This window comes from Micromys minutus, assembly GCF_963924665.1.
Source record: "Micromys minutus genome assembly, chromosome: 23".
In the NCBI taxonomy this organism is placed as follows: domain Eukaryota; kingdom Metazoa; phylum Chordata; class Mammalia; order Rodentia; family Muridae; genus Micromys; species Micromys minutus.
The window spans coordinates 6,477,996-6,550,084 of record NC_137958.1 but is presented as its reverse complement, the minus strand read 5'-3'; the positions used below and the strand labels follow the sequence as shown (position 1 = coordinate 6,550,084).

The 72,089-nt window shown below is 42.5% G+C and overlaps 2 pseudogenes across 2 annotated transcripts; one reads left to right on the top strand and one right to left on the bottom strand.

Annotated features, from left to right (window-relative positions):
- The first annotated feature begins 24,817 nt into the window (after positions 1 to 24,817).
- Positions 24,818 to 25,270, top strand: LOC308435693 (histone H2A.Z-like; annotated as a pseudogene). Its single transcript has one exon. The product of its transcript is annotated as a histone H2A.Z-like (transcript).
- Positions 25,271 to 28,841: 3,571 nt separating this feature from the next.
- On the bottom strand, positions 28,842 to 70,049 carry LOC308435628 (large ribosomal subunit protein uL6-like; annotated as a pseudogene). The gene is made up of 5 exons: positions 70,042 to 70,049; positions 50,847 to 50,997; positions 36,173 to 36,295; positions 30,308 to 30,997; positions 28,842 to 28,960 (listed from the first exon to the last, which is right to left on the bottom strand). The product of its transcript is annotated as a large ribosomal subunit protein uL6-like (transcript).
- Positions 70,050 to 72,089: the final 2,040 nt, after the last annotated feature.

Below are 72,089 nucleotides of genomic sequence, written 5' to 3'. Positions count from 1 at the left end.
ATCCCCTGGTTCTCCCCACTCCCTGGTTTTCCTGCCCCGTTATTCTTACTCATTACTAATTATCTCCTTTCAAGGCCCGAACTTGGGGCTGGATGTCATCACACTAAGACTTTATCTCTTTCTGGGGAATCTCCACTCAGTGCTAAGGGAAGACAATGCCCTTCCCATTTCCTCAGTGGCAGCTCTGGTTGAGGCAGGACTTGCATAGTGGAGGAAGCTGAGCTTCAAATCCCTCCCCTACTCCCTCTGGGTAGGGGTTGGCTTTGGTGACAGAAGGAGAGAGCCAGGAAGCTGGGATGGAGGGGTCACTGTAGTTAGGGGTAATGGGATGTCCCAGGCCTGAAAGGACACAATAGGTCCTGAAGCAAGTAGGACTGACTACAGCTGAATCTGTTTTTCCCTAACTGAAGCGACTTCCCCACTTGAGGGGAAATGTGTAATGATGTGAATAGTTGCTTGAATGTGACACAATCACCACTATCTTCCGCAGCAGTAACTATTCCCTTCAGCCTCAACGTGAGACTTGTTTACACTATATTTCCCACATATTGATATAACAGATGCAGTAATAACCTTCCAGTATGTGAAGTCCAGATCGAAGTATCTAGAACTGGCCCACTACAGAACCAGCTGCTGTCCACAGCTCATCAGGGATCCTCACAGCCCATGTCTTCTTTGGAGGAAATGTTTGGGTTCCAGGCAAGTGAGACGGGGCCTCAAAACAATACATTGGTCAGGCATAGGGTTGAACCCCAGCTAGTCTGACTCAACAGCTGGTGCTGTCTCTCCAGTGCTGTGTATCCATCCTAGACGCCCCATTCTCAGACCCTGTCTGGTTTCTCCAATATATTAAGCATTCTGTTTATTAACTCCTGAAGAAGAAAAACAATGAGACATGTTGTGAGTGTTGGATGATGAGAGGCCTGGAGTCCTTATCAGCTCCCTCTCCACCCACAGGCTCAGCCCCCCAGAGTTCCCACTCAGTGCCTTGCTCCGCCCACCCTCCCAGCTCATTGTGGCTTGAGCTCACCAACCCAGAGGCTGAAGTCTTCAGATGATTTCCTGTTCCCTGCCAGTGTCTGCACAGAACCCAGACTCTGTTTTCTCTGTTTCATTTCTACACCACGACACAGCTAAACCTGATTCTTCTGGGATCCCTTCCAAAGCAGGGAGAGAAGCCAGAATGAAAGAAGAAGAAGAAGAAGAAGAAGAAGAAGAAGAAGAAAAAAAAGAAATAGTGGATCCATTTTAAGAATGGGCAGTGTTAGTTCTTAGTGAGGGCCAGCTCTTCTGACTGCAGGGCTGAAGAACACACTTTGGAGGCCCAACATGGTGGAAATGCTTGTGTATATAAGACAATTTGGATTTTAACTGTGAAAGCACAAGGCTCTATATGTCTCTGTCTCTATAAAATTTAGAAAATGAAAATGAAACGATACGGTCACTAAACTATACTAATACTAAATACTAAACACTAGTGGAAGGGCTTGTTCAAGGAAGATGGGTGTGCATCTGGAGGCTTGGAGGCCAGGGTTGTCTTATGAAACACATCAGGTGGACAGGAGGTAAAGAAGTGGGCTAATGACTAACTAACTGCTCCTCTGGTGACCTCTGGGCTCAGAGCTGTCATTCCTTCTAACTCACTTATGCAAATTGTCAAAGCAAGCGTCAGAGGGAAAAACAAAGCAGCAACAGCAACTGCTTTTTCCGACTCTTAAAACTGTCTGACTAACTCCCATTTCCTAACTCCTGACTACTAGAGAAAACTGGACGTGACTGTCCCTTGGGTGTCCCTGTCTTCCTGGAAGAGTGCTCACACTTCTTCATTGCCATATATCCCCACGGCTTTCTTCCCCAGGAGAAGCTGCTCCTGGCCCTCTTGCTGCCTCTTCAGCCTTCACCTTGTGTGTGGTGGTTTGAATATAGGCGGCTGATGGGAACTGGTACTATTGGAAGGTGCAGCCTTGTTGGAGAAAGTGCTTCCTGTGGTGGTGGGTTTTCAGGTCCTATGCTTCAGCTCTGCCCAGTGAGGATCAGTGTCCTCCTGTTTGCCTTGGGATCAAGATGTAGAACTCTCAGTTCCTCTAGCACCATGTCTGCCTGCACGCTGCCATGCTTCCTGCCATGATGATAATGGACTGAACCTCTGAAACTTAAACCAGCCCCAATTAAATATTGTCCCCTTATAAGAGTTGCCTTGAGCATGATGGTTCTTCACAGAAAAAACAAAACAAGACAAAAAGACCAAAAGCAAAACAACCCCCCCATACCAGCCCACATTTCTAAGTTGACTTTCCCTCTCTACCTTAATGTCTAACAGCCTCTCTCTTTTTTAAACTTTTATTCTTGTCTCATAAATTACATCCTGTCCATAGTTTCCCCTCCCTCCACTCCTCCAGTCCCTCCCTCCACATCCCCTATCTGCCAGATCAACTCCTCCTCCACCCTCCCGCCAAAAAGAAGCAGGTCTTTACAGCATGGCTAGACATGGCAACCCTTCCTGCCCTTGTTGGGAGTCCCACATAATAGCTTCTTTAATCTGCTAGATCTAACCTATCTCAAGGAAGTCCCCCACAGCTCCATCCTTAGTTGATGCCCATAGACCACTGAGCTGCCTGGATGCCCCTCCTCTGACACCCACCTCACCAATCAGCACATCCGTGGACTTTGAAATATGTTCAGAATCTACTTGTTTCAAGCATCTCCATCACCACTGTCCTCTGCACTGTAAAGCCCTCATAGCCTTCCATATGTCACTCAGGCATCCTTTCTAACTTCCCTCGGCTTGCTGTGTATCAGCTGACACACCAGGCATCTCTTGCCTAGTCTGACCTCCTTCAGCCACACCCACACGGGCAGCTACTGCCTCATGTCCTTTTCTACCCTGCTCAGTCATCTAACTTATGTTTTGTTACTGTTGTTCTTGAGACAGAATCTTGTATGTTGCCCATGCTGGCCTTGAACTCAGAACTCTCTAGCTTCCACCTCTTGAATGCTGAGATTATAGTCTGACATAATTTGTAATATATGTATTTTTTAAAAAATATTTATTTATTTTATGTATATGTGTACACTGTAGCTGTCTTCAGACACACCAGAAGAGGGTGTTGGATCCCATCACAGATGGTTGTGAGCCACCATGTGGTTGCTGGGAATTGAACGTAGGACCTCTGGAAGAGTAGTCAGTGCTCTTAACTGCTGAGCCATCTCTCCAGCCCCAATATATTTATTTATTATGCTTATTTTATTGTTTGTCTCACTCTCAAGAACACAATCTCTATGATTACAAGAATATTTTTTTTGTTGTATTCATTAAGTATCCCAAATGTCCAGGGAAGTTTTTAGAAAGAGAGTGGGTACTTTCCAGATTTTTATCAAATGAGTGAATGAACACACTACACTAAAGCCTTGAATTTGAATCCTCCTGAGACATAACCATCCCAGGATTCCCACCAGTGTTACATTGCTATCTCCCTGCTGACCCTTTCCAGACACTCAAAGTCATCTGTGCCTCACTGCAGACCAATACTGACAACCTGGAAGTCAAAAGCCACGTACCCACTGAGAGGACAAGGCCGCCCCCCTGAGCTCCCTCATACTGGCACGCGCGGTCGCGACCCCCTGGACTCACTCACAGCCACACACTGCCCTCAGTTATCTGTCATTGTACCGCATTCCAAATGGACTGTTCTGGTTGTTTCTGTTTCTCACACCGATGTCTAGTTTTCAAACAGCTTGAGTGTGGTCCTTGGCTCCGTCACAGGCTTCTCACTGCCTCCAAGCCTCAGGCTTCTCCTCAGTAAGTGAAGATTGTGTGTCGATCACAAGGCTGTGGTGGAGTTGACAGCCGATACACACCGTACATGGAACAGCCCAGCGGTGTCAACCATCATTATTAGCACTTTATGTTCGTTCAGTTTTTCTTCTCAGTGTCTCACTGGTGTGTTTAGCCTTGTGACATTGCAATATGCTATTGTCATCTACAAAGTTCACATTTGAAAACAGTTGAGTTATCAAAAAAAAAAAAAAGTAAAAAATTTCCAGACAATGGCGACACATACCTTTAGTCTCAGCACTTGGGAGGCAGGTGGATCTCTGAGTTTGAGGCCAGCCTGGTCTACAGAGTGAGTTCCAGAACAGTCAGGGCTACACAGAGAAACCCTGTCTCAGGGTTGGAGAGATGGCTCAGAGGTTAAGAGCATTGACTGCTCTTCCAGAGGACCTGAATTCAATTTCCAGCAACCACATGGTGGCTCACAACCATCTGTGATGGGACCTGGTGCCCTCTTCTGGCACACAGGTGTGCATACAGATAGAGCACTCATACATAAAATAAATAAATCTAAAGAGAGAGAGAGAGAGAGAGAGAGAGAGAGAGAGAGAGAGAGAGAGAGAGAAAGAGAGAGAGAAGGAAAAAAAAGTAAAAAAAAAAAGAAAAGAAAGCCTGTTTCAACCCTACTCCCCAAAGTGAAGAAAAGCAGTGTTTTAAGGTTATGAAGGTTGTGTTGAGCTATTGTGTGACTTAGCTATTCTGGGTTACCTGCAATTCACAGTCTGCGGATTGCATACAGCAGGCAGGAACTGAGTAGGCAGAGTCTGCTGCCCAGACAAATGCATAGAGAGATGAATGGACAGAGAGCCATCTTGCTGCAGAGCCTTATACTATCACTTCCATTCAGAAAACGCTCAGCACGGAACACAGTAGAGGAAGTGGATTTTGTGGGCGCACAGGACAATTTCTGCTTTTATTTCTCAGGAAGTATTTTGGAAGAAAATTTAAAAGAGAAAAACCCTCCAGGAGACAGCACTGAGCTGTGATGAAGTATAGACTGTGGAAAGGCAAGAGTCCTTTTATAAAGATATGAATCATAGGGGTTGTGTATGTGTGTGTGTGTGGTGAGTTTGTGTGTGTGTGGTGTGGTGTGTGTGGTGTGTGTGAGGTATGTGTGTGTGGTGTGGTGTGTGTGGTGTGTGTGAGGTGTGGTGTGTGTGGTGTGTGTGAGGTGTGTGTGTGTATGGTGTGGTGTGTGTGGTGTGTGTGTATGGTGTGTGTGTGGTATGTGTGTGTATGTTGTGGTGTATGTGTGTGTATAGTGTGGTGTGTGTATGTGTTGAGGGGTGTGGTGGGGTGTGTGTGTGTGTGTGTCTGAATGGTGTGGTGTGTGTGTGTGTGGTATGTGTGTGGTGGTGTGTGTGTGTGGTGTGGTGTGTGTGTGTAGTGTGCTATGTGTGTGTATGTTGAGGGGTATGTGTGTGTGGTGTGGTGTATTGAGGGGTGTGTGTTGAAATGTGTGGTAATTATATTAATTTAAGAAAATGACTCCAGCATAGATCTCACAGAGGGTCAGGGACGATAAAGTAAAAGTGCTGAGTGTTTTCTGGTCTAAGCCAAATAGAAGAAAAGCCTGAAATTACACTGGCGAAGCTCGAAGACAGATGGTGTCTGTGATGAGTACTCAATTCATCACTTTCAACGTCTCCTTCCGGTCTCTGTTGACTTCCTATATTTGGAGAGGGTTGATGGGCAAGAGGTGGGGGAAGGAAGCTGGTGGAAAGTGTTGTCTTAACCCCCAAGTCTCCTAGGAAATACAGCTTGTCCAAACTTGCTTGCATAGTGTTAGAGAAATACCTTGTCCATGACTAATGCAGTTCTAGTCATAGAAACAGGAATTTCTTTAGACTGCCTTGGGGGGGTCACAGCATGAGGGACTGAGGAAGAGAAGCTTTGGTTAAAGTATGCGAGTACAGCACACACACAGACAGATAGACAGACAGGCAGAGGAGACATACGGATACACTGCATCATAAAGCCAAGCACTCACCCCCATGCCGAGCCCTCGGGCTCACCCAGGAGATACTTGTCACCCATACTTGGCTCATGGCTTTAAACTGATGAGCACTTTCCAGGCGCCCTGAATTGACTTGCTCATTAATAAGATCTCAGCCCCAGTACACAGAGAACACTGAGGCTCACATGAAGGCTTTAAAAGTCGCCCAGGCTCAGCCAGTCATGGTTGTGCACGTCTTTAATCCCAGTCCTAGGAGGCAGAGGAGGCAGGCCTTTGTGGGTTTGAGGACAGCCTAATCTACAAAGTGAGTTCCAGAGCGGCCAGATCTGTCTTGAAAAACAAAACAAACAAACAAATAAACAAAAAGTTGCCACAGATTTGGTTTACACACACACACACACACACACACACACACACACACACACACACACACATCCCACTACCACCAAATATAAAAGAAACCCATTATAATGAATATAATTACCACACACTTTTAACTGACTCCTCAGCACATACACAGAACGCATTATGAATGATATTTTTATAAAAGGCAAGTGACTGAGAGGGAAAAATGGAGTCACTAAAATAGCCAAACCCTTGCCTTTTCATGCTAAAAACCCAAAGGCACTTTGTCTCATCTCCATGAGGTGTGAGGACAGCACCAGCCAAGAATTTGTTCGCTCACCTTTCATACACTTTAAAACCTCAGCTTCAATATTCTCAAACTAGAAATGTGCTCACCAGGCAAGCACGGGGCTGGTGCTCGGGTCACTAGCGGCCACACAGAAGCTGCACGGGTCTAGCAGCCCTCTTGTAATTGAGGAGGACAGAAACAGGGGTCCCTGGAGGAAGCTGCTTAACTAGACTCGTCACGAGCATAGTCTTTGTGTTCAGTGAGAGACGCAGCTTCAACATAGAAAGTCCAGAGTTACGGAGGAAGACTCACAGCCTGTCCATGCTCTGAAGACATGCATGTGCACAATGCACACAGACATATGTGCACACCACACATATGTACATACCACAATATGTACATACCACAATATGTACATACCACACATATGTACACACCACACATATGTGCACACCACACATATGTACACACCACACATATGTGCACACCACACATATGTACATAACACACATATGTACACGCCACACATATGTGCACACCACACATATGTACATAACACACATATGTACATGCCACACATATGTACATACCACACATATGTACATACCACACATATGTACATAACACACATATGTACACACCACACATATGTACATACCACACATATGTACACACCACACATATGTACATACCACACATATGTACATACCACACATATGTACACACCACACATATGTGCACACCACACATATGTACATAACACACATATGTACACGCCACACATATGTACATACCACACATATGTACACGCCACACATATGTACATACCACACATATGTACACACCACACATATGTACATACCACACATATGTACATACCACACATATGTACACACCACACACATGTACATACCACACATATGTGCACACCACACATATGTGCACACCACACATATGTACACGCCACACATATGTACACACCACACATATGTACATACCACACATATGTACACACCACACATATGTACATACCACACATATGTACACACCACACATATGTACATAACACACATATGTACACACCACACATATGTACATACCACACATATGTACATACCACACATATGTACACACCACACACATGTACATACCACACATATGTGCACACCACACATATGTGCACACCACACATATGTACACGCCACACATATGTACACACCACACATATGTACATACCACACATATGTACACACCACACATATGTACATACCACACATATGTACACACCACACATATGTACATAACACACATATGTACACACCACACATATGTACATACCACACATATGTACATACCACACATATGTACACACCACACACATGTACATACCACACATATGTGCACACCACACATATGTGCACACCACACATATGTACACGCCACACATATGTACACACCACACATATGTACATACCACACATATGTACACACCACACATATGTACATACCACACACAGGTCTATGCAGAAAGAACTCTCAAGCTTAACAACTGGAAATGGAAAATGAAAAACGTATACAATAAAGGGGAGAATTCCTGCATTTGGGGAGATGCTCCGCCCCTTCCTCCATCCTGTAGATGAAAAGTGGTCAAAAGGAAGGTCAGCTGTACAGCGTGCTCACCCAGCAGCCATTCAGTGTCTGCCCTTCGGGTCTTCATTATAGCAAATGGGCTAAACATTGATGTCGGGGCATTAGTGGCTAAAGTTTCCCTAAGTACTTACACATATGCACACACATTTAATGATCTGTTCTTTAAGAGTCGGCTTTAGGGGCTGGAGTGATGACTCAGTGGTTAAGAGCACTCTCTGCTCTTCCAGAGAACCCAGGTTCAATTCCAAGCACCCACACGGCAGCTCACAACTGTCTGTAACTCCAGTTCCAGGGAATCTGACTTCCTCACACAAACACATGCAGTCAGAACACCAATGCACGTAAAATAAAAATAAGTCAATCTTTAAGAAAAAAAAAAGCATCAGCTTTAAAATATCATTTGGAGTAAGAGTCGTGTGTAGGGGACGGGGGAGCAGAAGAAGGTGTAGGCACGTAAGGAGAGAGATCAGCTGTGGATTAAGTCCAAGTCAGAAGCAGCATTAAAGTCCTCAGAATGTCCACACTGTTAGTGATGGCATGTTTCAGGAAATGTGTGGGCCAGATATACATGGGGACCAGGTTCTGGATATCCTAAGCAGCAGTCCCCAAGAAGGAAACCCCCAAGAAATGCGATATGTGCAGAGCTGGAAAGTCTGGCCTTCGTGAGTTCCAGGCCACGCTTCCTATTTTTTGCTTAGAACACCCTGAGTCTTAGGTGGAGGGAGACTTTCCCACGTGGTGTGTGGCCAAAGCAGCTGAGCTGCAATGAGAGGAGTTACTTCTGCTGCCTCACTTACCAAAGCAAAGAGGTCCTGAAGCCCTGAAGGGGTGCTTTCAGAGACCACAAGTCCTAAAGGCTGAGTGGCTTAAAAACAGAAAACCCCCATTTTCTGTCTATTCTAAAGAGAGAAATCTGAAACCAGGTTATCCTCGAGGAAGGACTTCAGGACTGTTTCACAGGCTTGAAGACACCTGTCTTGATGTTCACATCTGTTCCTCTTGTATCGTCTTTCTCTGTATATGTCTGTGGGCCTGGATTTCTCGTTCTTATAAGGACACCAGTCTTACTGGGTTGGTGTCCGCCTGTCTGTAGACGTAGGGCTGACCCTTTAATGTCTGAGTTAGGGACGTAATGGGGAAGACACAATTCCATTTATAAAAGCAGCAAGAAAGGACAAAGGCTTAAAGAGACACCCATTTCAAAGGAACATGATCAAAGTGTGCAAAGCTGGCATTCTTGTGTTTGGCCTCAGAGTCCTGGAAATTCCCTGCATCTGGCTTGGCTTCTCCGATTCTCAGAATTTCATCCCACTAAAAAAAGGATATCTTTAAGTACATTCCAAGCATTTCTGATGACACAACCACACACAGGCACTCTTCACAGTTCGCTAACCAGGTCTTATTTAAACCTATTTGGCAGATTTGTTAAAATCAGATCTGTGTGGCTTTGTACTAACCTTTTGCTTAAGTGAATCTGACACTCCAGATACTGGGAAAAAAACCCGCAATATTTGAAGCACCATCTCCTTAGGTTGGAGACCTGTTTCCTTCCTGCTGCTATAATAAAATCTTTCCTTGTGTTCTTCCAAAAGTTTGAGGACTGCTGCTGTCTTGATTTATGCACTAGGTGCAGTGCTATTCAAGGAAGAGAGGCTACCGGTGGAGAGAAAGGAGCTAGGCGCTCGGAGACAGAATCGTTGCTTGTGGTTGGAAAAACACGGAGACTGGCTGCTTCCTGTGCTGTGCCAATCGTTGCAGAGCTTTCATTTCCTTCACGCTGTTGGGAGGTGGTGGGCAGCGTGCAGGCAGCAGGGTGCCTACGCTGAAGGAATGGGTATAAGTCTGATCATCACTCTAAGGATCTGTGGAGGGGGCTAGTGGCAACGGAGTTCTAGTCAGCTCATAGTCTGGGAGATGCTAACGGTCCAGGCAGCATGGAACAGGGCGTCCCATTTGGGTCCCTACAAGGTCACATCTCAAAATAGGAAACCAGGGGAAGATCTGGGGTTATTTTCTCTCATTAGTGATTCTTGTAAAATCTTAGGGACTTGTGTGAAAGATCTCTTCATCTCTTCCAGTATCAGTGGCCCTAATGACCTGATCACCATTCACCAGGCCCATTACTTCGCCCAGCCATCCTGAGAACCAAACTTAAAAAAAATACAAATCCTTAAACCACATCCAAACCACAGCATACGGCTGCAACGTTTAAGGAATTAGACTGAGGAAAACCAACTAGGAAGATATAGGTACCAATTTCCAGACATTTCAGTATAAGAAGATCCCTTTGTACTATTTAAAAATATTGAGAGCTTTAAAGATAATGTTTTTGTGGAGTATATATTTACTAAAATGATACTATGTTAGAAAACAAAACCGAGATGTTTTGATGTATTCAGTTCAGTTAAAATAGCAACATATTCTAACATAAACAACACTGGTCACGAAAATGTAGTATGTCCCCCTCCAAATGCAATACAAGATGGAAATTATATTAATGTTTTGGAAATGTACTCAGTGTCTGGCAAAAGAGAAGACAGCTAGAACTTTTATCCATTTCTGTGTTTAATCTGTAGCATTGCTTTGGCTGAAGCGAATGAAGGGTCTGAGAACTGTAGTCAGTAAGGCAGGATCTTGGGAATTGCTACAAAAGAACCTAGAGGCTCAAGGGCTCCCCCGACCATGTCCTGAGACCTGTCCGGCTGTGGGTTTCAGAATCTTGTCACATTCAGATTGGACTTCTTTTTCTTTCTTTTTTTTAAAAAAAGATTTATTTATTCTATGTAAGTACACGGTCGCTGTCTTCAGACACACCAGAAGAGGGCATCATATCTCACTACAGATGTTTGTGAGCCACCATGTGGTTTCCAGTGATTTGAACTCAGGACCTCTGGAAGAGCAGCCAGTGCTCTTCACCACTGAGCCATCTCTCCAGCCCTGAACTTCTTTTTCTAAATATGCTTTCTAAGCAATACTATTTTTTTTTTGTTTGTATTTTTGTTTTTCCAGACAGGATTTCTTTGTGTACCCCTGACTATCCTGGAACTTGCTTTGTAGACCAGGCTGCCCTCAAACTCAGTGATCATCTGCCTCTGCCTCCTGAGTGTGTGGGTTTAAAGGTGTGCCCTATTACCCTACTGAATACTTAACTTAAGTGTTGGGGAGATAGCTCAGTTAGAAAGTGCCATGCAAGTGTGAGGACCTGTCCTGGCCGGTTCTGTCAACTTGACATAAGCTGGAGTCAACACATAGAAAGGAGCCTCAGTTGGGGAAATGCCTCCATGAGATCCAGCTGTAAGGCATTTTCTCAACTAGTGATCAAGAGGGGAGGGCCCAGCCCATTGTGGGTGGTGCCATCCCTGGGCTGGTAGACCTGGGTTCTATAAGAAAGCAGGCTGAGCAAGCCAGGGGGAGCAAGCCAGTAAGTAACATCCCTTCATGGCCTCTGCATCAGCTCCTGCTTCCTGACCTGCTTGAGTTCCAGTCCTGACTTCCTTTGGTGATAAACAGCAATGTGGAAGTGTAAGCTGAATAAACCCTTTCCTCCCCAACTTGCTTCTTGGTCCTGATGTTTGTGCAGGAATAGAAACCCTGACTGAGACAGGACCTGAGTTTGTATAGCCTGAACCCATGTAAATCTGGGCACAGTAGATACACATCTATAATCCCATCTCTCCTACGCAGAGATACGAAGCAGAGTCAGGAGAATCCCTGGAAGGTCATAGCTCAGCTAGTCTGGCATAGGTACCTGCAACCATAAGGTTGTCCTTTGACAACCACACACATACACACACCTGGACTCATACACATAAATACACACACACACACACACACACACACACACACACACACACACACTCACTCAACGATAAAAAAGGAGTCTTAAACATCAGAATTTCAGTTCATAATTTAACATTAAAATAATTGACCACAGCTGGGTGTAACTCTGTGCGTTAGAGACTAGCCTGATGAACATAGTGAATTTTAGGATGGCCAGAGCTGCATGATGAGATGGTGTCTTCAAAACAAAACAAAACAAAACATGCCCACCCCAAAGATTGATTGCACTTACTCCAAAGTCTAAACGTTTTTCTCATATTTGAGAAATTGTATTTGATATGAAAACTTATACTTTTCACTTTGCTTTAGGGAGAAAGTCTTTTAAAAACACACGAGAAAGAAACACTACTATTCAGTACCTGTGTTTAATCAGCAGTGGAGGTTCTAGTCCTGACAACCTGACATCCACTATGTACTCATAAATCATATACGTATCACAGATCACAGTCACAGGCAATGGGGGCACATTCTGAGAATTCTTTGCTTTTTGGATTGCATCTTTTTCTTGGTCTTTCGAGGAAATTTGCCACACGTCATGCTGACTGTTGGAAATGTTGAGGAAGATAACAGAAACTGGTACATTACCCAGCAGTCTCCTAAACAAAAGGCGCTCTGACTTTTGGTGTGACCACATGTGACTGGTCCTGGAAAATCTTCCATGGGCCAAAGACACAACTTTACCTTCAAATCAGTGATGAAATCCAGCATGAGGTGAATGCTCAGGGCCACCATTTCTGTAATCCTGGACCCTGAAGACAGAAAGAAAACACCCACTCATGCTCTCCCTACATCTCAAGATGACCTGGACCAGTCACTTTAGAAAATTCTCTAAGCCACAACTTCTGGTATCCTTTTGCCACTTGGGACAGTCCCTTGCCCAGTGTCCCTCACTGCCCTTGTGCCTTTTCACTTGGCCATGGTTTTTCTCCTAGAGGATTCTCATTTCAGCAGCTTTTTCTTGTATCTCACCATTCAAACTTGTGACTGACCTAATATCCAACAAGCCTTCTGTCGCACCCCCCCCCCACACCCACCCTCCTACTTTAAACACACATTTCCTGGGCCCTTCTTCCTGCCTATTTTCTGTTCTGAGTACAGAGATATAGAATCAGTTCCTGCTCCCCCAAAGTTTCTTCCCCAGGGACAGTTGCATCTCCAGGAGGAGGTGAAATTGATGGTCTTTTACCCAAGTGTCAGAAAGGAAAGTGGGAACACTCAGGTGCTGTGAGCAGAAATGCTGGGGCCTGGGGAGATGGCCCTGTGACCACATCTTTTACTCCTGCAGCTACTTTAAGCTACTTTTGTTGAGAAAGGAGGGTCACACTCTGACATGGCTCTTTGCATCAGATATGATGTGAATTCAATATTTGAAGACAACCCGGTGGTAATTGTCTAGCTTCAAATGGGTTTGTAATGTGCCAAAACATTTTTTGACAGTGTTTACATTTTGGATTTGTCTGCTACTGGGAGCCATAGGAAAGAATCTGGAGGTCTCAGAAGGGGCTACCCAGCCTCAGAAGGGGGTTTGTCTAGAGAATGCTAGTCAATGTCCTTTTACAGTGATCAAGTAACAAATAGTAGACATATGTACCTGCTGGTAAAGAATAATGGTCATTCTCCCTACAGCCAGCTATCGAATGCAGACCATATCATGCCAAGCTTGTCCTCCAAGTGTTCTCCAGAGCTTGCTTTTCCCTGGGAATGGTCCCATGCCATAGTTTTCTTCCTGGGTTTATGTCTCTGAAGTGTTATACAATTCAATCCCAAGATGGCTACTCCTCTGAATTCTAGGAAGGATGGAGTTAGTCCCTGTCTGACTGAACACATCAGCAGACTCATGCGAGGTTAAGTTCTGATGAAGGACTACCTCTTTTCTGAGTTGGCAGATGGATTTGTACTATGACTTGTGAAAGGTGTTATAAATCTCCTTTAGTCCCTGCAGAAGGCCTCATGTGCCAGTCAGAGGCTACATTTTCTCAGTTTTAGAGACCCATTTAAAAAGCCCCATAGGTCACAGAGGAGAAAGTACTATGTTGGCTTGCTGAGAGAAGTTTAAATAAATAGAATTATTAGATTGCATGCACAGATCCAGCATTCCACAGAATAGAAATAATAGGAATTAATGACTCAATGTGGCTTATCTTAAAGAATCAACACACACACATATTTCATGGAGCAATAGAGGAAAATCTTTTTCAAAAGAGCACATAATCTTAGGAAAAACAGAATCACAAATTCCTGTTCATGCTTAGCTTTGTGACCTGCGGTTTATGCAGTCATTTTCTCTTTCCACACTTGGCTTCTGAAATAGCTTTCCTTCCTGAAGTGGCTTGTTTCCCTCTCACACTTGACCGGATGTTAATATTTCTGGGTCTTGGCCCTCTCTTTGCAATGTCCTGGTTCTCACACTTCCTATTGAGAAACTGCTGCTCACACTGAGGATATCCTGCTTGGTCACAGAGTTGACTGTTCTGATGGATAATTCTCAAGAGAGTGGGTTGGTGGCTGCCCCGGCCCTGGCAGCTCTGAAATTGGCAAGGTTCAGATCAGTCACATATTATGACCTTAAGTAAGTCACTGGAGGTGGCTGTCAAGGAAGTACCATGACAAGGAGAACTATGGAGAACTATTAGGGATTGCTGGGTGCAGTTCAGCTGGGCAGTTCTGAGGGCTCTACACCAGGTCAGGAGTCAAGCATCTTTTGGGAGCCATGACCTCAGTGATACATTGTGGCATTGAACAAAAACAATCACCAACAAAAAGGAGTTTGAGGTAATGACCCCAGGGGGACTTGTCACTAAACTCTGACTTCCCACAGCCTTGTAATGCTTTGTTAGTGCAAGAAAATGTGAGCCATTTCTCCAGGGATCGTATGTCAAAGGGCTGTTTGAAGGACAGAGTTGGTTCCAAACTAGAGAAGAGTGTCTAGGAGTCAACTTCTAACACTGTAGCTATCATTTGTTATGGTCTAACAAACTACCTTAAAATCCAGGGTCTTAAAGTGAAAGCCATCTTACTGTTTATGATTCCGAGTGTTAGGAAATTCAGGCTGCTCTCTGCGTGGGTGACTCATCTCAACCTACGCAGCGTTGCCTGGGTCATCATCTGGAAGAGAGGGAATAACCTTGCTTTTCCAAGTGCCTCTCTCCACTGTAGAATCTCTCACCATCAAAGAATCATGCAGCACTCTTCACCACATTCTACTGAGCAATGTAAAATGCAAGAGCAGCCCGGAACCTCACAAAGCAGAACACACCCCACTGCCTTGTACCTGCAGCAGGCCTTGCTGTCACCTGTGCTTTACTGTTCATTGTCTCGGGACACTGTGGCTTTCATGCTTGCTCTTACCAAGATGCCCCCAAGCGCATTCATTAACCACTAATATTAGACCATCACCCCCTGTCTTTCTAAATTAAATTTCTAAATTCTAAAGTGCTATCAACTGTAAAGTGTAGACAGTTCTAGTTGCTCTTAAAGCTAAAAAAGGCCACCGAGCTGAGTAGGGTGCAGCACGGCACTATTTATTAAGGCTAATTTCAGAGGAAACAACATAGAGTTAATGCAAAATGGCAATTATTCGATATACAGTTCAGCAGAGGTTTAAGTAAACAAGTACACGGGGTCTCTGTTGTTCTTCAGAATAACATTTTAACTGTGTCCAGGAGTCTACTGCTTCTTTTCTAGCCATTGCAGAGCACCAACTTGCATGCATCTCATTCTGACCCTTAAAGTACCAATTCTCCACTTCCATGAAACCATAGAGCCAAGTAGCCTGTGGTAATAAAGAGAAGAAATGCGTGTATTAGTCAGGGTTTTCTGGAGTCACAGAACTTACAAATCTCTGTATAGCAGGGTCATTTGTTGATGACCTACTGTCTGTAGTCCAACTCCCCAACAATGGTCAGCTGCAGCTGTGAATGGAAGTCCAAGGATCTAACAGTTGTTCAGTCCCACAAGGCAAGCAGTTGGAGAGTCTTCCTACTTCCAATGTCCTTATGTAGGTCTCCAGCAGAAGGTGTGTACCAGATTAAAGGTGTGTACCTCCACACCTGGATCTGGGACTTGCTTTGTCCCAGATGAACTTGAACTCAGGTCTCCTTGCCTTAGTGTCCTGGGATTCAAAGCCACTGTGCCTCAAGATCTTCATGCCAAGATCCAGGTCAGAAACTTGTATCTCCCAGCCTCAGGATCACAGGTGAGCCTTCCAATTCTGGATTGTGGCTCATTCCTTATATAGTCAAGTTGACAACCAGGAATAGCCACTACAATGAGCACTTGTATATTAAATAGCACAGCTATCCTTTGCTGGGAAGTTGGTGTTTGTTTAGGAGTAAATACTTGGTTACTCAGCCTTCCAGTGTATCTGACCCTCTGTTGGCCCCTTTAGTTTTCTTGATGAGTGTTTTCCACAGAATTAGTCCTTGACATTTTTAAAAATCATTTTTTATTGGGTGTTCTCTGTATTTACATTTCAAATGTTATCCCTTTTCCCCTTCTCCCATTCCCTTTCCCCTCCCCTTGCTTCCATGAAGATGCTCCCTCTCCCAACCACCCACTTCCACCTCAATGCTCTACACTGGGAAAATGAATCTTCATTGGAACAAAGGCCTCTCCTCCCACTGATGCCAGACAATACTATCTTCTGCTGCATATGCAACTGGAGCCATGGGTCTATTTGTACTCAATGGTTGGTGTTTTAGTCCCTGGGAACTCTGGGGGGTTTGGTTAATTGATAATGTTGTTCTTCCCATGGGTTTGCAAACCCTTTCAGCTCCTTCAGTCTTTTATTTAGCTTCTTCATTGGGGTTCCTGTGCTCAGTCCAATGGTTAGCTGCAAGCATCCTCATCTGTATCAGTGTGGTTCTGGCAGAGGCTCTGAGGAGACTTCCATATCAGTCTCCTGCCAATAAGCAATTCTTGGCATCAAGAATAGCAGCTGGGTTTGGTGGCTGCATATGAGATGGATCCCCAGGTGAGGCAGTCTCTTGATGATCTTTTCTTCAATTCCTGCTTCTCTATTGTCCCTGCATTTCTTCCCATGAGTGTTTTGTTCTCCCTTCTAAGAAGGTCTGAGGCATCCACATTCTGGCCTTCTTTCTTTTTGAGCTTCATAAGGTCTGTGATTGTTTCTTGGGTATTTGACTGTGTCTTTGTTCAGTTTCTACTTCCATGATCTGTCCATTGATGAGAGTCGGTGTTGAAATCTCTCGCTATTATTGTATGTGATGCAATATATGCTTTGAGCTTTAGTAAAGTTTCTTTTATGAATCTGGCTGCCCTTGCATTTGGAGCATAGATTTTCAGGACTGAGAGTTCATCTTGATAGATGTTTCCTTTGATAAGTAAAAAGTGTCCTTTCTTTTCTTTTTTGATAACTTTTGGTTAAAAATCTACTTTATTCAATATTAGGATGGCTACTCCAGCTTGTTTCCTGAGACCATTTGCTTGGAAAATGTTATTCCAGCCCTTTACTCTGAGGTAGTGTCTGTCTTTGTCACTGAAGTGTGTTTCCTGTGTGTGGCAATATGCTGGGTCCTGTTTATGTATCCAGTCTGATAGTCCATGTCTTTTTATTGGGGAATTGAGTCCATTTATGTTAACAGATATTAAGGAATAGTGATCGTTGTTTCCTCTTATTTTTATTGTTAAAGGTAGAATTTTGTTTGTGTGCTTATCTTCTTTTGAGTTTTTGGAAGAAGATTAATTTCTTGTTTTTCCTAGGGTGTAGTTTCCTTCCTTGTGTTGGAGTTTTCCACCTATTAACCTTTGTAGGGCTGGGTTTGTGGATAGATATTGTATAATTTGGTTTTGTCCTGGAATATCTTGGTTTCTCCATCTATGGTAATTGAGAGTTTTGCAGGATGTAATAACCTGGGCTGGCATTTGTATTCTCTTAGGATCTGTATGACATATGTCCAGGATCTTCTAGCTTTCATAGTCTCTCTTGATAAGTCTTGTGTAATTCTGATAAGTCTGCTTTTATATGTTACTTGACCTTTTTCCATTACTGCTTCTAATCTTCTTTTTTGTTTTGTTTTGTAATTTGGTGTTTTGACTATTATGTGTCAGGAGGAATTTCTTTTCTTGTCCAATCTATTTAGAGTTCTGTAGGCTTCTTGTATGTTCATGGTCATCTCTTTCTTTTGGTTAGAGAAGTTTTCTTCTATAATTTTGCTGAAAATATTCACTGGGCCTTTTAGTTGGGAATCTTTGCTCTCTTCTACCCCTATTATCCTTAGGTTTGGTCTTCTCATTGTGTTCTGGATTTCCTGGATGTTTTGAGTTAGGAGCTTTTTGTTTTTTTGCATTTTCTCTGACTGTTGTGTCAATATTTTCTATTTTATCTTCTGTCCCTGAGATTCTCTCTTCCATCTCTTGTATTCTGTTAGTGATGCTTGCGTCTATGACTCCTGATCTCTTTCCTAGGTTTTCTATCTCCTGGGCTGTCTCCTTTTGTGATTTCTTTATTGTTTCTAGTTCCATTTTTAGATCCTGAAATGTTTGGTTTAATTCCTTCACCTGTTTTCTTGTTTTTTTTTTTTTTTTTTTTTAAATAATTTTATAAAGAATTTTTGTATTTTCTCTTTAAGGGCTTCTACTTGTTTATCTGTATTCTCCTGTATTTCTTTAAGGCAATTATTCACGTGCTTCTCGATGCCCTCCATCATCAAATGAGATATGATTTTAAGTCCAAATCTTGTTTTTCTGGTGTGTTGGGATATCCACTACCTTCTATGGTAGGTTGCCAGGCTGTCTTGGTTTCTGTTGCTTATGTTCTTGTGCTAGCCTCTTGCCATCTTGTTATCTGTGATGCTAGTTAATCTTATTGTCTCTGGCTGGAGCTGGTTCCTCCTGTGAATGTGTGGGCATGTGGGCTTAGGTGTGAAAACGCTCCTGTGGTGTGTGCTCAGTTCTCTGCGGGTAGGCTGTGAGTCCCTATGGCAGTGGCCTGGTTCCAGCTCTGGGTGCAGATGGGTGTCGGAAGTGTCTAGTCTCAGGCAGTATCATGATACCTGCACCCCGAGAGTAGCAGGTGGTCTCTCCCAGGATAGTCAGTGGAGAGAAAGTAGGGACTCACCTGTGGGCTCAGAAAGGAGAACGCTCCTGGATGCTTAGCTCTCTGTGAGTCAGGATGGTAGTGGGTTAGTTCTAGCCCTCAGCCTCTTTCTAAATGCTAAATCCAGTGCATGCTGTTAGTCCAGAAGGTTCTCCCTTGACTCCACAAGCTAAAAGAGCTTGCCTTTACCCAAAAGAAAGTGATGCAGTCCAATGACTACCAAATGTTCTTCATCCAGGGGATGGCCATGCCCTATACTTTTTGACTTTCTCTCCATATTGTACCACCCACCTTTACTCGTGATTGTACTTTGATCTGAAATGTCCTGTGTTACAGGATATTTGGTCACAGTGTGAACCCCAAGAGTGTGTTTTTTACTGAAATACTTGTTCCTAGTTGTGGTGTGTCTCAGCCTTAGGGCACATCTTTAATTCCTCTGGATTAATCTTTAAACCCTGAGTACATACTTTCAATTTCAAACAATGAGGGTAAAGTTAGTTTGTAGAAGGAAGAAGCATCCATCTTTGAAAGTGATGTCTAATCGAGTGGCAGACAAAATGACAAATCTGAGAAAGATTTGACAGAAGAGGATTTGCCCCACTGTCATTAGGAGAGGAAAAGGAAGCTATCTGAGAGGCAGTTCAGAGAGAGAGAGAGAGAGAGAGTTGTAAAGAGACTGATTGCAAAGTGGACAAACTAGACACAGGTGAAAAGAGAATGAGTCAGAGAGTGAGAAGGAGAGGATGATTAAAACATATTGCCAAAGTTAGTCTGAATTGCTAATTTGGGAGAGGCTGAAAGAGAAGCAGCTAGATTGAATCAGTTAAGCTGGAGAGGAGCTGGAGCCAGGGCAGCTGAGTTGAACCAGCCAGCCAGAGCTCGGGAAGAACTAGAAAGGGTGAATGTATTCAGCAGTAAGTCTCAGAGGCTGAGACATTTTAGGCCCAGATTTGATTATACTGAGGCTAGAAGCTTCCAGGACTATGCCTAGGTTAGCAGACAGAGGCAATAAGCCTTCTAGACTACAATTACTATAGTAAAATAATATTACCTTTTACAGTCTTGCAAAGGCTTGTTTGCCAGTTGGCAGGATTTAGGAGAAACATTTGATCTTGAGGACCTAGGCAATGGGTTAATCCCCTCCTAGATTGCTGGACTGTGAAGGAAAACTAGAGACCTGTTGGAGCCACTCTCCAAGGATATGCCGTGGATATCTGGCGCCTTCCACAATCTTTCTTCTTGTCCTCATGATGTGAGAACTGTATCTTCTGGATCACAACACTCTGACTAAGCACAAGCCCCAAAACAGTGGAGCTAGGCTAATGAAATCTGAACCCACAGCTAGCCAAACAAACCTTTCATTCTTTCCCTTTTTGTTCTCGGGTATTTGGCTCATCAAAAAACATCTGACACTATCTGTGTGAGTTGAGGCCAGCCTGGTTTATGTAGCAAGTTCAAGAAGAGCTGGAGCTACATAGTGAGATCCTGTCTCAAAAACAAGCAAACCAGACAAGCGGGAGAGGATCATTTACTTAATGTGTTTAAGACAATTGTAAACATATGTTAAGTGCTCAAAGTGATAAGTGCTTTAGCACACAAATAAGTTCATTGAATCCTCAAAAAGAGACTTACTGCAATTTGAAAAAACAAATTCCACTTTCTTTATACACTCAGTGCATGTTTGACCAGGTGTGTGGGTTTCTTTGTTCACATTCTGTTCTCCATTGGACACTAAGTATCCTCAAGTTCGAATCAGTTATCTCATAAACAACCTGAGCATCTGTTAGGGGCTCAGTTCCAAAAGTCTGTACCTTCACCATAGACCTCAGTCATGAGTTCCAGGTTGTCAGTGGTGTCTGATTGACCAGATAAAAAGCAGTTACTATGATCTTTCTGAGTTGAATCACTGGCTAGAACAGCTTTTAGAACATAGGGGTACACTTAGTTACCATCTGTTTATTACAGAGTGAATCACAGTACATACTAGCCTTAATGCCACCTATACTCCAGAGGCTGAGGCAGGAGCATTGTCAGTTACAGGCCAGTCTGCTACAGAATAAGACTTAAATGAAGTGATACTAAGGGCATGGTCTAGAGAGTTCTGGGTACTGGAGCCTCTACCTGGCCTCTAGCACGGGAAATGGTCCCTAACCTAATTTTGATTGCCTCTAATTTTCAACCTTTTTCTTCTTTCCTCATCATATTGGCAATTTCAACAGTTATTTATGCTCCTCTTCCCTTCCCTCTTCCAGAGAATAAACATGGGGCTAATTTATCAAACAATTGTGTTTGTATGGTGTGCCGATGCACGTGCAGGCATGTTACACGGAAGACACGGAAGACACGGAAGACGGGTGTCTATCACTGTCAGCCTGTTTGCAGCTTTTTGGCTAGGCTGGGGGCCAGGAACTCCCAGAACCTCCTGTCTCCATCTGATTCCCACGTAACTGGAGTCACAGGCAAGGATACTGCAATACCTAGCTTTTCACATAGGGATTGGAATTCCCATCCTCCTACTGGCAGGAAAGAGCGCTTAATCCATTTCACCTCTTAACTTCCTTAAATGCCTAATCTTCTAATTGTAGCTCAAACTTCCTGGTGACTCTCTTCCACAAAGGGTCTTATCAAGAGTTATTTCAATAGAATAAGAGATGTGCCCATCACCCAGGAAATTCCAAAGGGCTAGCAGCTCCACAGCAGGAACTTAAGACAAGAACCAGATAGCGGAAGGAAACGTTATTTTATTACTTCTGCTACCTAGCTCAGGAGCTCCATGCCAGACTAATGAAAGAAAACCAACACATTTAAAAATTATGTGATACTTTATAATGTGCTAAATCATAACGGGAGAGCTAGGTGGTGGAGGAAGGGGATGAAGGAGGAGTGGGGAAAAGGAACTTCCTTTGCACAGTGGATGGCTGAGGTGCAGGGCAGGGACATGCCAGAGAGGACTGGAATTTTATAAAACAAAATAATAAAAATAACACTTTCTTATTATCTCCATTTTACAGGCAAGGAAACCTGGATATTAGGTTTTAATAAGTAACTTAATTATGTTCCTCTCCCCTTTCCAGAGGATAAAAGTGGGGCTAATCTTTTAATTTAGGAAATAACCAGGTCACTGAGCAGGTAGTTGGTATTGAAGCCCAGATTGTATTTGCCTGAAAGCTGGCAGTGAGGGTCTACACTGGGACACAGCATGGGTACAATGACCACTGCAAATAGGACCATCCCCCACCTTTTGATTTTCCAACTTACTGATATTTATTTGGTCACTGGCTGTGATAATTCATAATAAGAAATGGATATCTGTTTTTTTTTTTTTTCTCTATTTCCTGACATCTCAGATACAAAGGGTCTCAGGAAAATAAGGTTTCTTTGTGTGTGTTGATCAGGAAGGGCTATTAGATTGCCTGGAAAAGGGGGCTGGCTGTCAGCAGCTGCTCTAGAGGATCAAGACTTCAGCTTAACCTCTGTGGAAAGGCCGGAGGTTGATTTGGCCGATAGTTCAATAAATAATGATGCATAAACAATAAAGCACCATTCAAACAGGACAGGGTTCAGAGAGCTTTTGGTTTGTGAACTATTGCGGTAAATATTAAAAGAATGGCTTATCCCTTCATCAGCCCCCGAGGTCTCATTCTGCGGACGCCACTCTAGTGTGGAACTGTGACACCAACTCCATCATTCAGTCTGCAAACCACACTCTCCAGGCTGTTTCCTTCCCAGGTGGTTCACTCCACCCACCCTGCTGCTTCTGTCCTGGGTGGATATGACCGCCCTGACATGTTTCTTTTTTCCATCACCCAGCACAGACATGACTCCAAAGCCTGGTAGCTTTTCAAGCAGGTTTATATATTAAATTCTCAATCTACAAACTCTCTACACAATAAGATTACACCCAATGGGCAATGATACAAACTGCCCTTCTATATGAGATAAAATGACCTATAGAAATCCTTAAAAATATTCATATCTACCTATTGCCAATTACGACCACCTAGATCCTCCTTCTTGAGCTCCATCTTGATTTCTCCAAATCTCCTCTCCACCTCCTGCTCCACTTCTTGACTTTTCGCTGCCTACCTCTCTAATGTCCAATCATATATCGCAGTGAACACATTCAGGAACAAAAACAGAGGCAGCTCTAAGGACAGGAGACCCCTGCTCTGGATCCTTCTAAACTTCATGCTATATTTCTTCTCTTGGCTGTTCTACTACTTCCTGGTTGTTGGCTTTGTTTTTTAGACCTGGAACACACTATGTAGAGCAGGTAGGCCTCATTATTACAAAGATCTGCCTGTCTCTGTCTTCCAAGTGGTAGAATTAAGGGCCACCAGACATGCCACCAAACTGAGCCCCTCTCCTTTCTAACAATCCAGAGAAGATAAGCAGGTTTTTGGGGGAGATTCTGTTAATGGTTCTAATAACTGACCAAATATGAGTAGAGCTTGGAGGGGACCTTCAGTTTTTGGCCCCTTGGTGACAGTACAGGCACAACCTGGAATATCTGATTAACAGTCTTCTGAGTTAGGACTTGAACTGAACACCAGCTGAACTACTGCTGGGAGTGGGAGGAATTCTACACTCATTTAGTGGCCTGAAGTGTCACTATAGTCATGGAGAAGTTACTCTTCTGTGAAGTGTCCCTGCCCTTCACCTCTGCCGTCCACTGTGCAAAGAGAGCTTTTTTCTCCCATTCCTTTATTCTCCCCCCCCCAACTGCCTATCTCTCACTTCTGCATAGGACTAGTTGTGGCTGTTGCTGAAAATAGCCATCTCAAAAGCTGCAGAGTGTCCCAGCCTTCCCAGAAATCCTGTTTGTGGCTGAGAAAGAAATTAGAGAAATGACACCCTTCACAATTGTCACTAATAATATAAAATACCTTGGTGTGACCCTAACCAAGCAAGTAAAAGATCTGTATGACAAGAACTTCAAGTCTCTGAAGAAAGAAAACAAAGAAGATCTCAGAAGATGGAAAGATCTCCCATGCTCATGGATTGGGAGGATAAAAATAATAAAAATAGTATAAGTGGTCATCTTGCCAAAAGCAATCTAGAGACTCAGTGCCATCCCCATCAAAATTCCAACTCAATTTTTCATAGAGTTGAAAAGAGTAGTTTGCAAATTTGTTGGGAATAACAAAAAACCCAGGATAGCAAAAAAATATTCTCAACAATAAAAGAACTTCTGGGGGAATCACCATTCCTGACCTCAAGCTGTATTCATCAATCGTGATAAAAAGTGCATGGTATTGGTACAGAGATAGGCAGGTAGATTAATGGAATGGAACTGAAGACCCAGAAATGAAACCACACACTTATGGTCACTTGATCTTTGACAGAGGAGCTAAAAACATTCAATGGAAAAAGAACAGCATCTTCAACAAATGGTGTTGGTTCAACTGGCAGTCAGCATTCAGAAGAATGCAAATAGACCCATTCTTATCTCCTTGTACAAAGCTTAAGTCCAAGTGGATCAAAGACCTCCACATAAAACCAGGTACACTGAAACTAATAGAGAAAGTGGGGAAGAGCTTAGACCACATAGCACAGGAAAAAATTTCCTGAACAGAACACCAAGAGCTTATGCCCTAAGATCACGAATAGACAAATGGGACCTCATAAAATTGCAAAGCTTCTATAAGGGAAAGGACACTGTCAAAAGGACAAAATGAAAACGGCAACCAACAGATTGGGAAAAGATCTTTACCAATCCCACATCCAATAGAGGGCTAATATCCAGTACATACAAAGAACTCAAGAAATTAGACTCCAGAGAATCAAATAATTGTATTAAAAAATGGGGTACAGGCACAGTTTGAATCGCGGTACAATGGAGGAGTGGGCTCCAGGATCTCGCTGAGCATCTCCCTGGTTTCATCTCGTCCTCGCTTGTCCGAGCTTCATCTCAGTCCAAGATGGCTGGCGGTAAGGCTGGAAAGGACTCCGGAAAGGCCAAGACAAAGGAGCTTTCCTGTTCGCAGAGGGCTGGCTTACAGTTCCCTGTGGGCCATACTCATTGACACATGAAAAAATCTAGGACAGCCAGCCACACATGTGGGCTGGACTGCTGATGCAGCCATCCTGGAGTACGTCACCGCAGAGGTACTTGAGCTGGCAGGAAATGCATCACACGGCTGTAAGGTAAAGCGTATTACCCCTCGTCACTTGCAACTTGCTATACACGGAGATGAAGAATTGGATTCTCTGATCAAGGCTACCATTGCCGGCGGTGGTGTCGGCCCACACATCCACAAAGCGCTGATCGGGAAGAAAGGACAACGGAAGACTGTCTAAGGATGCCTGGATTCCTTATTATCTCAGGACTCTAAATATTCTTAACAGCTGTCCAGTGATGGTGATCACAGTGGACTGTATCTCTGTAAAAAACACAATTTTGTCTTTTTGTAGTTCCATTTGAGCAAGTCAGAGGCTTAATTACCCTTCCAACTAACCAAATTTCTGTATTGGAGTCTTATTATTTAAGTGTTACTGTGTCTTCAAAGAAGCTATTGATTCTAAAGTAGTGGGCTTTGATTGAGTTGACATTTTTAGAAAAAACTGTTTGGATTTTAATTGTGATGCAGAAGTTATAGTAACAGACATTTGGTTTTGTACAGACATTATTTTCACTCTGGTGGATAAGCTCAATAAAGGTCATCTCCCCCCCCCCCCAGGGGGGAGATACAGAGCTAAACAAAGAATATGTTCAACATCCTTAGTCATCAGGGAAATGCAAATCAAAACAACCCTGAGATTCCACCTCACACCAGTCAGAATGGCTAAGATCAAAATCAGGTGACAGCAGATGCTGGTGAGGATGTGGAGAAAGGGGAACACTCCTTCATTGTTGGTGGGATTGCAAGCTGGTACAACCACTCTGGAAATCAGTCTGGTGGTTCCTTAGAGCATTGGACATAATACTCCCTGAGGACCCAGCTATACCACTCCTGGGCATATACCCCAAAGATGCTCCAACATATAACAAGGACACATGCTCCACCATGTTCATAGCAACCTTATTTATAATAGCCAAAAGCTGAAAAGAATCCAGATGTCCTTCAACAGAGGAATGGATACAGAAAACGTGGTACATTTACACAATGGTGTACTACTCAGCTATTAAAAACAATGAGTTAATGAAATTCTTAGGCAAATGGATGGAACTAGATGGAAATATCATCCTGAGTGAGGTAACCCAGCCACAAAAGAACACACACGGTATGCACTCACTGATAAGCAGATACTAGCCAAAGAGCTCTGAATACCCAAGAAACAATTCACAGACCTTATGAAGCTCAAAAAGAAGGAAGACCAGAATGTGGATGCCTCAGTCCTTCTTAGAAGGGAGAACAAAACATTCATGGGAGGAAATACAGGGACAAATAGAGGAGCAGGGATTGAAGAAAAGATCAGAGACTGCCTCATCTGGGGATCCATCCCATATGCCGACACCAATCCCAGTCACTACTGCTGATGCCCAGAAGTGCTTACTGACAGGAGCCTGATATGGATGCCTCCTCAGAGGCTCTGCCAGAACCATAGTGATACAGATGAGGATGCTTGCAGCTAACCATCAGAATGAACATGGAGACCTCAATAAAACAGCTAGAGAAAGGACTAAAGGAGCTGAAAGTGTTTGCCACCCCATGGGAAAAAAACCAACATCAACCAACCAACCAACCCTTCCCAGAGCTCCCAGGGACTAAAACACCAACCAATGAATACAAATGAAGAGACCCATGGCTCCAGTTGCATATGTAGTAGAGGTTTCAGTTGCATATGGCATTGTCTGGCATCAATAGGAGGAGAGGCCTTTGTTCCAGTGAACGTTCATTTTCCTAGTGTAGGGGAATGCCAAGGTGCTGAGGTTGAAATGGGTGGTTGGGAGTGGGAGCATCTTCATGGAAGCAGGGAAGGGGGAGGGAGGTAGTGGGAGACGGGGAAAAGGGATAACATTTGAAATGTAAATACAGAGAATATCCAATAAAACACGAGAGAAAACAAAAAACAAAACAAAACAGAGATCCTGTTGGTTTATGTGAAGAATCCCTTTATCCAGCCTGTGGTTTGCTCTCAAGAAGCAAGGCATAGTGTACCCAACTCCTCTCTCTCAGGTCTGTCTTCCCTACCGTCCCTTCCTCCCAAATCCAGCCTCTAGGTTGCTCTGTTTGAATTAGAATAACACATTAGTTTCACAAAACCAAGTTACCACTGAACCCTCTCCATGGGAACTGCCCCGTCCGAACATTTTAAAGTGAAAATTCCTATTTAATCAAATGACTCAAAACCAACAGTGAAAAGTATGCTTTGATATACGTCAGGGCAAAGTGAGGTCAGTTTCCTGTTTCACTTTTTACTGTACTTATGCAAATCATTCTCTAGTGGACACCAAGCTGTTTCCAAGGGTCAGAAAGCATGAGTCATTTCAGTTCTTAGTGGTGCATTTTGTGAAATCCTGTCCACTCAAAAACCACGCAGTCTCTGAGCCATCTGCTCTGGGTTCTCTCTAGCTGCAGCGTTCTGAAATGCTGTGCTGGCTTTCATGATTGTTCATGTGATGCTTCAGTCTTTACACTCGCTTTCCTTGGCTGTTCACTTACAGGCAATGTTTACATCTCCATACTTGCCATCTATTACGTTAGCCTCGCTTTGGAATATGAAGGAATTTGCCATTTATTTTGAGTAACATTGTCTTTATCTACTTGTGTGGGTATTGTACATGCATGCTTGAGTGTGTGCACATGAAAACATGCATGCTTGAGTGTGTGCATATGCATAGGCAAGTAAATGGAGACCAGAGGCTGACATCAAGTTTCTTTCTCCCTTACTTCCCACTTTACTTTTGAGGCAGGGGTTTTCCCTGACCCCGGAGCTCAGAAGTGAGGGTAGGGTCCACCTGTCCCTGCCTCCCAGCAGATCCAAACTGCTGTGTTGAATGCTTATAGGTGCTGGGGATCCAGGCTCAGGTTTCCATGCTCCCGCTGAGTGCACTTCACTGACTGAGCCATCTCTTCAGCTCCTAGATTTTATTTCTGAAAAGTAAACACTTAACTAAAGTGACATTCTTTGTTGAAGCTGAGCAAGGACCGAAGTCACCAGGAAAGGATATAGGAACACACATTCCTAGGTCTACCTTAGAGCTCCTGACTGAGCAGGTCTGTGGTAGTTTAAGGTGGTACTTTTTAAGTGTTTGTTTGGAGTCAGTGCTGCTGGTCAGAGCACAGACAGAACCGCTGGTGCTTAGGGCTCCAAAAGACCCTGGAGGAGAGTTTCTGCTTCAGTTACAGGTCTGCTGGAACCCACTCAGAACATCTTAGTCTGAAGAACACTCTTCAGAAGCTCTGGCTGCCTTTCTCAAATACAGCACCATGGCAGCCACAGATAAGAAAACATTCTTCTTTTCCTTCCCTCCTTCCCTCCTCCTTCCCCCTTCCTTCTTCCTTCCTGTCCCTCCGACCTAGCCTCTAGGTTGCTCTGCTCACATATTCAAAAGAGAAACTTGACTGCCACCGTCCAGACATCACTGAGCATCTGTGTCAGCTCTGATTTCATCAGATCAACCCTAGGGTACAGAGTCTGTTAGTCCAAATATGGCATGAGGGGAGCATCAGGGAGGCCACAGTTCAAGAAGAAAGGTGCTGGGTCTGGCTGCGAAACCAGTAGTATTTACTACATCACCTGGGCTGCAGAGACAACTGCACTAGAGGAAAGTGAGACTTGGCCAAGTGCATGTGTGTGACACGTAACAAAACCAAGCCTGGAAGTAGCAAGTAAGATGATCCCCCTCCCCCAGCAAGTGACGCAGTGGAATCATTAGCATAAGCCTATTGTATATGCTTAGCAAGTTTTTGAGCAGTTACATCAGTTACTTCTCCATTGTCAGAATATTTACATCAGGGAAACTGGCTACGGGTGGAAACTGGGATTTTTTCTTTTCTTTGTTTTCAAAGACCCAGAATGTAGGCATGGCCTGCTGGGTTGCACCTGGAGAGAATTAATGGGCAGCACAAATCCTGTATTTTGAGTGAGAGGTTACCCCGGTTTGCATTTTCCAGTACTAGCAACCTCAGCTATATTCAGCGGAGGTGGCACTTTCTTGTGGGCATACTTCCACAAAATAAGTCCACTAGTCCTCTACATGTTCTTGTCCGCATATCTAAAGTCAGCTCCTTCTTAATGGCAGACAGAAAATCTTCATTACGACAAGAATATGGCAAGACAAAGCAAGCATACTGTCCAAGTGATCAGGAGGAAAATGTCTTTAAGAAATAATTTTAAAAAGCAGCAGCCAATAAACAAAGTCCTTTTCAGAACATGACTTTCTGGGCAGTTTTCCAACAACGAGAAAATTCGTGTGCAAATAAGCCAAGACATCTTTCTCCACAGTCTCGTGGTTTGGCTTGGATGTCAGCATTCCCATCAGGGACAGTGGCCGGGAGAGAAAGCCACTTCTGTGACTGTAAGTGATTCCCAGGCTGGCCATCGCCACCTGTCATAGGCCTGTTGACGCACCTCCAGTGTCACTCTGGCACTTCTCCACTCATCGTCTTGTCCCATATTTCTTAAGACATACAAACTGAATGTTCTCTACTGACCACAAGGCAGCACTGGGAATTGGAACTGGTGGGCGGGGGAACGTGAAGTGTTTCCATCCAATGGTGCTTTCTGAGCCAGAGAGCCTAAAATAACACAAAGCTATGTCCAGCCTTTCTAGAGCAATCTGGGGGCAGTGATTAATGTGGCCACTGCTTCTATTGTGACTCCAGCATAATTTCCTGGAATATGGTGTTTTCATGAGGATCCCAGGCATCCTTTCCTCACAACAGACCCAGTGTGATGGCTGCTCTTATCTGGGATTTTGAGAAATGAGGATGCAAACAAATGGAGTCCTAGCTCTTCCATCTATGGAGATGAAAGCACTAATGAGTTTTGATAAGCCATCTTCTTCCTTTCTCTTTTAGTTACCTCTCCCCTCCCCCTCAAGCCTATGCAATAGTCATGGAACTTGCACCAATATGTTGCTGTAGGTGCTTTGAGGAACACAGGGGTGTGGGTTGAGGTAGAGAGCACAGACCAAGGAGGCAGCTTCCTCTCTCTCAAAGATAACCTGTTTTCATCTTTTGTTGTTTCCTTAACAATGCATGTTGTTCACAGGAAGCTCATAATCATGTTAGCCACGGATTGCTGCCAGTAGTGGTGAATAAATCATTCTTCCTGCTTCTCTTGAGTTCTGGGAAAGGCAGACACTCGGGAAAATAAAGGAAGCCTGGAAAATTTCCTCTTTAGAATAGTAGATACAACAGACTAACGTGAGATCTGGTTTTATTGTACCTGAAAGTGCTTCCTTTTTCTTTTTTTCAATATCTAAATCTTTTATTGTCCCCAAATTGCACTTGTGATCAGGATCTTGTTTCTGGGGCTCATCAGCTGGCCGCACAGTTTCCTTCTTAGACACATAGATGCCATCCAAAAACTTTCTGATATCCTTGTTTTTAACTGTTGTGGCTTGTGGAATCAGAGCTGCTGAATTTGAAACAAGTTCAGTATCATTTCCTTCAAGGATTAATTCATCCTTCTGGGCTTGAGAGACCGAACAAGCAACACCTGTCCTCATCTGAACCCTGTGGATGTATTTTTCACCAAGAAAATTTGGATTTCAACCAAAGACCCATTTTCCTGAATAACGGCATTGATAGGGAAGTGAGCGTACACAGACCTTATTTTGTAAGGGAAGCCCAGTGTAACACCCTTGACCATGCTCTGAACATGACTGTAGATGGTTCTGACAGTGGCCAGTTTCTTTCTGTTACCCCACCATTTGTCAACATGGAGCCTTTTCTTTTTCTTTCCAAGAAGACTCAGCTCTACATTGATGTGATTGAAGTCTCTCCACAGAGTTCCCCTGGGGCCCTTCACAATGACTGTGCACCCCTTCAGAGTGATGTCGACATTTTCTGGAATGTCGACCATCTGATTGCTGAGAATTGTCTTTATTCTTGCAGTAGATGGGGCAAAGGGAGCCTGAAAGTGCTCTCAATAGAGTAGTGCATTATGTAGTGCAGGCTGTAGAATGCACAAGGCCCTACAATGTGGTCAGGGCAAGTTTTGCTAGTTCTAGGTCCATCTGTGTCTTCTGGGCCAGGAATTTCCTGGAGAAGAGATTCTTACTAATAAAGGAACTATAGAGGAAAAACAGCCAGCTTAGCAGCTTCCCTAAGCAGCCCAGGGAACGGGGGAAGGCAGAACCAGGTATAGAAATGTGAATTCCACCTGACTACTTGGGTTCTTGTCACAGCTCTCAGCCATAGGCTAGAAATACAACTGTGCATATGACTTCTTCATGCTTTGATGTCCTCTTCTCTAACACGGGTACCACACTATTCTCTCCGTGTACTTTTTTGGGATGATAGGAATTTTCTGTTTTTACAATAAGGTCTTGAGAATCCACTGTGTTTTTGTTTTTGTTGTTTTTGAGACAGGGCCTCACTATGTAATGCCTGTAATTTGCTTTGTGGACCAGACTGGCCTTGGATTCACAGAGATCTACCTGCCTCTTCCTTTCATATTCTGGCATTAAAGGTGTGCACCACCGCTGCCTCACCTAGAACTCACTATGAAGACCAGATTGGTCCCAAACTCATAACAGTTCTCCTGCTTCTTCTTCTCAAGTACTATACATATTAAAGTTAGTAATAGTTGTGAAAAGATGTTATAAGCATCAGACTACATCAAACATACTAATGCTTTGTATTTGTTTCTCTTAAGATGGTCTAACTCTAGATTACACTTGATTGAACATGTAGTTTAATGGGTACTAGAGTACGATCTTTTGGGAGGAAGGGGATAACTTTTCTCAGTGTTTATGTCACCAGCATTTAGAACAGTGCCTGATAAAAAAGGTATACAGAATGTAAGTATGACTGTTTGGCGGCAGCTTGGAGCATTCCCAGAGCTACCTCTTGAATAACTCATGAACTCACCTTCTGAGGAGTTCTTCCACCTCTAATTCAATTACCACTATATTATTACAGCTGGCAAGGTCACTGTGTGACCCTGAAGCAGCTGTAGCATAGGGAGTTGAGTAAAGTCCTGTCCCACTCACTTCTCAAGAGAGTACTTCCTATTTTTCTTCTGTAAACTCTATTTCAATTATGTTGAATGCAACCACAGACCATTCACTGGTAACTTGTAATACTGAAGTGGAGTCATGGGAAAGGTACTATGGGGTTCCAGGACCCAGTAGGGCCACTAAGACAGTCTCTATCCCAGGCTATGGGCCTATTGTTGGGCAATCCTTCCATGTGCTCACCTAGATGCACATTCTGCCAGAAACTCTGCCTAGATGTGAGGTGCTCATTACTATCTGATACTCAGTCCATGTAATGAAGCAGTGTGTGTGTGTGTGTGTGTGTGTGTGTGTGTGTGTGTGTGTGTGTATGTGAGAGGGGGGAGGGAGGGAGGGAGAGAGAGGGAGGGGGGAGGGAGGGAGAGCATGAGTGTGTACATGGTGTGTGAGCATGTGAGTGTGTGTGTATGTTCGAGTGTGCATGTGAGTGTGGTACCTATCTGTCTTGTGCTTCAATTACTAATGTGGAAGTTGTGTTTTAACATGAATAGCAATGTCTTCAGACATGGATCGTGCATAGACTGTAGTGTCTGAGGGCACTCACAGTGGGAAGTGAATGAAGAAGAGAAAGTGAGAGTGTGATGAATGACGTGCCACAAAACGCAACAAGGGAGAGAGACAGATGAAGTAACAGTCTAGTATCTGATGAGTTACTACAGGAACTCTGAGGAAAGGCCAGTAGATGTGTCAGGCAAGATGAGTCAGGAGGAGAGCTGGCTGAGGTGAACAGTCTAAGAAGACAAGCCTTCAGTGGCTAGACATCACAGTTTTCCACTGAGGAAACAAGATACCCGAGCTAACCAACTTCAGCAGGCAAAGGCTTATTTTGGCTCATAATGTCAGAGGCTTTGGCGCATGGTCACACAGTTCCATTGTCTCTGGGTCATAGTGAAGCAGAAGACAACAGTGGAGTAAAGCTGTGTGGGTCATGGAGGTCAGGAAACAGAAGGAGGGGATTAGGGATAAGATAAATCCTTCCCGAGCAAGTGCCCAGTGACCTAGTTTGTCCATCTGAGTGTCACCCTCTAAAGTCTCCACCAAAGTCTGAATGAATCAGTTCATCAGTCTATTAATTAGGTCAGAGTCTTCATGATCTGATGTCTTCAAAAAACTCACCTTTAAATATGGCTATACCAGGGACCAAGCCTTTACTTAAACACAAAACATTTGGGAGAACACTTCAGATCTAAAATACAGAATCAAGTTTAATGTTGGGTAACTACTTCACTAGAATTCAAGGAGAAAATAGGGATAAATAGCCATTTAGATAATGCCTTGGAATTGTAAGAAAAAACATTTGATAATCCACAGAAGGTCATAGATTGAAATCAGAGAGCAGAAACCCCAAATAGGTATGTTATGCAGCCTCCACTCTAGAGGGCAGAGGAGGAGACTGGCATGGTAAGAGTGGTGATCTGGGACTGGGGGCAGAGGACTTGGAAGCACTAAGAAAACTGACTGCGGTGCCCAGACCTGGTGGAGTAGACTTGAACAACTTCAGAGTGCCGAGTGACATATTCTGAAAGGGAGAAGCTTGTAACTATTTCAGAGGTAGGAGCTATTTCACTTATAGGTCAAGGTGGTGGCCAGAGACTCGGGAAAGAGAAGGAGGAAGATGTAGGGTGGGGGTGGGTGGGTGATCTGATTGGGTGATAGGGGCTGGTGGGTGATCTGATTGGGTGATGGGGGTGGTGGGTGATCTGATTGGGTGATGGAGGTAGTGGGTGATCTGATTGGAGAAGGAACATGGAAGATATGGAAGAGGCCATGAGTAGACAGGGCCATGAGTAGACAGGAGGGCATAGTATTGTTGAAGATAACAGTGTGGGTAGATCAGATGGAGTTCAAAAGATGAGGCAGAAAGGAAGAAACCTGTTTCCTGGTGGCTTAGAGATGGTTCTGAGGAGTAGAAAATCCTGCCCAACACCCTTGTCAGCTGAAAAGAGGGGAGGCCTGGACCACACCATTGAGAAAGACTACCGGTGCATTCCTTGTGAATTTTGGTTTCATTTCTTAAAAACTTATTTAGTTTTTTATAAAAAGGTCATATATTCAATGATTTAAATATTAAGAGAACTAAAGAGGGATAGAGTCAAAGTCTTTACTTCTTGTGGGGAGCCGAATGCGGACGCCATTACAAGATGGCGCTGGCTCCCTCGCGGTTTGAGGTAAACAAGTCCATATATAGTAATGCTCTTGTCAGCTAAGGCACTGCACCCTGCTCATGCGCAGTACATAACCTATCTCTGGCCAATCCCGAGGCCTCTGGTGTCAGCAGACTGGTGACAACCAATCATGGCAAGCTCCGTATGCGCTTCTCCCTATATAAGCGAACAGCTAGGGTAGTTCGGGGCCCCTCGCTTCCTGCTCTCCCCTTCAACCAAGAGGCTCCCATAATAAAGTGTGATCTGAGAAGAATCCTCTGGTGGTGGTCGTCTTTCCTCGCTGGTCAAGGAGCACGCCGCAACTTCTCCCTGTCAGTCTAGCTCTGCCTCTCTAGTGGGGGAGGGGGTGGTCCACCACTTTAAGTTTCTCATGATACATTCAAAGAGTTCAAGTTGTGTAGATATAAGGAATCATGAATACATACATGCTCCTTCAGTTTACATGGGGATGGGGATGGGGCGATATTATTCTTGAGCCTTTTACACAACTGCAGGGGCTTCTTTTTTTGCATAAAAGCAGGGGTTGGTCTGGAGATGGCCCAGAGGTTAAGAGCACTGACTGCTCTTCCAGAGGATCTGAGTTCAATTCCCAGCAACCACATGGTGGTCTATAACCATCTGCAAATTCAGTTCCCGGGAATCTAATATGCTCTTGTAGATTTTGTGGGCACCAGAAACACAAATGTGCACAAACACACATAGAAGTGCACAAGCATACACTCATACACAAGAGTTAAAAAAAAACAAATTAAGAATTAAACAATAACAGAATGGGAACTGTCACCCCAGGGCTGTTTATTAGGGAGGAACTCACAGACTGGGTGGTTTATTCATATGTAGTTTGTTCCTGCCCATACATATGTATGTATATATCTTTAAAATTCCTTCCCAGGAAGAGAGGAAAGTTCTCTTTTACGATTCTGCCAGAGTTCACTCTGGCGAACTCTTAAGTTTATTGGGCTTCCTTACAGAACTTAGTTGAGGAGTTACTCACAGGGATGTGGGAACTTCTCAAATCAGCTGTTCTCAGAGCCTTACCCAGCAGTATGGGGGCAGGTAGAGCTCTTTGTTCTAGTTTTCTCTGGGCCTCTAGACTCTTATATTTGCCTTGGATATACTCTGGCCACTCCTCCAGACCACACGCAGGGTTGCCGGTGCTGAGAATCTCATTTGACACACGTCCACACAGACAAAATGATATTATCATGATATAGTTACTGATCAGAGGTTCCAGTTAACGGGGAGATTGGCAAATATTTTCTGTAGAGATCCTGGCGGTGAGCTTAGTGCTGCCCACTGTGTGGATCCTCTCCACTCCGGGTGATGACGTAGCGCACTCACTGTGTGGATCCTCTCCACTCCGGGTGATGATGTAGCACACTCACTGTCTGGATCCTCTCCACTCCGGGTGATGACGTAGCGCACTTACTGTGTGGATCCTCTCCACTCCAGGTGATGACGTAGCACACTCACTGTCTGGATCCTCTCCACTCCGGGTGATGATGTAGCGCACTTACTGTGTGGATCCTCTCCACTCTGTGATGACGTAGCGCACTTACTGTGTGGATCCTCTCCACTCCGGGTGATGATGTAGCACACTCACTGTCTGGATCCTCTCCACTCCGGGTGATGACGTAGCGCACTTACTGTGTGGATCCTCTCCACTCCAGGTGATGACGTAGCACACTCACTGTCTGGATCCTCTCCACTCCGGGTGATGATGTAGCGCACTTACTGTGTGGATCCTCTCCACTCTGTGATGACGTAGCACATTCTGTGTGGATCCTCTTCACTCCGGGTGATGACGTAGCACACTCACTGTCTGGATCCTCTCCACTCCGGGTGATGACGTAGCGCACTCTGTGTGGATCCTCTCCACTCCGAGTGATGACGTAGCACACTCACTGTCTGGATCCTCTCCACTCCAGGTGATGACGTAGCACACTCACTGTGTGAATCCTCTTCATTCCGAGTGATGACGTAGCGCAATCTGTGTGGATCCTCTCCACTCCGGGTGATGATGTAGTGCTGTGGAAGCAGGTGCGGGAAATATGAAACAGCAAACATGATTGTGGTCCACGAAAACTTTTAAAAATAGAGACTAAATTTGAATTTTACACCCTTTTACAAGTATAACAAGATAGGCCCAGCAGGATGGCATGCACATTAAATCCCAGAACTCAGGAGGTAGAGGCAAGTAGATCTCTGTGAATTCGAGGCCAGCTGGGTTTACAAAGTAAGTCTAGCACAGCTTGGGCTATTCCACAGAGAAATCCTGTCTAGAAAAACCAAAAACGTCCTACAATTTAATCTCTTGAGGGAGAGGCTTTTGAAACCCTACCTTTTCCTGAGGGCTTAAGGACAGAAGGTAGTCAATGGTTTCTGCAGTGCTGGTAAGTGACCCTTGCTCTAGTGAATGACCCCACCCCTGGTCATGCAAATGCCTCTGGTCAGATGCACTGCCCTTATCCCCATAAGACTGTGTTCTCTCTGACAGCATCACTTGCCCCTAATTCTTTATGTATGACTGAGGCTAAGAAACATCTCAAAAAAAAAAAAAAAAAAGTTTACCATCCCTTTCATTTAGGTAAACGCAGACCAAATCAACCTTGAGAGTTCGTTCATCTTTCCCCATTCTAAATGGCAAAGACAAGGGCAACCGACAACAAATTCTGGAGGGGATGCAGGGGCAAAGGAAACCTTTAGTCATTGTTGGTGGGATGGCTAAGTGGTGCAGCCTCTATGGAACGTGGTGTGGGGAATTCTCAAAAAGCTAGTATGGCCCAGTTGTACCTTTTCTTGTCATATTTCCAAAGGACGTGGTATCCTACATCATAGATGTTCACTGGCACTCTGTCCCCAATAGCTATGACATGGTAACAGTCTAGATGTCGTTCAAACGACAAGTGGATAATGAAAATGTAGTACATATATAATGTGGATTCTATTCATCTGTAAAACAAAAACAAAACAAACCATGGACTTTTCAGGTACATGTATGGAACTGGAAGATAATAGTGAGTAAGGCAACCCAGACCCAGAAAAGCAAATGTTGAGGCTCCTGAGCCCAAATCTTCAGATGTGAGCACCTGGCCTGGGGTGACCAGAAGAGCCTTTTACTTTTAAAGTTGCTTGTAGTTCTTTCTGTAAGCATCAGTTCAGTTCAGGTCACGTAATGTACTTCATTTTAAGCATCAAACTTCTTATAGTTAAACCTGTTTTTCTTCTTTTACAAACAGAAATAGTTTGATTTTATTTTCTGAGTACTTGATTGATTGTATACTGATACAAAATGTTCAGGGAAAAAATATATATTTAGAATCCTATTCCCAGGAAGACCCAGTCTTTACATGTGTGTTCCTATTTTTACCTTATTATCTTCCCTTGATTGTGGACATTTTTTTCCTTAGCCTGTCTGTGCAGATAGAACACAACTCAACAAGCAATGAGGCAGTTTCTCTAAATTAGGCAAGACATCCCAGGATGGGGTGTGGGTTATAAGAAAATGAAAGTGACGAGACAAAGACCCACAGCAGAGATGTTTCAGGTTCGGTGAGCAAAGAAGAGCTGGCTAAGGAGACACACAAACTGAGGCCTGAGGGACAGGAAGGGGTGATTCAGGCAATGGCCTGGAGAGAATTACAGACAGAAGGAGATCAAGTCAGCCTGGATAGGATAGGAAAAGGAAGTTTTACTTTTATTTAGAAAGAAATAGGAAGCCAACAAAGCACTGACTTTATCTGACTTGTCTTTTGAAGGAAATGATTTTAGTTGACAGCTGCTGGATGAACCCAGGAGCCTGGTGTGTAAATTTAATGAAATGACTGCTTCATGTATAAGAGAAAGATGTTTTAAAATTATAAACAGGAAAGGGAGGGGGGGAGAGAGGGAGAGAGAGAGGGAGAGAGAGAGAGAGGGAGAGATAGAGAGATAGAGAGATAGATAGATAGATAGATAGAGAGAGAGAGAGAGAGAGAGAGAGAGAGAGAGAGAGAGAGAGAGAGAGAACAGCCATCTGGAAGGGTCCAGAGTGGAGAGAGAAAGAAGTAGACTGAACATGGCCAATAGACTGGATCTGGAAGTGAGAGAAACAGGGGCAGAGGAAAAGAGAGAGGGAGAGAAAGGGCATAAGTGAGAGACACAGACAGTGGAGGAGACAGAGAGAGACAGAGAAAGTGTGGTCCAAGTAGCAGGGTTCTAAGGAAAATGAGTAGCTGAGGAGAAGGAAGCCCACAAGCTGAGCAAGTTCAGGGTAGGGAGACAGAGAGAAGGGCTAAGATGCATGGATTGTGAAGTGTACTTGTGACGCGAAGGAAACATGGAGGTCAGCGTGTGTTCCGGATGCTAATAGGCACCACAGATAACCTTTTGTCTCTTCTGCCTTCTGGTTTTGAGAAAATGGAGTTTTAAACCTGAAACCCTGTTGAACTTCAGAAAAGTAATTGCTAAAAAGTGAACTTTTGATAACTTTGGTCTGAAGGTTTGGAGATGTACTTGACGTTTGTTACTGAAGGAGAAGTGTGTCATTGAAAGGCTAACCCTGGGTCAGCAGGCCCCTCTTCATTTGATGCTCAGAAGCATTTCCGTTCAGCTCGGTCCCTGGGCATCTGTGTTGTTGTACCTGTTACACTTAAACTTAGTCTGATGGTGTATTCTTCCATAATTTTTATTTATTACAATAAATAGTTTAGGCAATAAGAGTGATTTTAATGCCATTTTTACATATTGAAAACTGTGCACCAGTAATCTAACATTCTCTAAGCAGAAGAGATACTATTTGGAGGGGGGAAGAGGGCAGCTGGGAGGGACTAGCAAACGTCTATTGCTATTCCCTGTAACGGGAGGGTGGGAAGGGTCTGAGTAAGGCCCAATAATAGAAATAAAAATAAGCTTCAATGAAGCCCATTGTTTTATATTTTAACTAAAGATATTAATGAAAAAGGGAACAAGACCAGCAAAAAGGTTAGCGATTCAGTGAGCTGCCTTCTAACCCCCATAATGGACCTTAGAGTATTTGATTAACTCTGGAGTATTTTTATTGGAAATAACAGTAGAAGTAGGAATAATATTTATTGAGCACTCACTAGCTGTCAACTGATATATGTATATTATGTGCTAGGGATCCTTACTTATTCCTGCTTTACTGGTTAGAAACTTGCCCGAGGACACAGAACAAATGGATATAAATCTGCCATCTATCTGAACCCTAAGTGTGGACATTTTGCAGCACTGCAGTTTTCTTCACATGGTCCTATAGAATGTGAACATCTTCATGCTTGAAAAGTACTTCTAGAGAATTTCCCTGTTGTTCTCTTTCCTCTGTCCCTGTTCTCAATCCCAGAAATCTCTTCCACCCCTTCGTGTGCACAGGTGCTCTGTTTCCCTGACCATAAGGATGCCAGTGCAGAGCGGTAAATACTCTAGAATGCTTCTGTTGTGGAAACAAAACTGTGCCCACACACTGAGTCTGTTGCTAGGTGTGGGTGCTTGGTTGATCTCTAGAAGAAGATATCCCTTTTGTTGGGACAGCTTAACAGGACTGTGATTTTCTGGGATAAAACTTAGGCTAATTTGAAATGAGAAAACTGATAGAAGAGGAGAGAAGCAACACCCTAATGAGTCTCCTTCAGTAGAAAAGCACTGGTTGATTTCTTGGGAAAAGCTCTGTTAGTTTGTTGTTAATACATTTTCTTTGTCCTCCTCTAGATCTGGCACCTGGGCCTTTGAGGAGAAGAGGGAAGATGGGCTCAGTGTTACCAGTGAAACTACAGGTGCCAACAACAAACCAGACCCAGGAGAAGAGAGGAGGGCCTCCTTGGAAAGGGGCAGCCTCAGGAGACCCAGACAAACAAGGCTTTCATACTTTGTCAGAAGTTAATTAACCTTTACAGCTTTTGGGAAGAAGTGTACCAATGCTTGGAGCAGATCTAGCAGAAAGAGCCTCCAGGAATTGTTGTGAGGTAGTAACAAATCTCTCGGGAGTCCTATGGAATATTCTGGAAGTGAATGGATTTCCTGTGTCTCTGAAGGATGAAGGTTTAAGAAATTTAATTTTGTATGTTGGATAATGGTGCAGTGGGGTGCAAGGTGGGCTTACAGTACGGTCAGGAATCTCATAGGACTGCAATGGCAGGAAATAAGAAACAGTATGAAATGCAAGAAGGTTCTGTGGTTGGGTTTCTCCCACAGGAGAAAAATCCCTGCACCATTTCTTATGGAAATAATATGCAAATTAGCATTACGTAGTTGCTTAGAGAAGTTTGATTACCTCATTCTGGCTTCAAGAGGAATTGGGGCAGCAAAAGGGGAATGTTTGTCAACAGCCCAAGGTTGGATTTCTTCCAGGGGAAACAAAAGGGTAAATTTTCTATCAACCAAATGCCATGGTTTTATTGAGTTCTTCAAATGCCTTACTGTCTCCCTTCCAGAACGTATATTAAAACTAAAAGAAACCATGAGATGGTCAAATTATAATCCATAAACAAAGTGAAACACACATGGAAAATTCTGTTACTTCCCCCTTCCTTTTGCCCTTTCTTCCCCGTTCTTGGCCCAGAAGAGTGAAGTGAGGGCTTAGATTTCCCTGCAGACAGTTTTTATTGTCATCTCCAGCCATTTCTCTGAGTCTAGCCTTTTTTTTTTCTTACAACTTTATTTAAAAAAGAGAGATACATGTACAGAGTTTTAAAAGCATTTTGGCATAAAACTATATGAATATATTTTGTCAGTACTTGATTCTTTTACAGGTTTGATAGCATGCATTAAAATCTTACTAGTTACCATAAGCATAAAGTACATGTAGAAAAGAATGTAACATGGAAACAGTTTTCTTGGTATGTGTAGATTAAACATAATGATTTTTGAATACCAAAAATTGCCACAAGGCTATATTCTTAGCTTTGTATTATTAATGATTTAAGGTCTAGGTGTACCACACTCTGAGAGGGTGCTATACACTTATTTATTTATTTATTTCTAAGAAGGACTGAGGCTTTCACTTTTTGGTCTTTGATTTTTTGAGCTTCATATGGCCTGTGAGTTGTTTCTGGGGTGTTCAGAGATTTCTGGGGCTAGTATCCTATTATCAGTGACTGTATATTAGAGTCTAGGCTTTGAATCCATCACTTGGGAGTGATAGGGAGCATCTGCCTGAGGTAGGTAAGAAATGAGACACAGCGCCAGGCAGAGGGACCAGCTGCTCACAGGGTCACCTCCTCCTCACTTTCCTCCAGCTTTTCCCTAATTCAACCATAGGGTCAGCAGCTTCTGTCCATTGGTTAGGTGCAAATATCTGCATCTGACTCTTGTAGCTGCTTGTTGGGTCTTTCATAGGGCAGTCATGATAGATCCCTTTTTTGTGAGCACTTCATAGCCTCAGTAATGGTGTCAGACCTTGGGGCCTCCCTTTTGAGTAGATCCTGCTTTGGACCTGTCACTTTTCCTCAGGCTCTTCTCTATTTCTATCCCTGCAGTTCTTTCAGACAGGAACAATTATGGGTCAGAGTTTTGACTGTGGGATGGCAACCCCATCCTCCAGTTGATGCCCTGTCTTTCTGCTGGAGGTGGTCTCTACAAGTTCCCTCTCCCCACTGTAGGGCATTTTACCTAAGGTCCCTTTCTTTGAGTCCTGAGAGTCTCTCACATTCTGGAGGGTCCTCCCAACCTCCTATATTCTGAGGTTGCCTGTTTCCATTCTTTCGGCTGGCCCTCAGAGTTTCAGTCTTTCTACCCCACCCAATACCAGATCATGTTCCCCTACCCCCCATTTTCACCCCTATCCCCTTTCCCTCCCAGGTCCCTCCCTTCCTTCCCCCTTGTGGTTGCTTTTTTTACCCTCCCAAGTGGGACTGAGGAGTCCTTCCTTGGAAAGGGCAGTTCTTTTAGCCTTTACCATTGTTTTACTACTTCCTTCAACCTTATACATCTTAGCCCAGCCCATATCAAGGTTGTAAAGTATTCTGTAGAAACTTTAAGAACATACCACTCTTTACAGAGGATTTCAAGTCTATTTTATTACAAAGTTCCTGAGCTACTGATGCTCCCAAGATGACCAAGATGATTCACGACAGTTTTTAATCACCTCCATCTCCTGTTGATTTCTCAAGTTCATAAGAATCAGATGTTTGTTAGGTAAGTGTGAACAGGACATTGAGCTATATTTGAAGTTGACACTCCTTTTCAAAATACAGCATTTGTCCTTGATGTTATTCCCACTTTGTCATTGTGTAAGAGTATATTCACATGAATGAGGGGTTGGACCACTCACACATTTTCAGAAAAAGTAGCCCTAGGAAGTCACTGTTAGGGTGGTGCATTATCACATTTTTTGGTATGTTGTATCAGAAAATGGTTCAAACAGTGGATTTCATGGCATCTTCAAGGGCACTGATCAAAAGAATAGCAGGAGGCAGGGAGCTCTTGGGTATCATTGCTTCTGATTGAGATGAACTGAAAGTATAAAATACACAGCAGCTTTCAAGGCGGTACTCTCCTCTCCAAATGTCAACTAATTCACAGGTTTTCTAATATTCATTTCATGGTGCAATGATGTTATTTCAGACCTAATAGGGTAAATAATATGCTGTCAGCATTAATTTCACCTGCTCTGTTACTTTCTTCATAGAGATAGATCTTGAGTTTTTGTCTCTGTGACAAAAAAGGAAGGATGACTAATTTTGGTTCCCAGCTGTTGTAGTAAATATTAAAAAATAGAACAGGTTATCTCTCTGCTGACCCTGAGGTCTCACTCCTCAGACTTGGTTTTAGTTCGGAGCCACATGCTCCTCTGGCTCCCAGTCTGAGCCGCCACCAGCCCAACTCCTCCGCTTAACTCCCTTCCCTGGTGGTTTTCTACTGCCTATTCTCTGCCTCTGTCCCGGGGTGTTTCTCTACCCCAAATCCCACACAAACACAACTCTACAGCCCGATAGCCTTTCATACAGGTTTATATATTCAACTCTCAATCCACAAACCCTCTACACAACAAGATTGCATCAAATAGGCAAAGATATAAACTGCCCTTCATATAAGACGCTAGACCTATAAAATCCTTAATGTTCATAGCTTTTTAACACCAATAAATATCACTTGGGTCTAGCTGGTCCTTGGGAAGCTCCATGTTGCCACGATCTTCCCTTTCCGTTGTCTCACCTCCTCCACTTCCCAACCTCTGACCTCTCGTCCTCTGACCTCCTCTGCCCTCTCTACTTTCCTAGCTCCACCCAGTCACTGGCTTTCCTTTATTTTACTAATTAAAATGGGAAGGTTCAGTTGGAGTCATGTGACTAGGCAGCCCTTCTTGAGGAAGTGGAATTAACATTAAAATACTAACAGCTTCAGAACAACCTACACGAAGCTTCACAGCCTTGGTCGGTTGGATCTGTTTTTAGATGCCAGACAAGACAGAATACCATCATAGCAAGGCCATGATGTAAAGGAAGTTGCTTTCCTCATGGCAACTAGAAAATATAAAGAAGTAGCAGGCAGGAGCTGGGCTAAGATTTTAGCCTTCAAAGCCCCCAGTGATACACTTCTCCCACCAGTCCCCGCCTTTCCCACTCCCAACAGCCCAAGTCCCTATAGTGTTAACTTTCTATTGGATGATACTACACTAGGGTAGATTTAGATAGCACTTGTCAGATAGGCTGATCTTTATTCTCAGACTTACAGAGTCTAGTTAGAAACTCTGGTAGGACCTGAGTCTGGTAGCAAGGCCTGGGAGCTAACCTGATTCACACTGACATTATACTTCTTCACCAAGGAAGGGACATGCTTGCTGAGGAAGGGAATGAGATCTGGAGCTCAAGAGAAGCTTAGTCACTCAGTGAGCAGTTTGATGACAGCCTATGATTCCCACTTCAGACAAATAGCTTGCTGATATTTCAAGTTGCCTTTCTTAGGCAGAATTGGAAGACATTATCAGGATATGTGTTTAAACTCTCCACAGGAATGTAATGAACATAAGCCCCATGTTAGAAGTAAGTGATACACAGATCCAAAATCAGTGTAGAGAAAACTAAAACCATGCTGAGTCAAAAAATAAACAGTCTAGGTCCCAGGCCAGGATGACTGGCTGAGATAATTTGTGGTGGGATAGCTTTGGAGTTTCAGCCTGCTTGGCACCAAAAGGTCTTGATCAACTCGAGCTGCTTTGCTATATAGTCCAGGAGCCAGTTACAACTGCTACATAACTCAACCTCAGCCATTCTGAAATTCCTCATTATTTTTCATTCATGTATCAACATGTGCAAAACCATTAGTTTATAACAGAGCACAGCATGAGCCACACTAAACATCTTTTAAAAGTGTGGTTGATGAGTAATTCAGAAATACTGTGACTGACTGCTTTGTATATTTTCCAAGTTAAAAAATGTTCTCCACATAGCTGTCTCCCAGGAGTCAAATTCCATGTTTAAAATGCATAGAGATTTTTAAAGTATCACCTATGTACTTAGTAAAAATCAATTTGTGAATAAGAAAAAGCCTGAACAATAGAAAAATGGATAGGATAGAATAGGAAAGTTCTCATACCTCTTCCCTTCACCATTATAAAAGCCGGGTCTTTGCAACAAATTTCCCTATAGGCACAAATATAGGTGCCAATATTAAACAAATGACATATATGTAATTTCTTCTCTGAATCCAAACTAATGCAGACAGGCAACCTGTCTTTTGTGAAGTTCCAAACTCCAAGCAGACTTGCCCCTGATTCATCCTACCTGTGCCCCTGTGGCACATAGAGAAAACACCCTCCTAACTCCTCTCCACCCAACTCCTCTCACCTTCTCAGAGGCTTGGCTGTACCAGTCACTGCTTCCCTCTTCTACTTCCTGTCATGTTCTACTGTGTCTCAAACGCTGGTGTGTAGGTAGGTGATTACTGAGGAATAACCTCAGGGTATGGGTGCTGGTGGTAGTGGTGATGCTGCTGCTGCTGGTGGTGGTGATGCTGTTGTTGCTGCTGCTGCAAAACAAAAAAATTGATGCTCATGTTTTAACTATTTTTATACACACCGGATTCTCTTTCTCTACTGATGGGAATCATGAAACCCGACTCAAACATGTCTACCCCGCGGATGTAAGGGGAAGCATTTATCTATCATATTCTATTGTCCTTTGGCCAAGGATCAGCCTTTCAATGTAAACTTCTCTGGCCATGGGTGGCACAGACATGCATGCCAATAGGACATGGATCCCTTCAGACATTTTTTTTCCGCCACAAAACAACCAGAGTGGAAGATAAGATGCAGGAGTTCCCAGTGAGAACTGCCTAAATTAAGCCTTTTGGAAACTGAGAGCTTTGTCATTTTGTGTGTGTGTGTGTGTGTGTGTGTGTGTGTGTGTGTGTGTGTGTGTGTGTATGTGCATGATCTGCATGCACATGTATTTGATCTCAGAGGAACTATCATGTTTTGGACACAGGGTTCATCATTGTCTTGGAGCTGCCTGTGTAGGCTAGGTTGGCTGTTGAGTGGTCCCAGGAATCTATCTGTCTCTGCCTCCTTTTCCCCTGCTCTGGGATTATAAGTTGTCTTAGTCAGGATTCCTGCACAAACATCATGACCAAGAAGCAAGTTGGGGAGGAAAGGGTTTATTCAGCTTACACTTCCACACTGCTGTTCATCACCAAAGAAAGTCAGGACTGGAACTCAAGCAGGTCAGGAAGCAGGAGCTGATGCAGAGGCCATGGACGGATGTTACTTACTGGCTTGCTTCCCCTGGCTTGCTCAGCCTGCTTTCTTATAGAACCCAGGTCTACCAGCCCAGGGATGGCACCACCCACAATGGGCTGGGCTCTCCCCCCTTGATCACTAGTTGAGAAAATGCCTTACAGCTGAATCTCATGGAGGCATTTCGTCAGCTGGGACTCCTTTCTCTGATAAGTCCGGCTTGTGTCAAGTTGACACAAAACCAGCCAGTACACAAGTGCAAGCTACCATGCCAGCATTTTAAAAATGTGGATTCTGGGGAGCAAAGTTGGGTCTTCTTTTCATTCTAGTAAGACAAGAACGTTTCCAACTGAACCATCCAGTCCTCTCCCACCCCATTTCTTGTAAGGCAGAGCTTCAGGAGGTCCAGGCCAGTGTCCAACTCATCATGTGGCAAGAATAAACTTGATCCCTTTACCTCCCAAGTGCTGGAATTTCAGACATGTGCCACCGTACCAGGCTATCTTGTTGCTGTTTAGTCACATATTGTGTGATAAATATATGTGCCGTCATATATTCGTTACGTTTTTTTTTTTTTTGCAGTGCCAGAAATTAAACTCTGAGTCTTACAAATATTAGGCAAATACAGCACAATCTGAGGTGTATCTCCTTGTGAATCTGATGTGTATCTCCTTGTGAATCTGAGGTGTATCTCCTTGTGAATCTGAGGTGTATCTCCTTGTGAATCTGATGTGTATCTCCTTGTGAATCTGAGGTGTATCTCCTTGTAATCTGAGGTGTATCTCCTTGTGTATCTCCTTGGGAATATCAGGCACACACTGTACCATCTGAGGTAGATCTATCTCCAGCCTCTTGCTATTGCTTACCTATGTTCCTCCAATCATTTTTCTTCAGAAAAACCCCAGAGCAGGCAAGGTGTAAATCTTACAGCCATCTAGAGGGAAAGAAAAGGGGAAAAGGCATGCTGTTTGAGGTAAGAGGTCGTGGAGCTCAGCCCCATGGCAGGAGGCAGTAATCAGTCATGTTGAAAACTGTGTATGTCTCCTACCTCCAGCTTTGCCATTTGCTCGCAGGTAGCAGCAGCAAACAGCCTTTCCTATCCATACCTTCTTTAATTCAAACTATTCTTCTCCAACACTGTGATCTCCATGTGTGGCTAGTTAATGATCCCTTTGACACATCATAATTTTCTAGGGATCTCTCTCTGTCAATGTACATATATGTGCATGTGTGTGTACATGTACATGTGTGCACATCTGTAGAAGCCAGAGGTCAGTATTGGGCACCTTTCCTCAGTTGCTCTCCATCTTTGTTAATCTATTCCAACTCCTCTCCTGGTTAGTTTTATGTCAACTTGACACAACCTACAGTTATCTGAGACTTGGGAACCTTGGTTGAGAAAATGGCTTTCATAAGATCTGGCTGTAGGCAAGCTAGTAAGGTAGTCTCTTAATTAATAATTGATGGGGCAGGGACTAGCCCACTGTGCACAGTGACATTCCTGTGTTGAGGGCCCTGGGCTCTATAAGAAAGCAGAAGGAGCAAGCCAGTAAGCAGCACTCCTTTATTGCCTCTGTATCAGCCTCCAAGTCCTGCTTTGTTTGAGTTCCTGTCTTGACTTTCCTTGATGATAAACAGTGATGGGGGAAGTATGTAGTGGTTTGAATATGCTTGGCCCATAGGAAGTGACACCATTAGAAGGTGTGGTCTTGTTGGAGGAGGTCTGTCAGTTGGGGGTGGACTTTGAGGTCCTATGCTTAAGCTCCACCAAGTCCAGAAGAGTCAGCGCTCTCTTGGCTGCCTTTGGATCAAGATGTAGAACTCTTCAGTTCCTTCTCTAGTACCATGTCTGCCTGGATGGTGCATTCCTTCCTGCTATGACGAAAATGGACTGAATCTCTGAAATTGTAAGCCAGACCCAATTTAATATTATCTTTTATAAGAGTTGCCTTGGTCATGGTGTCTCTTCACAGCAATGGGAACCCTAAGACAACATGTAAGCTGAACAAACTCTTTTCTCCACAAGTTTTTTTAGTCATGGCATTTCATCACAGAAATAGCAACCTTAACTCAATAGGACCTGAACAATGATACCAGCTGACATGCCAAGATAAGTGGGGAAATCTTGGGGAGGGGAGCCAACACTAGATGAATAACTACAGGAAATTAATGACTACTGAGAGAGGGGGAATTAATCTTCCAAGGGATAAAACCCCTAACTGGTTACCCAAAGTCAAGTGACAACATTAAAAATATGTATACACATATGAACAATGCTAAATGAACTTACCAAGTTATATTTATGCATTTACATATACATGCATATATGTATATTAATAATACTAACTAAAGAAAAAGAGGCATGCATTTCAGAGGGCATATGGGTATGTGGAAAGGACTTGAGGAAGGAGAAATGAGGGAAGTGATGATACAATACACATATATGAAAAAATGAAATATTTTTATTAGTGTGTATATGTGTGTTGTGGATGACACGTGTCATGGTGCATATGTGGAAACCAGATAATAATTTTGTGGAGTTGCTTTTTCTCTTTCAGCATTACATGGGTTCCAAATATCAAACTCAGACCATCAGGCTTTGCAGCAAGCACCTCTTTACCCAATGAGACACCTCCCCAGCCCTATCCACCTTTCCTTTTTGAGACAGGGTCTCACAGGGAGCCAGACGCTCATGGGCTCAGCTAGACTGGCTGGCCAGTGAGCTTCAGGCATCTTCCAATCTCCATGCTCTGACTCCCAAGACTGGAATTGCTGGCATGTGCTACCATGTCCTACCTTTTACCTGGGTCCTGAGGGTCTGTGGCAGACATTGTACCACCTAAGACATTTCCCTGCCCCTCAAATATTCTCTGACTTTCACGGCACCTCACCTCTGGGGTTTTCTCCTGGGTCTCACTATGTCCTTTTCTGGCTCTCGCTTTTCTATTATCAGGCATTGTAGGCATCCATCTGTGGCCTCTTCTCCTCCTGCTCCACCTTTAGGTTAACTCATACATTTTAGGGACTTTAACTATGTTGTCTGTCTTTATGTGTACTGCTCTCACACTTATTTAATCTTGATTGTTTGTTCAACTCCAAAGCCACATGGCCCACTGCACAGGAGTCTTAACACATCCAAAATAGGACTTCTGGCCCTTTCCTGAAAGGAGGATTTCTCTATGATCTGTCCCACTCACTGAATGATATCAACATCATCTAATTCAGTCAGAAATGGACAGGTTATCTCTGACTACAAACACCCTTACCATCATACTCACTGCCGTACCAAGTCCTGTTTTTAAATCCACCCTACCACCATGCCACTGATACACCCTGAGCTTCCTCCTTATTCTCCATGAATCTATTTTTGCTATAGCAAGACCAGTCTTGTGGTATCAGTTAAATCATTTTACATTACATCTCAAAACCCCACAATAGGTAGTAACTGTCCTGAGTTCCAAAACTACTTCTAAGACCTAGAGGGCCAGCAATGACCTGACTTCCAAGTGTTTCTCCAGCAGGGTATTGTTTTGTGGCCCCCCTCTCCCCTACATGTGCTTCCTGACCAACCTCCTCCTAGATGCTCACTGACATCAGCTTTCTCCCTTCAGGTCCTGCTGTGTACACTATTCCTGCTGACTGAAGGTTCTGCAGCTCATCCTGGTGTGTGTGTGTGTGTGTGAGAGAGAGAGATCTCAGGTGTCAGCTCAACTGTCACTCCCTCAGAGATGCTATTCTGTTCTATCTCTGTAACTTGACAGTCTGCACTTTTTCTTTAAGGGATTTGCCACAGTGTATAACTGTATCTATGTGAGTGTCTGTCTCTCAACTTCAGAAGTTGGGAAATAACATCCACACAGTCTTTTTTTTTTTTTTTTTTTTTTCTTTTTAAAGTTTCCTAGCCATGCATGGTGCTTGGCACTAGAAACACTAACTGGATAAGAAGAGGAAGGAAGGGGAAAAGAAAGAATAAAGTTGCTTAACCATTTATAGGAAGATTAGATTTTATGCTACAGTGAGTTTGCAATACTGGAACCACAGTGCCATGTTTCCTGTTGAAATAACCATGCACCGAAAGATGCTGCTTTAACAAGAGCCATCCTGTGCTATGCTGGTCTCTGGTGTGCTCCTGCTAACCCCTGAGTCTCCTATATTTGCCTTTCCATTCCCTAGACAACACAGACAGCCTTCAACTCTTCCTTCATCAGAAGCAATAGCCATGTTTAAAATTCTAGTTAAAACATGTCTCAATGTGTTTTGAGTTAGAGTGAGTCACATAATGCTTCAGAACTCTGCCTTTTAGAGCAACTTAGTGCCTAGCGTTGGTATGTCCTGCAGTCCTTCAAACAGGAATTTACAGGCTTTTAGGAAAAACAAACAAGCATGAAAAGGGAACATTAATTAATTTTAAATGGAGATTTTGTAAAGGGAATTTATTAACTATGTACACTAAGAAACTAGGGAAAAGGCAAAACCAGCATGGATCCTCCTTATCGGATAGCCTGTTCAGGAAGAGACGTAAAGAACACAGCTACATACTCACACAACACTGTATACGTGCTGGAGTAAGAAATCTAGGAGTTATCCTTGATTTATACTTGACATCATGGTTTCATTATCTGGGACAAATACCAGTCATTTAAAATCCCTGCCTTGACGTAATTACTATTTTATCCATACAACCTCTGAACTAGGATGACTTGCAGGTTTAAAATGAAAATATTCATGAAATAGTGAGAAAATATTGGCTTTCTGCCCACTGCGTGGCAAGGTGGACATCTCACATGGATGTTTCTAGATTTCATCCAGTGCTTCCCAACCATTCTGTACACAGATCATTTAAGAACCTGAACTAGATCATCTCACACCATTGCTTGAAAACCAGCAGGTGACTTCCCAGCAGTCTGTCACCTGCTCACTTGGCAGGCAGTGATGACGTAGCCGGCCCTTCCTGATGGAGTATAAGTATCGAATCGTACATGTATCGACTCCTTCCTGCTGCTCTCGATTCTGCAACTTGAGACACATGTTGGACTCCCGGTTCTCCGGATGCAGCAGGCTCCTTTGAGCACCAAAGCCCACACAGAAACAGAAGTTTCTGTTTCCTCTCTAGACACCTTCATTCCTGGCCTGTTGACTTCAAGATGAGCACCAGTTCCTGGGACAAGGGGAGGGAAGGGAGCTCTACTGACTTCCAGTAACCATCACCACCCCGGCACCTCTCGCTCGGTGCACTTAAGACAGTGGGATCGCCAAATATAATTTCTGCCAGACCAGAGATTATAGGACAGGGCTTTGCTGATACTGTTCACCTTTTCATGTATAGCTGTCAACAAAACAAAAACTTCTTGCCAAACGTCAAGTCTTGTCTTGCCTTTTATTTATTTTTTTTAAGACAGGGTTTCTCCGTGTCGCCCTGGCTATCTTGGAACTTGCTGTGTAGACCAGGCTGACCTTGAACTCAGTGATCCACCTGCCTCTGCCTCCAGAGTGCTGGAATTAAAGGTGTCCACCACTACCACTTGGCCCCACAAAACGTTTTCAGTGGAGGAAGAGTCAGGAATAGACAATTTCTATTTTAAGTCTACAGCTATGTTTACTAAGCTCAAAACCCAATTCCAGTTGAAAATTCCTGTGAATTATTTATAATCAACACTAAGTTTTTTGTTTTGTTTTGGTTAGTTTTTATTTTTTTAACTTGCATACAGATTTAAGTTTGTGAAATCATATCTTGATATGCTGTGTGGGGTGAATATAGTGAAGGACTAATGATTACCGTGAAGTCGGGAGACTTCAGACAAAAGCCTCAGTAAATTTATTGTTGGAAAAGTCAGAGAAGCTGGCTTGGACTTTCCTGCAATGTGCCATTCTGGGACCATGAAGAACAGATGTCAGTGGGAGATGACCACAGCAGCTGTTCCCAGAGTCCTCTCCAGCAGATCCAGTGCAGGAAAAGCCAGAGGACTGGGCTGGAGTTTACTGTGATGTGCAAGCCCAGGAAAAGATCAGTCTCATTCACATAGCACATTCTGCATTTCTCTACACACAGGGGATCCAGGGACTTGAAGTCTAGAACAGAAAACAAATTAGGAGCCGCTGACATTGAGTTCACCTGGACTCCTGAGCCAGGTCTCTGTCTGGCCTTTAGTAAGTTCCCCTTCTCTTTTGTTATTAGTAAAAGATAGTTTCTGTTTCAGCAGCTCAAAAGATGACATGGTTACACAATTACAAATACAGAGGCGTGCCTCTGCCAAGGTGCAGAGACCAGAAGGGTTAGAGGGCAGTCATTTCACAAATTACAGAGGTGAGAAGATTGGCAGCCAGAGAGCAAGAGTGAAAGAAAGCAACAGAGACCACAGAAGTAGAGAAAGGGCAGGGTGAAATTGAAAGTTTATGTGAAGAACCTGTGTGTGTTTGTATGTGAGAGAGAGGGAGGGAGGGAGGGAGGGAGAGAGAGAGAGAGAGAGAGAGAGAGAGAGAGAGAGAGAGAGAGAGAGAGAGAGAGCTAAAGCAGGAGACCTGCCGAAAAGGAGGGCAGGCAGAGAAGAGAGGGCCGGCAGAGGGAGCGTGTAGAACTAGAAAGATGTCAGGAGTCGAGGACCCCGAGCCAGGTTGAACACTAAAAGTACCTGGATGGAAGACACTTCAAAGTCCAAACTAAGAATTGGAACAGACTCAGGGAAAAGATGTTGATTAAGATCACCAAATATTTAATAGAGAAAGAAGCCAAGGTAAAAACCATGCATGGTAAAGAAGTTGTCACCCCGAAGGGGTTGTGGATAGACTGAACATCCTGAAGGGCTTGGGATTTATTGCTTCCTGAGAGGGTTTTGTAAGATTTCTTTCTACACTTTGGTTCACCCTAGCTTATAATAGGATTTACTGGGAAACACACTGAAGAATGGGGGGGGGGGTTCCTGGAGGAGGCATTATTTTGGGGACCACCCAGATCTCATTTGAAGACTAAAGTGACTGCCTTTGTGAGATCCCAACCCTATCTAGATAGGAAGGAGTACAAAGACTCCCAAATCAACCACAGGGTGTTTCAGAAAGCTGTCTTATAAAATGCCAAGTGACTTGCTCCCATAGACAAAGTGGGCGAATCGGTGAGGTCAGCCATCGTGGAGGGAATTCAGGATAAGAGAAAAGGGAGATGACAGTAAAGAAGAGAACATGTAGGTAGATAAATCGAGAAGGCCAGGGATGTAGCTGAGGTGGTAGTGTGCTGGCCTAGCATGCTGAAGTCCTGGGCTTAATCTCCAGCCCCACACAAACTGGGTGTGGTAGCACATATGTGTAATCCCAGCATTCAGAAGGTAAAATGCAGGGGGATCAGGAGTTCGAAGTCAGCCTCAATCACAAACAAACTTAAGACCAGCCCAGGATACATGAGACTTTTTTCAAAAACAAATACATACATATATTTGTACATGCACACAGACATATATACTGAATGTATACCTACATTGACGACAGTAAAAACACAATTGACACAGGAATGACAATCTGATTGGCAAACAGTTCTTGACAGCTGTGTGTGCTGGCAGGAAGCCTCATATCTAAAAATCCCATTTGCTGCTGTAGGGTGGGGTCTTCCTATATTTTGGTGTCCTAGCACTGTAATGGCCATGGATAAACACTGTGTTTTATAAAGCTGCTAGGAACCCCATATATCCTCAGGTTGAGAGCTGCTTTCTGTTCTAGAATTTTGGGAATGAAACTTGTAATTGGATGCTTCTGAGGCTTGTTTTCATTCATAAAGAGAGTTGGAAACGTGGCCAGGCACTCAAATATGTATAAAATACCAATACACTTTTTACAACAAGTAAATTAAAGACATCCTTCAACTGACATACATACAAACATGTAATATATATATATATATATATATATATATATCAAAAAGACAATGTAAACAAGCTAAGTTTTATATATATAAAACTTCAGATTCAATATCTTACAATTCTGGCCAGGCATGGCGGCTCCCACGACTACTATTTCAGTTTCTTGGAGCTTCTGCAATGGAAGGCCAATGTCTGGGCCATGAATGTGATTTCAGCCCTCCAGGAACCCAAGCACAGGCCATGGCCTGGCGCTCTCTGAAGCTAGACTCGTGTGTGGCCTCTATCTTTAAAGCATCAGGGTCCGTGGGATTCTGTAGCAGACGGCATGACAGCAGACAAATTACGAATGACCATGTGAAAGATTTCACAAAATGAGGAAGGGATGATGGCTACACAAGTGACCAGTTATTTTATTTTATTTTATTGGGGGGCTCATTTTATAATTCTGAGCTTGGACAACAAATGTACTAGAGTTTTCTTATAAAGAAGAAATCTTTTTTTTTTTTTTTTTTTTTTTTTGTAGAAAAAGAAACCAGTGAGACTTGGCAGTCATGTGGGGCTCATGTGAGAAGTTAGAAACTTTGAGTGGTGCTAAATTTGGTTGGTTTTCCCCATGGGACATCTGAGTTCAGGGACTATGCAAAGAAGGCTGGGACATTTGGCTGAAGGATTCTACAAGGCATAACAAAAGTCCTTTTGGTTTCATGATGCTAAAGAGAAAAATTCTAACCAGAATATGAAGCTCTGTCATTTAGACACATAGCTAAGCACCCCTCAGGACAGCCGTCAGAGTTTGACATTGTGATGAGGCAAAGGGCTAAACTGCAAAGTCTTTCAGCTCTGAGGAAACAGCTCTCACAGATCCTAATCCAAAGCCTAAAGAGCTATGCTTGGAGAACAAAGAAAAGTAACAGTGTCACAGCTGTCATTCTGCCACCAGCCCTACACTGCTCAAACATAAACCCTCATCTCTTCTGCCTTTCCAAAGAGAACTGTGGAAACTTTCTCCAGAGCATTCATCAAGGGGAGCATACCCTTTCTGACATACAACAGCAGCAGCAGCAGCAACAACAACAAGCCTTGCTAGACATTCAGAGAGGCAGGAATCATAATCAAGAGAAAAGGTAAAGAATGGGGGAGATCCACAGGTGATCATGACTGTGAAGAGAGAAGACAAGGTAACTGGCTAATATAGTAAGTGAAGCAAAAGAAGGAGGGAACAGTAGCTGACATTTAAATCCAGTGCAAAAGAAGCATGAACATTTTCTAAGGGACAAAGATGGTGTCCCATTTTGCTGTCTGGGTGATAGAACACCATCCAAAAGCAATGTGGAAGATTAAATAAATCCCTTTCCAACTGTACGAAATGGTAGTTGAGCAAGATCAAGAAACAGCACTCCTCCGAGGTCTCTGCTCCAGACACTGTCCTAATTTCTCACACTGTTACACCTGACAGTACAAGAGGAAGTTGTTCCAGATCCAGGTCATCACAATAGAAAATGCACTAAACTCCCCTTACACACCCAAAGTCATAGCTTAGCAATGTCACATTCTGCAGGAATCAGTTGCTTCTTTTATGGCCATGTAGCTGACAGACAGCTGCAGCTCCTCAGGACCAGCCCAGAATCACAGGAGAGCATAATACTACATATCATTTGGTTGTGAAGAGATCCAGGTTCAAACATCATTAATTGAGTTCTGAACATTAAAGATAGAGGCTGGTTGTCATTAAGAAGCAGGATTGGCATAAAATGTCTTGTAACTACAGTGACCAGACATGCCTTGATATTGCATTTGACCCATAAAATTCTCCTTTGTACACCATACATGTCTTTCTTCAGAACAGTTTATCTTTCTTACGCTTTAGACCAAAGGAAGCAAAAGGGCTACGAGCTACACTCACTGGGAGCTGAGAAAAGGGATGTGGGTTACCAACCCAGAAAAAGCGAGAAACAGTTAAACTGACTTTTAAAAAGTAGTTAGCTGATTAGATTTAATTTAAATGGAGACGACAATACATCTAAAACTATTGTCTTTCAGTTTGAATTCTCATTTGTCTTTGGTACACATTTTATTTAGATGTATAAATACATTTATACATTAGCTATATCTGGTTATAGGTGAATTCCTGGCAAGTATGTATTCTTGACAGGGCACAGCCTTGTCAAGGACTCCAGTACCTCAGCTCCCTGGAAGTGAAATTCAAAGTGATGGCAAAGTCTCTGGTCTGAATGCAATTGTTGACAGTGTGTGCAGAAATCATAGTTTGTGGCTATTCACTGCTCTTTCAGACATTGCTTCTACTTCCATTGGATAAACTTGCCTCCTTGTTCAGCTTTATATAATAACCTTGCCTCCTTGTTATCTGTATGCAATAACCCTGACTCCTTGTTTAGCTACGTGCAATCATTCCACCTCCCTGTTCGGCAGTTTCCAGAGTGCCATGACTTTTTCATTAGAGATTCAATTCCACCCAACACTGGCTTTTCTGTGTCTCTGTGTGTGTCATTTGTCTATCCCCTTGCTGCCACCTTCAGGTCAGTTTCTGGAGCAATGCAAGGATGTGGTAGTTGAGTATCACACACATACACACACACACACACACACACACACACACACACACACACACGCACACACACACACGTACATGAGAGAAAGGGGAGAGAGGGGAGAACCTGGAATACTCTATATAGCACGATGTGATGTTGAACTCTGATCCTCTTGCCTATGCCAGTGATGGTTTTTTGTATATGCTTAGTCTAGGGAGTGGCACTATTAGAGGGTGTGGCCCTCCAGTTAAAGTAGGGGCTTATGGAGGGTGGGTGATTAATGGAGTTTTGTCTGATGTCTGACTCACAATAGGTCCAGTAGGTCCTCAAACTCATCCTGTGATCATTTCCCCAGTTCCAGAATGTATAATTGGGATGGCAGAATTCACATTGGTTCCCTAACCTGTGGAGTGAGGGCTAAATGGAAGCCTTTAGAGTTGCCTCTGCCAATGAAAACAGTGAATCAAAACAGTATTGTATTCCTGGAGGCATTGCAGAAATTACTGCCACGAAGGACTTGAAAAATACAGAGGTGGTGGTTCCCACCACATCTCCCTCTGACTCTCCTGTCTGGCCAGTGCAGAAGACAGATGGATCATGGAGAATGACAGGTGACTATCGAAAACTAAATCAGGTAGTAACTCCCATTGTAGCTGCTATACCAGAAGTAGTTTCCTTACTTGAGCAAATTAACACATCTCCTGGTACCTGGTTTGCAGCTATTGATCTAGCAAATGCCTTCTTAGTACCTGTCCATAAGGACCACCAGAAGCAATTGCTTTGAATTGGCAAGGCCAACAGTATACCTTTACAGTTTTCTCTCACGGATATCTCCCACCCTGTGTCATAACTTAGTTAGAAGGGATCTTGATTGTCTGTCTCTTCCACAAAATATCACATTGGTGCACTATATTGATGACATTATGCTGATTGGACCAAGTGAGTAGGAAGTAGCAAACACTTTGGACTCATTGGTAACATATATGCATATAAGAAGATGGGAAATAAATCCAACCAAAACTCAATGGCTATCTACCTCAGTGAAATTATTAGGAGTTCAGTGGTGTGGAGCATGCAGAGATATCCCTTCTAAGGTGAAAGGTAAGTTATTGAACCTGGCCCTTCCTATAACCAAGAAAGAAGCACAATACTTAGTAGGCCTATTTGGATTCTGGAGACAGCACATTCCTCCCTTGGGTGTGTTACTCAGGTCCATTTACCAAATAACTCAGAAAGCTGCTTGTTTTGTGTGGGGCCTGCAACAGGAGAAGGCTCTTCAATAGATCCATGCTGCTGTGCAGGCTGCTCTACCCAATGGACCATATGATCCAGCAGACCCGATGGTACTTGAGGTGTCGGTGGCAGATAGAGATGCTGTTTGGAGCCTCTGGCAGGCCCTTGTAGGTGAATCATAGAAGAGACCTTTGGGATTTTGGAACAAAGCTCTACCATCATCTACAGACAACTATTCTCCCTTTGAAAAACAGCTCTTGTCCTACTATTGGGCCTTAGTGAAAACTGAATGTTTGACAATAGGACACCAAGTTATCATGTGACCTGAATTGCCTATCATGAGCTGGGTGCTATCTGACCTTCCAAGTCATAAAGTAGGACATGCACAGCAGCAGTCTGTTATCAAATGGAAATGGTACATACGTGATCGGGCCTGGGCAGGTTCTGAAGGCACAAGCAAGTTACATGAAGAAGTTACTCAGATGCCTATGGTTTCTACTCCTGTTACAATGCCATCTGCTGCCAAGCATGCGCCTATAGCCTCATGGGGTGTTCCCTATGATAGGCTGACTGAAGAAGAGAAGACTAGGATCTGGTGTACTGATGGCTCTGCACATTATGCAGGTACCACCCAGAAGTTGGTACCAGGGACTGGAGTACTTGGAACATTGGATTTGGAAAGCAGTGGAATGCTTTAAATGGGGCATTTGGAAGACTTTGTTATTGAGAGTGATTTGAATTGTGCAGACCTAGCTCAAGAGGTTTCCGTGGAGAATTTCAATATGTGGCCTAGAGATTGTTTTTGTGATATTTTGGTAAAGAACGTGGCTCCTTTTTTGCTTTTGTCTGAAAAGTCTGCCTGAGGCTAAAGTGAAGAGACTCAGATTAATTTCATTGATAAAGGAAGTCTCAGAAATGCCCATCATGAACTTTATTCTCTGGTTAAATCTCATGAAGAGTATTTTAAACAAGCATAGCAAGCTGAGAAAGAAAAAAAAATATGGTTTGAGTATTAAAAGGGTACAAGAAAGTGAAATATTAAATTGAATTAAGGGAGTAGTGACCTTGGGGCAAGATCCCACCCAGCTAAATTTTGGTTCAGGCATTGTAGTACAAGCCTTTAATCCCAGGAGGCAAAGACAAGCAGATCTCTGAGTTTAAGGCCAGCCTAGAAAAGAGCAAGTTCTAACTGAAGAAAAACTTAAATCAGGCTTGGTGGACTATACCTGTAATACCAGTGCTTAGGAGACAAGCATGCAGATCTCTGAATTCAAAGTCACTCTATGAAGCAAGTTTCAGGACAGCCAAGTTTAGGTAATGAAGGAGTTGGAAAACAGAAAGCTGATGATAATGTAATAGAACAAGAGGACCATGTTCTAGCTCCTGTAAGCACCACATGGCTCTGGCTTTAGAGTCCAGAATAGAAGGGACTACTAGGACAATTGATGCTGGTTAGCTGGAGCTAAGGAATTAGTGGTGATTAAGAAGAGACTAGCATCACTGGGGTGAAATCATCTAGGAAGAGTTTTCTGAGAGCACAAATAAGTTGTGTTTCAGAGATAGCCAAGATTGTACCTCGTGATGCAACTGTACTTGGTAATGTGTAAGAATCACCCAGGTCATACTGGTTTTGAAGTCATGAGAGGTCATGAAGAGGAGCAGAGGCTTGGCACCGTGAGCAGCCATGAAAGGCCATTGGTGCAGCCTCAGTTGCAGTTGATGGCCCAGAATTAAAGATGTCATGCAAAGGAATTGAGGCTTGGCACTGTGAAGAGAGCCCATGAGAAGCTATTGGTGAAGCCTAGTTGCATTGGAAGACTCCAGCATATTGTAGATGCCAGTACCATGAAACAATCACTAGGAACAGCAGGGGCAGTGGAGTGGATCAACCTGAGCCTAGAGTACTATAAAGGGCAGAGGTGGAGAAGTGATGCCAACCTCTTGGAGGAGCCCAGAAGATCATGTGTGGATCCTCAACATTAAAGACATTGGAATAAGAAACTGTAACATTGAAGTTACCTTGGAGATGCCAGAGCCATGGCCTATCTGCTGAGGAAAGCTGCTAACAGGTAGCAGAACCAGTCCAGGAGAAAGAAGTTTGTTGCAGTCAACAAAGATAAAAAAGGAGTCGAAGATATGAAGACCACTTTGACATCAGCCATGAAGATGCAGAGTTTGGAGTTTGTCCAGCTGGTTTCCTGTCTTGCTTTGGGAATTACATTTAAGTGATTGGATGAATCTCAGAAGAGACTTTGAATTTTGGACTTCAGCATTGTTGGAACTGCTATAGACTTTGGGGACTTTTGAAGTTGGACTAAATTCACTGTTTTATTATGATATGGCTAGATATGGCTGCTATACACTCATGTTTGGATAAGCCTATGGGGGCCAGAGAGTGGAATGTGATGGGCTTGGCCCAGGGTGCTATTAAAGGGTATGGCCCTGTTGTAAGTGTGGCCTTATTGGAGAAGATGTGTCACTGTAGGTGTGGGCTTTAATACCCTCATCCTAGCTTCCTGAAGGCCAGTGTTCTTCTAGTAGCCTTCAGATGACAACGTATAACTCTCAGCTCCTTCTTCACCATGCCTGACTGGATGCTGCCATGTTACTCCCTTGATAGTAATGGAATGAAACTCTGAACGTGTAAGACAGCCCCAATTAAATGTTGTCCTTACTCTTACTCTCTTGCTCCTCTCTTGGTCTTGCCTTTCTGCCCCCACTTCCTCCCCATTCCCTCCCCCCTTCATGTGCTCATGGCTGGTGACAACTCTTCCTCCATCTCTCTCTCTCTCTCTCTCTCTCTCTCTCTCTCTCTCTCTCTCTCTCTCTCTCTGCCCTTGCTACCCTCTTAACTCATGCCCCCAATAAACTTTATTCTGTGCTAAATGTTGTCCGTATAAGAGTTGCCTTGGTGCTGAGGTGGGAGAGGGTGGTTGGGAGAGGGAGCACCTTCATGGAGGCAATGGGAGGGGGAGGGGGAATGGAATCAGGGGAAAGGAGATAATATCTGAAATGTAAATGCAGAGAATAAAAAAAAAGACACATTGATTATGGTGTCTGTACATCGCAGTAAAACCCTGACTGCTGGAATCATAGGTGTGGGCCATCAACCCTGACATCTTAACTTACATTATTGTAGTGATTAAGTACGTTGATTAAAGCAATATAGGGAAGAAACTTGGCTTACAGTTTAAGGGTCCTGTCCATTCCACCAGAGAAGTTACAGTGGCAGCAGCTGGAGGGAGCTATTCAAATTACCCACACTGTCAAGAATCATAGAGCTACAAATGCTTGTGCTTAGCTGGATTTCTCCATTTTAAATTCAGGATCCCTATCCATAGTTAATTTGGATTATCTTTCCACCACAATTAACCTAATAAACTAGATTGATCTGTCAGATTGGCAATTAGCAGTAATTATCACACTGAGCTACAAAGAAATTTTAAATTATAATTTATAAGAGAGTAACCTTAAAGTACCCTATATGATGGCTAGTTTTAGTTGCTAACCTGACTACATCTGGAACCAACTTAGACTTAGGCAGACAAGCTGTGATTTTTTTTTTTTTTTTTTTTGGACTGGACCATTTGAGGTTGAAGACATACCTTAAATATGGCTCACACCTTCTGGTGGCAGCCCACATGAAAGGATATGGAATAAGGAAGCTTTGCTTTTTACTTGCTTGCCTTCACTCTTATTGGTAAGTCTTCTGTGGCTGAGGCACTTCTTTGCTAGTGTTAGAACCTTCTTTTTTGGGATTCCAATGTACAGAACATCAGCAACTTTCTAGGAATCCATTGGAACTACTGAGACATCCAACCTCATGGACTGAGAAAATCAGATTCGTGGTCTTTTCTTCAGGAGACAGCCACTGATGGACTAGCTGGACCACAGAATGTAAGCCATTCCAATAAATCCCTTTGTATACATTCATTCTATCAATTCTGTTCAGAATGTGACACTGAAGATGGGTGGGTACATTTTTTTCCTGGCTCAAATGGCATGTGTAACTTAGTGTAGCCCACCATTTATAAAGTTATCTAGTGGTATGTCATCATCAACCAACCAATAGCATAACTTTCCTGGAAGTTAATAAGCTCCTTTGAGCACCTACCCTGTTATCAGGGGTGTGAAGATGCTACCTAGCAAGTTCCAAAAAACATAAGCCAGGAAGCTCTACTCCAAGTTTCATATCATTCTGTATCCTTGTGCATCCCTGACAGTAAGGATAAAGCCACACACTGAGCCTCTGAGCAGACTCACTCTTTATGGACCTATCACTAATCACATATAGAAACAAGTGGACTATTTCAAGAGGAGAGTGCTGCCTTACACCAGAAAACACACCACATTCCATTCTTGCTTCACTGTCTCAGCAGCATGAGGACAATAAGCATAGCGGTCAGACTTCACACCCCATGTACCCCATGTGGGAATTCCTCTGGAACATCTCTGTCAAGTTCTTGTCTATTGATAAAAGCATTGCTGATCAGAAGAGAAATGTTTTATTACTTCTAGAGACCTCTCCATATCATCCTTTTAAAAAGGTCCCAACAACTTGTGTTCCCATCAGTGAAGCTTCCAGGGGTTTCTCATTTTCACCAATTCACACAGACAACAATTACATATTATCTTTGACAAATATGAGTTGCAAAAGGTATCTATGTCTGACTATATATCTCTGTACACTTAGATAAAATTGGAATATTGATGAATAATTTTTTTGAGACAGAGTTTCTCTGCATAGTCTGGGTTGTTCTGGAACTCACTAAGTAGACCAGACTTTTATAGAATTTACAGGAGGCTTGCCTTTGCCTCCTGGGTGCTGGAATTAAAAGCATGTGTACTTGGCTGATTTTTAATTTTTGTATTGCTTTTAGAATTAGTTCTGTAGCTGGGGGCTTCATTATCCCCACTGCTTTTGAGCTATAAATATAATCTTATGGATCCACTACATATGCTCCCCAATTTCTCCCCTCCTTCTGTTTGCTATTTAGTTTTGTTCAGAGTATTTTTATATATGTATTTTAAATTTTCATATGATCAAGACTTTTGCTCGTTTAAAACTTTTTGTTTTGTGTCATGCTTTAAAAAGTCATTTCCTATTTTACCATGATAAAAATTCACCCTTCTATTGTCCTCTCTTGTGAATAACTCATTATATATAAATACACTGTAGCTATCTTCAGACACACCAGAAGAGGGCATCATATCTTATTACATATGATTGTGAGCTACCATGCAGTTGCTGGGATATGACTTCAGGAACTCTGGAAGAACAGTCAGTGCTCTTAACCACTGAGCCATCTCTCCGGCCCATGAATAACTCATTTACCTAGAATTTATTATAGTGTAGTCTGCATACACACCTTTATTTGAAAACAAAAACGACTATACATTGTCTTAGTTACTCTTCTATTGTTGTAAGGAGACACCATGACCAAGGCATTTTATAGAAGACAGAGTTTATTTGGGACTTCCTTATAATTACAGGGGCTAGAGTCTGTAACCATTATGGTGAGGACAGTAGACACACACACATACCACCGGAGCAGTAGATGAGAGCTTACACCTGATTCAAAAGTAAGAGGTAGAGACAGCTGAGAACAGGATGAGCTTTGAAATCCTAAAGCTCACCCCAGTAGCACACTTCATTCAGCATGGCTATAGCTTCTATTCTTTCTCAAATAGCATCACCAACCGGGTAATAAGAATTCAAACATATGATTCTATGAGGCCTATTATCATTCAAAACACCACACACATCCCCTCTTATCTGAATTGATGAATGCATAAAAATGGTATTGGCAATGAATTGAGAGCTCACATTTCTCACTATTACTCCAGACCCAGACAAACAGAAGGTATTAAAGTTTTATTTTTCAGGGATCATACTTGCCCTCCTTGATGTGTTGTATCTTTCCTAAGTCAAAACAACAATTTATAAAATAGCCTCACTGGGATAATAGATTCTTTGAAGAAGGTGGGTACTTTCTCCATTACATATACCCTTATAATTTCTCGTGTGTGTGTGTGTGTGTGTGTGTGTGTGTGTGTTGAAGATAAGGACAGCTTGCAGAAATTGGTTTTCCCCTCCTCCATCTGGGTTCCAGGGATCAAACTCGGTCATCACTCTTGGTGGCAGGAATCTTTGCCTCCTGAGCTATCTTACAACCACAAGAACCTTTGTCATCTGAGCTATCCCAGAAGCCCCTACAGTTTCTTTAAGGAGCAGCTCTCTTCCAGGCTTAAATTCGAAAGCAGAGAGAATCTTTTGCCAAATCTCTTCTGGAGGAAATGAAGGAGTGCTCCATGCTTGACCTGTTCTGGTTTGAGGGTTGGAGTGTGGGTCAATTTCTTCAGAGAGAGTAGGAAAAAAAAAGAAAAATAAATAATTTAACACTGTTATGTTTAAAAAACCAACACAGATGGAATCCCTGCATATTCTAGGAACTTAAGAGAGTTGGAAAGTTGCAAGTTTATCCTTCCACCTGCTTCAAACTGCTCAAAATGCTTGGGTTCATCCTAATTGTAAGGATAACATGTTGAATAGTGAAGAAAATGTTGAAGTTATTTTTGACAAGGAAAAAGAAATACTTGAAGTAAAAATATAGCAATCTATAAGCTAAAAATGTTAACATGCATCTAGGGAAAAACAACTGTTGGAATTTCCCTTCCCCCCACCCCCTGGGAATGGTCAGCAGTCCTTGCATTTCTGTTCTATAAAACAGGTAATCCATTATACAAAAAGAAACAGGTATCACACTAGTCCTCTTACTTAATAAAACAATATTGATGTCTTTAGTGGGACGATAGCAACTTTATTTATGTAATTAAAACAGATTTGTTGTAATTGAGATGGAGTTTTGGATTAGAATGAAAATTCCCACAATCTAATTCATTGGGACATTGTCTGTGTATTAACTCAGATGTAAACTTATCTTTTAGCAACAATTTTGTTTATGTCCACACACACAATCTCACTCTTAGTTGTGCATAGTTATACTTGTATTTTCACAGAGCAGTTAAGCAAGTATTTTCCTAAAGCCAAATATTTAAATTCTTAGCAAAAAAAAAAGGAAAAAGAAGAAAACTCTAAGACCATTTAGCTTATTACGGTGGCAGTGAGAAGGGGTTAAAGAATAAAAATGGAAAGAGTAGCTATATTTTAACAAGGAAAAGAAGCAAGAAGCCATGTCTGAAGTCACCAGGCAACTGAGACATGGAGGTTGCCATGCTGAAGGAAGGGCACTGTCTAGGCTGTGACTAAAACATTAGTGAAATTTGTTACCATCTAAACATAGATTCTATGAACAGGTGAACTATTGTCAATATAAACATTCACTGTGGCAGATTAATGGGTCCCAAAGATGAATAGGTCACACTTGCTGGAACTTATGAACAGATTACTTTGTACTGCAAAAGGGACTTTTCAGATGTGATTAAGCTGAGAATCTCAAGTTGATTATATTCTTAACTATTGTCTACATTATTTGAGCAGGGCCAATGTAATTACAAGAATGACTGGAAGAGAGGCAGGTGGTCCCAAGGGAAAAGAAGTGTAAGAAGCACATTAGAGAGTCAGGAAGGGGTCTGAAGATGTTCTTTTACAGGCTTTGAAAATGCAGGAAAGGGCCATGAGCCAAGAAAGGCAGGCTGTCTGGAATTGAGGCCTTTTGCTTCCAGAAGTAAAAAAAAGGTCAGGAAGTGAATTCTTATCCTGGAGCTTCAGAGAAAACAAAGTCCTAACCCAGCACTTGATTTTAGCCCAGAGAAACTGATTCTATTTCTGATTCTGAGAGGCACATAATAATGTGTTATTGGCATGTCACTCCATATGTGGTCATTCCTTAAAGCACACCAAGAGACTAATTATTAGTTCAAATCAGTTGTGAGTGACTTATCTCTACTCACAGTTGCAATGGAGATTTTCCATGGGCCTCCCATCTCTTCCTATGGGGAACTTTGTGATATGGAACAATGTAGGTGCATGCATGGTGCAGTGTCTGCAGTAAATGCAGATAAAAAGGAGATGGAAAATTAACTGCATCTCAGGACACATCTATAGTGGAAAAGACCAGAGAGGTGAAGGGCTGAGCCACTGTAGGTTGCTATTGTCTCTGAATGATAGTTTCAAGATGACTTAGTGGAAAACCCAATCTCAAACTTACTTAGCATTTTCTTTGCGTCTCTAACTAGTGAGGAGAAAAAATATAAACAAACAGATAGATGTTTTTAGAAACTTGTGCTTGGGGATGATTTTCTTCCAGGAAAGACAAGCACTGTTATACTCATGGGCCTGTACCCACTAGTGAGAGCCTGGAAATAATGCAGCTATTTCTAGAAGATATTTAACACTCACCAAGTGCCAATACAACACCACCTGGAGAACACAGGAAGCTCAGACCTGTTCTTCCCACTTAGAACCTTACATTATACCTAACTTCTGTGGTTTTTTGGATTGTAGCTTGCTTACCAATCACTTAATAACTAACATATACTTATAAGAAGATACATACCATATTTGTCTTTCTGAGCCTGGGGTATCACATTCAGAATCTTTTTTTCTTTTTTCTTTTTTCTTTTTCTTTTTCTTTTTCTCTTTCTTTCTTTCTTTCTTTCTTTCTTTCTTTCTTTTTTTTTTTTTTTTTTGAGACAGGGTATCCTGCAACTCATTTTGTAGACCAGGCTAGGCTCAAACTCTGAGATCTTCTTGCCTCTGCTTCTCAAGTGCTGGGATTAATGGGGTGCACCCCCTCCCAGCTTAATGATTTCTTTCTTTCTTTCTTTCTTTTTTCTTTTTTTGGCTGAGTAATCTTCCATTGTGTATGAGCCACATTTTTTTTTTACCCACTTACCTATTGATATCTAGATTGTTCCTAGTTTCTGGATATTATAAATAGAGTAGTAATAAACATGGTTTGTAGTAGGATAAAGCATTCTTTCTTTGGGTATGTGCCCAAGAGTTGTACAACTGGATCTTGAAGTAGATTGATTTCCATCTTCCTGAGGAACCACCACACTGATTTCCATAATGGATTTATGAATTTCTATTCCCACCAGTGTGACATTGACTTCACATCCTTACCAGTATGAAGTATCATTTGTTTTATTTATCTTGGACATTCTAACTGGTGTTAAGATGAAATCTCAAAGTAGCTTTGATTTACATTTTCCTAATAACTAAGGATGTTGAACTTTCTTTAAGAGGCTCTCAACCACTTGAGAATTCTCTGTTTAGATCTGTACCCCATTTTTAATTGGGTTATTTCCTTTCTTAATATTCATTTTTCTTTTAGTTAATTCTTTATCACATGTATAAATTGCTAAGATTTTTTTCCCATTTTGTAGGCTGCTACTTTGTCCAAATGACAGTGTCCTTTGCCATTCCAAAGTATCTCAATTTTATGAGGTCCCATTTATTAACTATTTTGATCTTATTGTCTGTGCCAACAGTGTTTTGCATAGAAAGTCTTCCTGTGCCAATGTATTCAAGGGTACCCTTCACTTTTTTTCTTGAAGGTTCAGTGTACCTGGTATTATGTTGAGGTCTTTGATTCTTTTGGAGTTGAGTTTTGTGCAGAATAATACTATGGATCTATTTTACGTGCATCCATCCAATTTGAGCAGCACATTCATTGAAGAAACTTTGTTTTTTCCAGTGTGTGTTTCTAGTTTCTTTATAAAAAAGATCAAATGTCCATAGGTGTGTGAATTTATGTCTGGGTCATCAATTCAATACCACTGATCAACATGTCTGTTTTTGTGCCACTATTATGCTAATTTTTAAATTACTACAGCTTTATAGTACACATAGGTATATAGAGTACACAGTAAATCTCATATGTACTTAGGGGTGGTGATAACTCCAGCAATTCTTAGATTGTTCAGGATTGGTTTTAGCCTTCTTGGGTTTTGTTGTGTATGTGTGCTTTCATATGAAACTAAGAATTGTCTTTCAATATCTGTGAAGAATTGAGTTGAAATTCTGATGGGAATTGGATCTGTAGATTACTTTTGGTAGAATGGCCATTTTATTACATTAATTCTAATGATTCACGAGCATGGGAGAGCTTTCTATTATCTGATATCTTCAATTCTTTCAGAGTCTTAAAGTTTTTATCATACAAGTCTTTCATTTGCTTGGTTAGAGTTATTACTCCAAAATATTTTATATTCCTTTTCGTTATTGAGAAAGATGTTTTCTTGATTTCTTTCTCTGTCCATTTGTCATCTCTATGTAGGAGGGCGAACTGAATTGGATTTTTTGTTTGTTTTTGTTTTTTAGTTAATTTTGTATCCAGCCATTTTGCTGAAGGTGTTTATCAGCTGAAGGAGTTCCCAGTGGTATTTTTAGGATCAGTAATGTTTACTATCACGTCATATGGAAATAAAGACTGACTTCGTTTCCAATTTGTATCTTTTTGATTTTCAGCTTTTTTATCGCTCTAGCTAAGACTTCACATCTATATTGAATAGGTATGGAGAGTGGATAACCTAGTCTTGTTGCTGATTTTAATGAAATTTATCTCCTTCTAAGTTGATGTTGGCTATGGGCTTGCTGTTAACTGCATTTATTATGTTGAGGTATATTCCTTATATTTCTATTCTTGTCAGAACTTTCTTCTATCATGAAGGAGTGTTGAATTTTGTCAAATCCTTTTCTATATCTAATGAAATGATCATGTCAATTTTGTTTTTCAGTCTGTTTATATGGTGAATTCCATTTATTGATTACATATGTTGAACTATCTCTGTATCTCTGGAATGAGGCCTACCTGATCATGGTGGATGATCTTTCTGGTTTGTTCTTGAATTTGGTTTGGTAATGTTTTAGGGTTTTTTTTTTTTTTTTTTTCATTTATGTTCATAAGGGAAATTGACCTGTAATTCTCTTTCTTTGTTGGGTCTTTCTGTGGTTTAGGTATTAGGGAAACTATGGCTTTATAAAATGAGTTGGGCAATATTTCTTCTGTTTATATTTTGTAGAAGAATTTGAGTATTTACATTAACTCTTCTTTGAAAGTTCGGTAGAATTCTTCACTAAAGCCATCTGGCCATGGCTTTTTTGGTTGAGAGACTTTTAAATTACTGTTTCCATTTCACTAGGAGTTATAAATCTGCTTAATTGTTAGATTTAACTTTGGTTAATGTAAATATTAAGAAAATTATCTATTTCTTTTAGAATTTTTTTGGCTTCTATGGATTTCCTTGGTATCTGTTATGTTTTTATTTCATCTTTAATTTTGTTAGTTTGGAGAGTCTCTCTATGCTTTTTAGTTAATTTGGCTAAGAGTTTGTCAATCTTACTGATTTTTCTCAAAGAATTTGTTTTATTAGCACTGTATATCTTTTTTTTCTGCTTTATTAGCTTCAGCCCTGAGTTTGATTACTTCTTGCTGTCTATTCCTTGGATGAGATTTCTTTTTTTTTTCTTCTAGATCTTTTGGGTGAGGTTTTAAGTTACTAGTATGAGATTGTTCCAATTTCTTTATCTAGTCACTTAGTGCTATGAGCTTGCCTCTTAGAATTGCCTTTGTTATGTTCCATAAGTTTGAATATGCTGCAATTTATTTTCATTGAACTCTAGGAAGTTTAATTTTTTTTCTTGAATGAACCCATTGTTTATTCAGTAGTGAGTTGTTTAGTTTTTATGACTTTATAAGCTTTCCTTTATTTCTATTGTTGATATTCAGATATTTAATCTACATGGGTTATATAGGATGCAACAGGTTATTTTAATTTTCTTGAATTTATTAAGATTTGCTTGTATTTAAATATGTGGTCAATTTTGGAGACAGTTCAATGAGCTGCTTAGAAGACAATATATTCTTCTGTGGGTTAGATGTTTTATAAGTATATGTTAGTTCCATTTGGTTTATGGTATCAGCTAGATCCAGCATTTCCCTGTTTAATTTTTGTCTAAATGACCTGTTGAGAGTGGGACAGTGCAGTCTTCAGTGTATGAAGGTCAATCTGTTATTTAAGCTGTAGTGTGTGTGTGTGTGTGTGTGTGTGTGTGTGTGTGTTTAATCAACTTTGTTGCATTGTATTTGATAACATAGATGTTGATAACTGGAATGCCCTCTTAGTGGTTATATTCTGCTTGTACTCTGACCCCTGCTCTTGAGGGTTGGAGGAGAGGTGGTGTGCAATCAATGACACAGGCTACAGGAGCAGGTGAGAAAAGCCACACCAAGCTCATCTGAACTGCTGCAAGCTTCTTTAATATCCTCCACCTGTACCCAGTTGATCAAGAAAGTATCTCTTCTAAACAGCAGTTCCTGATTGGCTGGCATTGTCTGTGTCAGTAATCCTTGGCTTCTCAGACAGTTTTTAATTAGGTCCTCCTGCAGGAGATGCTTTTGTGGCTTCATGGCCCCCAGCATTTTCGTAGAGGTGGCTGCTGCTGTTTCTCCTACATTTCCACCCCTTTGTTTTTAAATTTTGACAGCCTAGTGCGAGCCAGAGTGCCATTACCTCGACATTGTTGGCCCCACCTTGGAGGATTCCCAGTACACTGAACTATGCTTTTCTTAAGTTGTTCTGTCATCCAAGATATTACCCATCATTAACTACCATCTCTCGAAGAGACATCACTTTGGAGGCATGTCACAAAAGGGAGAGATGATGAACAGCCTACATGATAATTTCATGAATCTCCAAGCTTTAATTACTTTTGCAGGGGTATGGGGTGGGGCACAGTCGGGATTTTCAAAAGCCGTCAGTACCAGGAGAGTCACCTTATTTATGGAGTACTGCCTGAAGATTTGCTGTGCGAGATGCTTAAACAAAATAATTATTATTATGATCATTCCTCCCTTCATAGCATAAGTGGCTATCCATGAGGGGTCAAACAGCCTCTTTACATTGTCTCCCACTTTTCCCAAGAATCTGGCATTTAGGGAGGGCACAGATACCCTGGGCACATTGAGGTTGGCTATGTTCTCCCTTAACAGCACAGAATATTTAAGGAATTTGTCTGACCAGGTACCTTCAAGATATTGAGCCAACTGTTGTTAGGCCTCAGTAGCATGAAACCTGAGGTCACATGCCGATAGCAACATGTCCTTAACAAGGGCCAAGTAAGTCTTCTACCAGTAAGTCAATCTGTTATAAAATGTGTATAGCTTGATAAAGATGTTGATTTAGTACCTCCTGTGCCTGTAGCACCTCAGCTGACTTAGAGACTACAGCATTGACTGTCTCCACTATAGTGGCTTTCTGGGTCAAGTCAACAGCAGCTGTTGTTTCCTTGGCAATGTCTGCAGTGACAGCAGCTCTAATACCAAAATCCTTCTTTCTCCAGTGTAGGGTTGTGAGTGAGTCTGGACTATCAGAGTGACAGCATGAAAGTGGGTGGTATTTACCACAGGGATCCAAATGGTGGCTGGCTTCCTCATCAGGATAACTGTTGTTGAATACCCCGTCCAGCAGGAGACATTTCTCATTAAAGCAATTAAGGCTGTTTGTGACAGTGGACAATGGACAGTGGTGACCAGACAGAAAAAGAGAGGTTAGACACAGACTGGGGTGGCTTTCCAGTCAACCTGGTTGCCAGCGGTCACATTCAAGGGAGTTGCCATAGTCCACATTTTCTCTGACCAGTTTATATGGAAATATGTCCCATTAAAGAGATGGCTACCTTTTAGGAGAGTAAGAGGGCATAAATACAACAGTCATCATCATATATCATACTATACACACACACACACACACACACACACACACACACACACACATTGTTGTTGAGTATGAAGTAGTATGATGTGTCTTTCTCTATTTCTTTTAGTTAAGTTTGGTTTTAAATCTATTTTGCCAGATATTAAAATGGCTACACAGGCTTACTTTTCTATGTCCATTTTCTTAGTCTATCTTTTGCCATCCTTTTACTCTTACCATTTTTGATGGTAAGGTATGTTTCTTGGATGGAGCAGAAGAATGGATCCTGTTTTCAAGTCAATTCTGTTAGTCTGGCTTTTTATTGGGGGCATTGAGACAACTGAAATCAAGGGATATCAAGGAGTAGTGTTTGTTGATTCCTGTTATGTCGTTCTTGTGGTGTGTCCCTACCTTTTGATCTATTGACCTGGGATTATTTATTCCTTGTGTTTTCTTAGATGTGGTTAACTTCTTCAGGTTGAAGTTTCCCTCTAGTGCCTTCTTTAGGCTTGGATTTAGATACTGCATAAATTTGGTTTTATTATGGCATTTTTCCCCCATCTATTGTGATTGAAAGCTTGACTGAGTATAATACCCTGGGCTGGTTTCTCTGTTCTCTTAGCATTTGTAGAACATCTTTCCAGGTCCTTCTGGCTTTATAGTCTCCAATGAGAAGTCAAGTATTATTTCAATAGGTTCTTCTTTATATACTACTTGGCTTTTCCATTTCACAGCTTTTAATATCTATAATGTAAATACTATACATTACTATATGCCAAAGGGCCTTTCTTTTCTGGTCTAGTCTATCTGAAGTTCTATATGCTTCTTATAATTAGGTACTTCTTTTAAAAATTTTATTTTCTGAT